A 72,089-nucleotide genomic window follows, 5' to 3' on the forward strand; every position below is an offset into this window, starting at 1 on the left:
CTGCAGATTGGACTGGACGGCGCTCCTGTCAGCTACTACATGAACCTCCTCATCTGTAACCTGATACATATTTTCTCTCTGATCCTGTTGAAATCCACCATGGATCCTTTTCAGGAAAACCATCTTACAATCACACATTATTTTGAAATGTACAACTTTGGTGCTGTGACCAGTCTTTGCTTCAGGATGTGTGTTGCTGTAGAAAGGTACCAACAAACATTTTATCACCAAAACTGCTTTTGCCTTAGAATACATTTCAAGTCAGTTTTGGTATTGAAGTTTTTTTCTGCCTTTTGTTGCAGATTATTTCTGATCTGCTGGCCACAGCAGGACTTCATCAGACAAACCAAAGGTTCTGTCATCATCTGCGTCTCGGTCTGGTTGTTTTGTATTGTTCTTGTCACAAATGTCATCATCTTTAAGCTGTATTACCTGCTTGTGGCAGTTGGCCTTCTGTCAGCTCCAGTGTTCATCATAAGTCTGGTCAGTGGTGTCACATACTTACCTAATGTCACATCTTTCCCAGCTGCAGAGAGACACAGAATTATGGGAATCTTTGTCATAATAATGCTTAATTACACATTGACAATCCTGCCTATGCTTATTTATTTTATTTATACATATCTGCACTCCCCTGAAATGACAGAAATGATTTTTACCGTGTTTCTCTTCAGCCCTTTTATGGACCTGATTCTGTTTGTCTTATTGTGTAAAGACGTCTCTGAGCAGCTGCTGATGTGCGTCTCCTGCTGCAGAACGGAAAAACAGACAATCTGTTAAAGTTCAGGCCAGACTGGTAAACTTAGAGCAGACATGTTTATTCCGTCCAGTCGAGCTAATTTGAAAAAAATAATGAACATGTTATGAATTATACACATCATCATCAAATTTCATTTTTTTTACTCTGTTGCAAATTAATTTAAACATTTTAAACTTCAAGTTGGTCTTTGAAAGTGTTGTTGGTACATTACTAAATTTACAATTGACGTTTCTGTTGATTGAGAATAACTGTTTGAGAATAATTTAGCATCATTTTTATTTTGTACAAACCTTTACAGCTGTAAGCTAATTATTATCCCCTTTATTATACATATAAATGCTGAATTATTTACTCTGCATTATATCTAAAGGATTCAGAAGATGTGTTTATCTGAATGGCGTCAGAGTTAAACGTCTGCAGTGTTTTCTCATCAGTTTCTTTCTCTGTTTCCTGCAGGATAAAATCCAAATTATATCAGTTTATTTTTCATCTGTAATATTAAAACAATAGCCAAACATGATGATATTAGGGAAAGTAAAACCAGGCTAATTAAGATGCAGCACTGTAAATTATTATTAATAATAATATTATCATTAAAATCACAATTAGACCAAGCTTTATGTTACAATATTTGAAATTCATTAAACCAAAAAACAAAAACACAGAAAGTGCTTATTTTTAAACTTTTCTCAGATCAGATTAGTGTATCTTTTGTTCATTTTAATATTTTAGGAAGAACAATTCAGAAGATAGTTGTGTGACCAGCAGGGGCGCTGAAAGCGTAATGGCATTTTTATTCTCAGACAATCAACTGGAAAAAAAATAAATAAATAAATTCTGTGATGACATGATGCAGCAGATCATGTCATCATTAATCAATAACCATGGATGAGAAACAGCAGCAGCATTAAAATGACACCAAAGGTTCACATGTTAACATAGAGATCAGATTAAACATTAAATTAATGAAGGACTGGAATCCTGGTAGTCAAAGAATAGATGGCAGGAAGGATTGATCATGAACAGGATGTGCAGGAGTTTTCTCCTTCTGTGTGATTTATATTTTATAAAATGGCTGAAAATATGAAAAATGTATTTTTATAATGTTTTTGTTTTTGTGCTGTTTTAACACAACACACTATTCAGAAATCATATTTAAATTGAATATCACAATATTTTGCATGGCAGCTGATAAAAGCCTAAAGGTGAGTCGTGTACACGAACATGGAAAGAAGTACAAATATTCATCTTTTTATTATTTTTAGTTCATGTGCTGAATGTATTTTTGATGCTCTAAACAAAGCTGACATTTAAATGTTGGAATAAAATCAGGTAAAAACTTTCAATTACACCAAATTTGAACTTTGATTCTTCTTTTAGTTTAGATGAATAAACATTTAACTGACAAAATCAAATGTGAAACTCTGAACCTTGCAAAGGTTTTCATACAACACCAATATTTTCTGTTGTCGAATCTCATTTGCAAACTAAACTTCACTTTATTTTTCTGAAATTTAACATGTTAGACCAACACAAAATATAACATAAATGTGAAGTGGAAGGAAAAGGACGCATGCTTTTTATATTTCTGAGAAGTGTTGGGTTCTTTGTGTTCAGCTCGTTGTATGTTATGTATGTCATTGCATTGAGTATATGTATTGACTTCAATTCATTTTTATAAATGCATTGATGCAACATCCCAGCCCCAACCATAGCAAGTCTAGTACCAACCCAAACCCTAATTCACACCATACCTGTAACCATGACCCCTGACCCTAAACCAGAGGGATTCACTGAGTTACAGCTGGACTTTGGTCCCTTTAAGGAACGAGCTTCCTGCCAAATCAGATCCTGTGTCAATTACAATCCTGTTGTGTATATAATAATAATAATAATAATAATAATAATAATAATAATAATAATAATAATAATAATAATAATAATAATAATAATAATAATGATAATTATTGTTATTATGAACATTTAAAAATAACAATCCTCCTCAGAAAAATTTCCATTTAAAGTGATTAAAAGTCTTGATTTTTCAGAGGGATTTCTTTATGCGCCATGTTTCTGTTTCAGTATTTATTTTGTCTTCATGGATTCGTCTGCATCTGTTTACATGGGAAAGAATCGTGGAACCAACTCAGATTTCTGAGAATTGTTCTCTTTCTCACTGACTTACAAGCTATTTTCTGTTTAAACTGAAATTATTTGCATGATGCATCTTATTATAAAGCACAATGCTGTTTGTTAGTCTTCAGTTTACACGGCATTGTGTCAGGACGTGATATGATCAGTTTCTCTGAAAAAAGTTTCTTTGTTCCTCAAAATAAATGTATTGTTTTCATGTAAATCATTTAATCTGATGTACTGACACAACCAAGAATTCTGTGGAACGAATTTGAATATTATTTCAAATGAAAATGTTTTTTGTGCTGTGAATTCTGGGAATGAAAAGAAGGAAGATTCAGACAGTATTATTTAAATATCTTCTGACAATGTGTGCATTTATCTAAACTAGATTGTGTAGACATTGTATTCAACTCTTACCTTTGTTCAATTTTAACTTCATTATCAAATACAAAGATACATTTAGGAAGGGAGGATCAGGAGAGTCGTGTTATTTGTTCACATTTTGTGTCTATTTGGTTGAAAAACACAGCAGGTGTGTCCAGATAATATCTGTTTATTATTCAGAAAATATTTGCATGTCTTACATTGCTATAAATGTACTTCAAGAAGGCAGAGAGCATAACTTTTGATGCAGCTTTGGAGAACTCACTGAGGTTTGATAATTCTTACATTTAACTCTATGCATGAAATATTCTTCTAAATGACTGAAAATAATGATTTAGTTCTTTTAATTTTAACATGTAATGAAGATAAAAACAGTTTGTAGCAGTGTTTAGAAACATTTGGTGCATGAACATTTCTCTCAAAAATTAAAATATTTCTATTTGGAGACTTTATGTTGCTTAGATTAGCAGAATTAGTCACAAATCTCACAGTTTATCTACCAAAAGTTCTAGTTGTTTTATTGTCTGTTCTTTACACAAATTATTTTAAATTTGATTTCTGTATGATTAGGTATTATATTGGTGTTACTTTTTATATGTCAGTTATAGAAATAAATGCATATCAGTTAAGATTACTTAAAAATAAAATTCCTTACCAAAACTATACTGTTTAAAAACGTCTATCTTGCAGTTCTTTTTCAATGTCATTTTTAAATTTTAATAATTGTAAAATGACTAGAAGAGAATTATTTAATCTTATTTAAACTCTGTGTTTTTCTGCTTCATTATTATTACTGACTTTCATTGACAGGTTCTGTGTGAAGATGGATGGCAGCTTCATCAATGCAACGTCTTTCATTCCAAACTATAATCACAGCATAACAGCTTTAACCACAATGCCTCTTCCAACAATACATTCCCAAATAGTATCAGCTCTCCATATCCAGATGTAGATATGTTCTGCTGGCGTTATTCTGGATCGACGTCAGTGTTTACCATAACAATCGTCTCCATCTGGGGGTTTTTAACACCGCTGGCCGTCTACTGTCTCTACTCTCAGGTGTGTTCAATAAAAACTAAACTTCAGAAATAAAACATTACATGTTATTATTTTTAACATACGTTCAATATTTTACTGCTTTAGTATAACTTGATTTTGGTCTGAATAGTGACAAGTTGGACAAAGTTTTTGATTTCAGCAGAACCATTTATTCTGCAGCTTTGGTCTCTGAGATAATAACATTAGTAGCATTTAAGCAAAACAAAAATTTGACAAAACAATTTTTATCAAAGTATTTTTGACAAAAAATTTTGTCAATTAGTAAAACAATAATCATTTGAAGTGCCGTCAAATGGCATTGTAGCCCTGGAAAATAAAAACATGTTTGTTGGTTCTTTTACTGATTCATTATTATTATTATTATTATTATTATTATTATTATTATTATTATTATTATATATTATTATTTTATTATTATTATTATCACTTTATTTTTACTTACTCCTCATTTCTGCAGGTCCGAAGTGATCATGTTGTTCCAGTTTTTTATCATCAACCTTCTAATTTCAGACATCATTCAGATTTGCTGTATGATTGTTGAAATGGCAATTGTAAATTACAATTTAACAAGTTATTTATTAATTTCTTCTGGCTACAACTCTGGTATGATGGCCAGTGTTTTCTTCATGACCTTCATCGCCACAGAAAGGTAAATTAGTTTATTTTTTTGCTGATGTTTATCTTTGTATTCTTTTGTTCTATAATTTTGCTTTTGAATTTCAGGTACCTGCTGATTTCTTGGCCTTTTTGGTACAGATTCCAGCGAAAACTCAAGATTTCTGTGTCAGTCAGTGTTGTGACCTGGATCCTTTGTGTTGTTATTGGTTTAAATGGTGAATATGGCTGGGAAACCTCCTCATCATTCCCATCCCTCTGTTAATATTCTTCCTTGTGCGCAGTCTGAAAGCTCTGTCTGCATCCCATAATGTCTCACCTGATGAAAGACGACAAATTATTGCAGTTTTAACTGTGGTGTTGTTTGCTTACACACTGACATTCTTACCACATATTGTTACAGAGTTCGTGTTGTTGGGAGGAGGGTGGCTGAGGGATTTCAACTTTACCGGATTTTTTTACTTGTTAAATGTGTCCTGTACTTTAATTGCGATAAATCCTCTGACAGACTTGCTTCTATACATTCTGATAAAGAAGTGGGTTCTTGACAAACTGCTGGCCTTCCTGTGTTGTTGCAGAAGAGACTCATAATGGGAACCAGCAGACAAACAACATGTAGCTGGTCGGCTTCTCAGGGGCAAACAGAGGCAGAGAATAATACCTGAAAGGTCAAATTAAGACTAAATAAATTCTGTACATAAGCAATAATTCATCTAATATTTTAAGTATCCTGGATATGAAAACTGTTTTCATCACCAAATAACTATTGATCTTTAGAAATATGTAAATAGTTTATTAATCAAGACATGTTTATATTTGTCTAAAATGTTTTTCTTTTATTAAAAAACTTACTTTTAGGAAAACTACAAATGTTTAAAAACTAACTAATAACATATTTTTTTTAACTTGACCGTGACACTGGGTCTCTTTAGAAATGATTTATTTAAGCCTTTTATTTTTCAGAACATGTGAAAGTGTCTAAAAAATATATTTTCAGGAGAAATTAATGTTTGACATTTGTATAAAATGTTTTTTCTTTTATTAAAAAACTTATTTTAGGAAAGTGTCTACAAAATATATGTTCAGGAGAAATTGTTAATAATTTTTGCTTTTAACAATGATCGTGTTTCTTCTGTAGAGTTTTTAGTGTGATGGAAGTAACTGCTTCAGTTATACACACAATATTTGTGATAAAATGAAAACTTGCATAAAGATGAAATTAAAAAAAAATACAAAAAACAGATTTCATACAATTTAAACAGTTTATTTTAACTACAGCAGGAAAAACAGAATGACTGCATAGCAGACTGATTTCAACATGTGTGAAACTGTATTTAACACAGAAAATAATTTTAGATAAATTCCAAAACCATTTTTATTAGTGAGCAACAAGGAGACTTAAGTGGGGATTACTGGAAGAGTAACAGAAGTAATGAGCAGCTAAAACCTGTGAGATTTTATATAAAGGAAAGATTCAGGAATGACATCTGATGCAGGTCGACTAATCAGGATTTGGAAATCAGGCAAGATAGCAGGAAGAATTATGTGGAAGGAAAATGGGACAAGATGGGAATATTTAATAAACAGGAAATTCAGATTGGCATAAAATAAACTCCAGACCAAGAAGAAACAATATTAACACTGACCTGAGAGGAAAAACTAAAATGAACCGGGAACAGAAGAGATAAACATAAAACCTGAAGGAATGAACTCATATAGAAACACCTTATTAATAATAATAAACAGGGAAATGAGCTGAACATAGCAGAACATTTTAAACAAACTTAAATAACTAAGAAATGTTTCAAACATCCAAATTAAGAGACTCGAGGAAACAATGAGTGTGTGACGTTTCACATAGATTCATGTTTTTCTCAGACATTAGCTCTATCAGCCTCTTCTAAATGAACATGTTTTAGTTTTCTGATGAAAAAAGCTTGGAAGAAACATTTGTTCTTTCTTTCTTCTTTGTCTTGTTGAATGTTGGCTTTGCATGTATTAAACATTGAATATCATTATACTTCATTTAAATCGCTGATAAACACAATAATGTGAATCATGTACATAAATATGGAAAATAAATGAATGAAAATCCTTTGGTACCAATTCCTGTAAGTGTCCTTTTTTTAACCATTTCTTGAAACATAATAAGTAGTTGAATGAATATAAAAGTCTGACCAGAGGATCAAAGTCTCAACAGTTTGTGTCCAGGATGTGGGGGGTCTGCAGGGCTCATGTTTTCTGACTTAGACATGTTTTCTTAGACTTCATTGTGGATAATGACTCTGTCTTACCAGCTTCAGCAGCATCTTCAGACCAAACTAGGTCATCTCTGGAACCCATCTCTTTGCTGAGTTGCTCTGTGATGTTTGGACGTCCCATCATGTCTGGACTGTTTGAAAACCTTCAAGACTCTGGAAAATGTTCCCAAGGACGTATCAGACTTTGCAGCTCCATAATTCTTCCTGCTATCTTGGCTGATTTCTTTTGACCTTACAATGATGTCAATCAAACAAGAAGTCAGTGTTTCAGGTGTGGCCTTAAAGGGGCAGTATTATTTATTATCCAGGCATACAGTGCCATTTGATGGAAGGTAACTATTTTACTTTTTACTTACTATAAAAATATCTCAACTCTGACAAAATAAATTTGGCTTCATAATTTCATTTTAATTGGGCCTCTGTCTCTCAAAGTAACTCCTGATCTTTCCGACATGCTTCCTTTAGGAAACCATCATGACTATTCTGTTAACCCTTTACCAGCTTTGTGCTCAGAATGAGCTGTTATGATTAGCTCAGCAGATGTGCAGTTCCACCAGATGTTTGCTAATCGTTGGCTAGTCTGAAGGAGCTGAATGTGGGAGTCGTGGGGAAACTGCCTCAAAGCCTGGAAACTGTGTCTTTGAGGAGGAGCTGTGTCTTAAAGGTGGTGCTCAGTAAACCAGGTGTTTGCACAGCTGAATGGTTGCCATGGGGATTGGACATGCTTTTATAGTCCTGTTCATATTAGCTATAATTTTATTTAATCACTTCTAACTTAGTGCCTCATTAGTTTTGCCATGTTTTATGTTTAATACAGATGGAGTTTCAAACTGAGGGACGCGGGCCGTTACTGGAGACGTGGCGTTCTGCTGGAGGGGCAGATCAGGGCAACAGTCAGAAAGAACTGCCCACTTGGGATCCATGTGCACACTGAGTGGTGAGGGAGGGAGGGGAGGTTTTGGGCTCCTCACCAGGGGGATTGTCTCTTTCAATTTCATCTGCTTACATGCATATTGCTGCACTATGCAACCCCCTTGGGGTGGTGCAGACAGGAATGATGCTGCTGCAGCAGACACACAAACACACACACACACACACACACACACACCACACACACACACACAAACACACACACACACACACACACACACACACACACACACACACACACACACACACACACACACACACACACACACAATGAAATTTGGCTCCACAAAGTATTGACTCGGGGGGCTGAATACTTTCTCACAATGCCAGCTGTAAATGTGCTGCATAAATTAACTTGACTAGACTCGACAACGCACTAACAGGAAACATCATTTATTCATCAGATTTCCTCAATCATGAGTTTTTTTCTTGAAGGAAGCACTAAAGCCAGTGCATTAACTGCTAGTCTCCCTTTCAAAGCTTTAATTTAATGACTTTTGTGTGACCAGCTCTCCTAAGTGCTGCAGAATTAAAAGCTTATTTTGAAGCTTGGAAAACAGCAGTTTCCTTTCCAGCTGGCCAGTGAGACACATGTCAGGACTCTGGGAAGTATTTCTCTGGCTGAGCAAATTTAGCCAAGCTAAAGGTAAATTATCCACTTATTAAATTACTGGTTTGAAGAACATTGTTTATCATTTTAAGTTTTCTGTCTGTTGGTTTGCTTTACTGATATACAAATTATTTGATGTGTTCAATGTTGTAAAAGTGTTGAAACCTTGTTCATGCAAGGCATTGCATATGCATTGCTGTCACTGTTCAGCTCTTGGTTTTGCTTCTTTGCATAGTTTGAGCTTCACTTCCATTTTAAAATGCTGCCCAATTAATTATGAATTAAATGTTGCCTTGTTTTATCAAGATGTCATATTTATTGTGTCTTACAAATTAGATTTATTGTGACGTTCAGTTTTTGTCACAGAACAGAGAAACAACTTCTTCTGCTTTTGTTAATCAGAGTCTTATATGTAGGTAAATATTAGCCCAGAGTCATCTGAGATGTGATTGTTGTACTTTAAACATCTGAAAGAGACAAAGATGAAGGAAGAGAAAGAATAAGTTTTAATCTAAAGAGTTATTGTCAATGAGTTTCACATGAAATGAATGAAGCTCAGTCTGTTGAAACAGTGAAATCCTTTCTGTTAGCTGCAGGGACCCATCAGTCTCTGTTGATCCACCACTTATCTGATTGTCACAGTCCAGACAAAGAACCAACATGGCTGAAGAAGTGTTAGTAGAAGAGGCCAAAGCAATACATCCTGCATCCAGCATGCCCAAACTGGTTCCTGTTGCATGTTTCCATGACTGAAGCTTTGCTTCTTTAACACTTATTGAAGTTAAAGATGCAGAGAGGTGCTGAGTAACATGCATGACTCAAACTCTTTAACATAAAGAGGTAAATCATGCTTAAAGGTGAAACGTACATAGAAAGAGAACTGATAGGATATTTATTGGCACCATATGGCTGAACTGAGTTCAGTTAAAAGTTGTGTTTTTGACAACTGATACATTTAGTTATGATCTTAAAGGATGGTTCCTTCCTGCTGGTAAAGATAATCATGTTATCAAACCATCTGCTTGAAGCAGAGTCACATGTCATGGTCAGCCTGGTGTAGCATGCAAACACAGTGTGCACCGACTGCAGACCTGATGAGAAGGATAAACGGCTGAGAACGAATCATTTCAGCAGCTGTTAACTTTGAAAAGGTAAATATATTTTTTGTCATGCACAGAAATAAGGAAAACACATTCAGTCTAATGCTGCTGAGGAAAATTATATTCCATATGTTCAATGAGAAAACTGATAAAATATAACATTTACATCAGGCAACTAAGTAAATCTATTTGCATTTCAGTAAAAACACAAAAAATGTAAATACTCAACATTCTTTACAAAACAATCTCTATAGGCATTGATTTTTCTCTCACACTTAGTACAGATCTGAAGAGTTGCTAAAGGAAAATAAAGTCTCCATTATTCATAATCCTGCAGGTTTGACACTGAAGAATGGAGAATATCGTCGTCAGCAACACCTCATGGAGCAATGAGAGCATCTCCAACAACAGTGATGCATTTAATGCATTTAACAATAATAACGATTATGATGATGATGAATACAGAAACCTTGTTTTTCAATCTGTGGATGTGGTGGACTGGATCACTATTTGTGTTGGGCTTCCTTTGACTCTGGTGATTATATTTGCTCTTTTATCAATGGTAAGTACAAAATTACTACAAATCTTCTTTTATGTCATAAGTCAAGATATCATTACTAAATTATTCATCACTTTGCAAAAGGCAGGAAAATTCCCAATAAAATGTGAATTGTAAACTACTGAGCATTTGCTGTGAGCTGAGAGACGAGTTTTGACCTGCGTTTGCCTGACATGTTTCTCCTGACTGTATTGGCTGCTGATCACATGGATTCATTACAATGATTCCTGGTTCTGTAGCCATGAATTTTGTTCGGTAGTTCAGCTGCATCGTTTTCTCAACCTACAGTTGTGGTCAAAAGTTGCATACACTTGTGAAAAACATAATGTCATGGCTGTCTTGAGTTCCCAATAAATTCTACAACTCTTATTTTTCTGTGATAGAGTGATCAGAACACATACTTGTTTGTCACAAAAAAACAGTCATAAAGTTTAGTTCTTTCATTAATTTATTATGGTCTGCTGAAAATGTCACCAAATCTGCTGGGTCAAAAATATACATACAGCAACATAAATTGTCAATTTTGGTGATGTAGAGAGTTGTCTCAATCAAATTAGCTTCATGTCATGGTCTCTTCACTTCTTGTAAGTGATTCTGATTGACTACAGTTGTTCACTTCTCATGAGCCCATTGAAATAGGGCTCATTTGACCCTGTGATTAGATTCAGCCTCAAAAGCTACAATGGGAAAGTCAAAGGAACTCAGTGTGGATCTGAAAAAGCGAATTATTGACTTGAACAAGTCAGGGAAGTCACTTGTAGCCATTTCAAAGCAGCTACAGGTCCCAAGAACAACTGTGCAGACAATTATTTGCAAGTTTCAAGTGGATGGAACAGTTGTGTCACTGCCATGATCAGGAAGAAAACGCAAGCTATCACATGCTGCACAGAGGAGATTGGTCAGGATGGTCAAGAGTCGACCAAGATTCACCAAAAAGCAGGTCTGCAAGGATTTGGAAGCTGATGGAACGAAGGTGTCAGTCTCCACAGTCAAGTGTGTTTTACATCGCCATGGACTGAGAGGCTGCCGTGCAAGAAAGAAGCCCTTGCTCCAGAAAAGACACCTTAAGACTCGGCCGAAGTTTGCTGCTGATCACATGGACAAAGATAAAACCTTGTGGAGGAAAGTTCTGTGGTCAGACGAAACAAAAATTGAGCTGTTTGGCCACAACACCCAGTAATATGTTTGGAGGAGAAAAGCTGAGGCCTTTAATCCCAGGAACACCATGCCTACTATCAAGCATGGTGGTGGTAGTATTATGCTCTGGGGCTGTTTTGCTGCCAGTGGAACTGGTTCTTTGCAGAAAGTAAATGGGATAATGAAGAAGGAGGATGACCTCCAAATTCTGCAGGAAAACTTAAGACCATCAGCCCGAAGGTTGGGTCTTGGGCGCAGTTGGGTGTTCCAACAGGACAACAGGACACACATCAAAAGTGGTAAAGAATGGATAAACCAGGCTAGAATTAAGGTTTTAGAATGGCCTTCCCAAAGTCCTGACTTAAACCCCATTGAGAACATGTGGACAGTGCTAAAGAAACGGGTTCATGCAAGAAAACCATCACATTTAGCTGAACTGCACCAATTCTGTCAAGAAGAGAGGTCAAACATTCGACCTGAAGCTTGCCAGGAGCTTGTGGATGGCTACCAAAAGCGCCTAGTTGCTGTGAAAATGGCCAAGGGACATGTCACCAAATACTAATGTTGCTGTATGTATATTTTTGACCCAGCAGATTTGGTGACATTTTCAGCAGACCCATAATAAATTTATGAAAGAACCAAACTTTATGACAGTTTTTTGTGACAAACAAGTATGTGTTCTGATCACTCTATCACAGAAAAATAAGAGTTGTAGAACTTATTGGGAACTCAAGACAGCCATGACATTATGTTTTTCACAAGTGTATGCAAACTTTTGACCACAACTGTACATAAAAAGAGAAGTCTTTTGCAAAAGGAGAAGGCACAGCAAACCACTTCCTCAAGGCGTCTGCCATGCGTTCTGACTCTCTGCATCAGAAGTGGACCTTTATTTCACAGCATAGCAGGAAAGGAATGTGGGGGGAGGACAAAGGAAGATTTACACACAGGCCGTTTAAGGAGCATCCCAAGATAAGAAGCAGCTTCAGCTCCAAGGCCTAACAAGTTCCTTCTCTCTGGGATGTGAATACTAAATCTATGAATGTAAAACAAACTAGTAAAACTAAAAATGTAAGAATGATAACAAAACCTAATTATTCTAACAAATACTATTTCTGTTCTGTAATTGCTCAAGGCGGTCTGTTGTAATTCAGTAATTTATTCACTAAGGGTGAGTCTGAAACCCGTCATTAAGATGCAGTTGTTGTGGAAAAGCTGGGTTTCCTTTCAGGGATCAAATATGAACTCAGAAATAGCATCCTGTTGATTGCTTGGTAATAATGATTCAATTCTTAAATATTTTTGAAATATTTACTCAACTTCACCTATAAAATGTTACTATTGCTGAGAAAAAGACTTTCTAATTTGCATTTAATCATTCTAATAAACATGAGAAGTGAATGCTGGTGTGAGTATCCATGTAAATGACATTGCTGGAATGCTGGGAATGCTGGGAATGGCTGCTCTGTGTTAGAGTAACAGGGCGTCTGTCAGTTTGAGTTGTTGGGTGACATCCAGCTGCAGCAGGTCTCTTTCAGGGTTGGAGAACATTTGGAGGAGCCAGAGTTGATCTCCAGCTCCGGCCATGAATGTTCCTCTATCCTCCTCCGCTGCTGAGCGGACGTTCTCTGATATCAAGCAAATAAAAATACATGTCAGGAATACAGCAGGACAGAAGCTTCTCATGTTGTGTTTGTACAACTAGAATCTACTAACTACATGCATTTGGATTCTGTCTTTAGCTCCTTTTCTTTTTGTCCCCCTGCAGGTGAAAAAAGATCCTGTTGCTCCAGTTTACGTCCTCAACCTTCTGATCTCGGATCTCATCCAGCTCTGCAGCAGAATCCCTCTGATGTTACACGGAGGCTCTAATGTCTTTCTTTATGCTTTCCGGCTTGGCTTGATAACCAGTGTTGGATTCATGATGTGTGTTTCCCTGGAAAGGTAACTATCTGCATTTCTTCACATGTGTGTTTCTGTAGTACATCAATGCCGACCACATTTGTCTTTGATTCCAGGTATCTGATCGTTGCCAAGCCGCTGTGGTACAGATTTAGAAACAACCTGACGACGTCTGTGTTGGTCTGCGTTGCAGTCTGGATCCTTTCTGTTATTTTTATCTTCAGCGTTTATCTTCCGCTGGAACTAAAGACCAGTGGAACCATATTGGGTGTGTTTCTCCTCCTCCCTCTTCCCTTGTTCATCTTCAGCCTGGTTGGGACCATTAAAGCTCTGTCTGAAAGTCGCAGTGTTGCTGCTGAGGAGAAACATCGAGTCTTTTCAGTCCAGGTTGTGGTGTTGCTTACATATATATTACTTTTTCTGCCAGTTATATTGTGTTTAGTTTTGGAGGAAATTAGGGAAAATGTAATTTTTCAAGCTTTGGCTGCAGTTTGTCAATGTCTAAGTCCTCTTGCAGACTCAGCTTTGTATGTTTTTCTGAGGAAAAATGCAATTGATAAGATTTTAGCTTCACTGTGTTCCTGTAAAACATCTGAGGATCAGCAGATCAGCAGCACTGATGATGATAACATGTCTGATCTGCACACTACAGCTGTTTAAATATTGTATATTTATTCACAGATGGAATATATTTACATCTTACTTTCTCAGACTATTGTTGTGGATTTCTTGCAGAAGAGATTGCTTTAATTTGATATATTCTGAATTCTTCATGGTTCTTTTATTAAAACCCAACAACTGAAGAAATTAAAAGCTTCACAGCTTTTGTATTTCAGAGACTGAGTGCCTTTTCCATTTACCTTTAAAGCCCAAAGAGCCTTTTATTAGAGCTAAAATATGTAGAGGTCAGTCTGGAGACCTGCCTCTTGACACTAACACTGATGTTAACAATCACTATTTAGCTGAATATAATGACGTTGCTGTTAACCGATGCTAATCCTTGACATGACCTTTGACCCCAGTTTGTTAGAGGAATGATGTGCAAGATGAGCAAGAATATTATTTTTCTTTTCAAAAAAGTTATTTGTGAAGAAAAATGAAAGCCTGATATTTTAGGTACATAAAGACATTTTTATTCATTTTCTTTCATAATCGCCATTTGTTTCTGTCGTTGTTTATCTTTGTTAGTTGTGAATTAAATATTCCTGATTTCTTAATATCATGATATTTCAAGCTTTTTAAATTTTAATTTAATTTAACTTTTGAAAAAGTCCCAACTTTTCTGGCTTTTAGGTTTTAGTACATCTTTTAAATAAAATGATATGATGATGTTTGTCATTTCTGACTGGACACAGACTGATTACTTCTTGTTAGTAGAAAAAGGCAACATTATGAAATGTTCAAGTGTTTTAAAAAGAAAAACTGAACCTAAAATCTTCCTAGAAAATATTCTATACACGGGAGTCAAACTCCAGTCCTCCAGGGCCTGGCTGTCCTTCAGGTTTTTGATGTGCCACAGGTACAAAACACTGGAATCAAATGGATTTATTGCCTCCATCTTGTGTAGATCAGTTATCCAGAGCCTTAATGACCTAATTATTCTGTGCAGGTGCTGCAGCAGTGCATCTAAAAGTTACAGGACTTTGGCCCTCCAGGGCCGGAGTTTGGCGCCTGTGATTGTGTAAATGGCTCCCCCTTGTGGTTGTGGCTAATCTAACACAGGAACCAAAACTAAAATTGAGGCATGAAGGAAAAAAGCAGCTTTTCCATGTTTGTCCATCCATAGTGACAGCTGAAAACCAGCTTCCATTAAGTTGCTTTTTCCTGCTGCTGAATTTAAATTCTTTTGTTTACAGCTTGTGAGAAGCATTATTCATAAAAAGCCTGTTGACGACCAGGCAGGCGGTGAGGAGTACAACCTGATGTTGTCGGACCAAAATGACAGCATGTTTTTCGGGTCAATAAGATGGCTGAGAGGTGAACATTGCGTTATGTCGCGATGGCAGATTATACATGTAAATGACTTTGAGCTGCCTTGTTACTGAAATGTGCTCAGTAAAATGATCTTACATTATAATAAATCATTACAGGTGTGAATGCTAGTCAGCGGTGTTAGAGTTCGAGAGCAACCAGAGAGAGAGAGAGTGAAAGAAGGGCAACAGCAAACACCACAGGGAGTCAACTGAAAGTGTGGACTTTGAGAAAAACTGGGAATAATTAAGATGTATGAAAAAAAAGCAAACACACAGATTTCTTAAGTTGACATTTATCATGTCAAGCTGTGCATTGAGTTCAATGTCAGCTGACGTCACTAACATTTGATCAAAGTTAAACATGCACACACCACTTCCTGGGTACTTGCCTGTATTTTGCTGTATGAAAAAATATTATATCTTAGACCACTGTGTAGCCAAAATAGCTTGCTTAGCATGGTCAGAGTAGATTGCAACAGACACACACGCAAAATGCACATGACACTGTGTAACATGCAAACCGTGAAGAATCAACCACCAATACACACTGTGAGAGTTAGTGAGTGTAACATCTGCAACAATACTTCAGAAATAACCAACATCAGCAGGTGAGACTGATCAACACGGGAAGTATTTCCAATTATTGATAAGCTCCACAGTGCAACAAAATAAACTCCACATTCTCACACTGATAAATCTGCATGTACCTTTGCATTTGTGTGGTTTGTTATCTGTTAAACTGACGTGTGTTCACTTAGTCACCTCACACAGTTTCAGTGGTTCCTGCAGTTCATCAAACTATGACTTACTCTGCACTCACCTAAAGGTCAGTTTGTTTTCTGAAGGTTTCTCTTACGGCTTTTATTGGTAATAATGCTCTTGTTTCTTCACACATGTTCTAGTGGTAAATTATGCGTTGTGGTATTGATCTATTTATTTAGCCTGACAGGACAGATTTCCTGTTGCAGGAGAAAATAGGGCTTCATTTCAGAAAGCAAGGCTGACAAGCTCTGAGCAGAAAACTGATGCTGTGAGTTACTCTGGGCTTTCAGTTTCAGAACAGAGGCTCATTTTAGAAAGCAGCGTTATTGAAAACTCAGAATAAGTATTGTGGTTCGTATGCATAAGCATACTTTTCTGATCTCAGAAAGTGAGGTAGCCATTACCTTGAGTCATGTTAGTGCTGCAGCAGACTCTTGATTCTTTTCAGTGGACACAAAAAATATAAAATCCATTTTTCATGTCCAAATGAGTAAATGAGAAAATCGTCGTCATTGATTTATTTGTGAGGGGAAAAAAAACATAATTGCACAAATATTGATTGAAATTGTTAGTATTGGAGTTAATAATCAGATACAAAAATGTTTTGTGAGATTTTTTTGGTTTCTAACACTATTTCATGGTTAAACACTCCTTTCTGTACCACCAATCTACCCAAAATTCAGGATATAAGAGTAGATGAATTGTCTTGCTGATAAATCATGTCCTGTATGATACATGCAGATAAGATATCACGTAAACAGCCCTGTCACAGATGCAATGACTGCACAGCAGGGGTGCAAATGATCATCTGACTGTTGATGTAAGCAATCCACATGATTAGCAGAAGTAGAGGATCCCCAAACCAGATTTTGCTTAGGACCCCATGGAGACTTGGGCCGGCCGTGGTGCCAGCAGTTCATCCAGTAAATGATGGGTCGCTGGTTCGAGTCTTGCTCCAACCGTCTCTGTTGTCTCTTTAGCCAAACCTGCTGACACTTCAGAGACAGAAACAGGTTTGAAACACCTGTTTCAAACTGCCCAACGGCAGCGTTGGACACAAAGTAGTAACTTTCCATGATCAGCTTGTGAATGACTGAATGGAGTGTGAAGCACTTTGGGGTTTATCACCCAGGTTCAGCTCATTTACCATCTACACTCTGAGCAGCAGTCCTTTAAATGTAACAATATTGCAGGAACCAATCTCTATTTGTGAAGTTCTTTGTTGTCTTTCTTCACGTTGTCAATGGAAAATGTTCTCCAAAAACAGATTTCACACCAGAGGCCTCTTCATTAGACGAAAGTGACATGTCCAACGAGAGCTTTGAGGAATCCAACATGCACAATTACAACTTCGATTTTACTGTGTATGCACACGTGGGGCAGCTGATAGCTGCAAGCATTGGACTTCCTTTGACTGTAATTGCCATCTTTGCAGTTTATCTTCTGGTGAGTAAATAATAAGAGCAGTGAGCAGTCCTGATTCTGGGTGTTTGTCAGATTAAAATAATAAATGATGTTTTGAGCCCAATCTGAACTCTAACCCGTTTACAAGACATATCTGTGAACATATTTAAATTTCCCTGCAGATAAAAAAAGATCACGTCACTCCAGTCTACATCATCAACCTTCTTCTTTCTGATCTGATTCAGCTCTGCTGCATGGTTGCAGAGAACTTAGTTAATGGTAATCTTATCGTCCATTACACCTACTTTTATGCTTTGATGGTCAGCATAGGATTCATGGTGTGTGTCTCTTTGGAAAGGTGACTATCTGATTATACTTATCTAATTTTTCAGATATAATACTTTATAAATGTGACGTTCTTCATAGATGTCTAATATTCATTTCCCTTCCTGCAGGTATTTAGCCGTTGCCTGGCCGTTGTGGTATCGCTTCAGGCGAGACATCAAGACTTCTCTGGTGGTTTGCATTGTCATCTGGATGCTTCCTACTTTCTTCATCCTTTTCATTTTATTAAAGTTGGGTTTTCAGGTGGTCGGATTCTTCTGTGCCGTCTTCCTCATCCTGCCATTGCCTCTGCTGACGTCTTCCTGGTTGGGACCATTAAAGCCTTGTCTGCAGCCCACAGTGTGTCTGCTGATGAAAAACGGAGAATCTTGGCTATTCTGGTTGTTGTGCTCCTTACTTACACAGTTTTATTCTTTCCCAGTATCATTTGGTTTTTGGTCAATGAAACCAGAAATCTGAATGTTTTTAGCAATATAACATTCATATTGCAGTCGTTTAGTCCTCTTGCTGATTTGACTATGTACCTTTTCATCAGGAAAAGTGTAATAGACAAACTTCTGATCTCAATTTGTTGTTGCAAAATGTCTGATGAGCAACAGAGGGGCAACACCAGTACAGACAGGCCAGATGTTTCGACAGACCAGGAAGTATAAATATATTTTTTCCAGGCTGTTGCTGATTGAGAATGTTTCTATCAGACCTGTTGCTACACCCCTAGAAACTTTAGAATTACGAATATTTGAGACTTTTTAAATGTTAGATGTTAGGGAAACCATGTACATTGCTTATGGTGTTAAAAATGCTGGGATATTTCAGGAAAAATTAAAAATGCTTTTTCACTTGATTGAAGAAAGTTCTGCTTTCATCTGCCAAGAATATTCTCTCTCTGGATCCACATTTTGACTGGGGCGAGCTTCAGCTTTCAGCAGGACAACCACCCTAAGCATAAAGCCAGGACGACATTAGAATGGCCCAGTCAAAGTCCAGAACTAAACCTAATCGAGAATCTGTGGCAATGTCTGAAAACTACTGTTCACAAACACTCTCCATCTAATCTGACTGAGCTTGTGCTGTTTCACAAAGAATTGTCGAAACTTTCAGTCACAAGATGAGCAAAGTTGGTAGAAATAAACCTTGAAGACTGACAGCAGGAACAGCAGCAACATCTGGTTCAGCAAAGTAATGACTCATGTGGGCGGCATCTTGTTTCACATCAGTTATTCATAGGATTTCCTCAATACTGAGCTTTTTTTCTTCAAAAAAGCACTAAGGCTAATGCATTAACTAACTTTAATTTCAAAATGTTGATTAATGCCATTTGTCCCTAAACCAGCTCTAAACAGCTGAAGTTGCAATACAGCAGTTTTCTTGTCAGCTGGCAGATGCCAACATTTCTCTGGCTGGAGCCTTTTGACCAAATCTGGCTAAACAAAAGCTACATTTACACTTATTACATTATCAATTCCTATAATATTGTTCATCATTTTTGGTTTCTTGTCTGTTTGTAACCTTGGTCCAGGTAAAATGAATGGATGTGTTTAATGTTAGAAAACTAAACATTGCTGTACTTTCCAAACTGTTGCTTTAACAAACTCTTCAGCTGATCCAGAGTGTTGCAGCAAAACAGAGTCTGATTCTCCTTTGCAGTGCATTTTCATCCATTTGCTTCTTTAAAAATTGATGGCAGTATATAATAGCACTGGTTGCATGTTAAGTCTTTATTCACATACAAAGCAGAATTTGTAGGGCAGAGTTTTAAAAAGCAGTTTCCTTTTTGGTGGTGAGACACTGACACCAAACCATACCAACTTTATTTATAAAGCACTTTAAAACAACCACAGCTGTTACAAAGTGCTGCACATAAAATAGATAAAAACAAATAAAAACTCTTACAGTTTAAAACAAACATACAATGTAAAACTAGACACAACGCTGGCTTTCAAAATGAAGCCGAAAACATGAATGACAGAAAGAGTTTCAACTCATTAAGTCTTTATTTTGTGGATTTTATTATTCTACATTTGTTGTACATTTTTATGTAGCTTTTATTATGGATTTAACTTTTTTTCCTTCTTTGTCTGCCATATCTTAAAGCTGTTGTTAATGTTGACAAATGAATTGTATATGAACGTTATAAGCCTTCATCTTAATTTGTTGATATCTTGGTTTTGCTTTTTTTTGCATAGTTTGAGTTTCACTTCCACTTTAAAATGCTGCCCAACTAATCATGAATTAAATTGTTGCCTTGTTTTATCAAGATGTCATTATTTATTGTGTCTTGCAAATTAGGTTTATTGTGATGTTCAGTTTTTGTCTCAGAAAAGAGAAAAAAACTGAATCTCAAATGCAGGTAAAAATTCACCCAGTCATCTGAGATGTGAGGTTGTTGTACTTTAAACATCTGAAAGAGAAATAATCTCATTCAGAAACACATTTTCTATCACAAGATATATTATTGTTATTAACTGGATGCAAAGGTATAAAACTAAAGGTAAGATGAGAATTAAATTTGACACAAGTTGGTTCATGATGTGAGTTTAAAAAAAATTGTGATCTTAGAAGATTCTGTCTTCCTTTTTCTACAGAAAATAGAGTTATCACATCATCTGTGTGTTCATTTTTATGTACAGAGTGCAGAATGTTGAGTTGAGAAGGATAACTGGCTGAAAACAGGAATCATTTCTGGACATTTAAACTTCGAAAGATAAAAATATATTTGAATAGTGAGTTTATTGAGTTTAATTTCATGGAACTGCGATGTAAAATTAGAAACAGCATTTACCTTCATGCCAGTATAATAAGGTAAAAACTGAGCACATACTTTACATTTGGATAATTTTGCACTCATAACTTTCAAGAATTACAATGTGTTATCTTTACCTTATGCTTTATTTTTGTACGAAAAAAGATTCCTTAAAAGAACTTTTCTTAGGATTTCTCCTTATTTATTTCTTACAATTAATAAATAAGTTCAAGTCTTCCTTATTCATTATTTTGCTCTTGCAGGTTTGATATTGAAGAATGGAAGATTCCCTCATCAATCAGAACATAGCCTCTGCTTCTGACACTAAATAAGACAAAGTGAGAACATCCAAGCCCAAAGTGACCATTAGTGATAGAACCACTGGGCTTCTTCACACATAGTCATAATTATAAACTAAATATCAAATGTGGAAGATGTCATTTTGTGAAACACTTCTACCTTCACTTCCTCTATGTTCAGAACCCGTTTCATCTGACCACATCTCTTTTCACTTCAGAAGCAGGAGGAGAACAAATAAAGTTTTTATAGTAAAATAGTCATTTTACTATAAATTAGTTCAGGTCTGTTCATTAAAAGCAGTGCCATCCTTTCTAGTGCATTAGCTGCAGAGAGACTAACATAAAGCGAGACGCTTCAGTGTCTCTGTTTAAAAAAAAGTTTAAAAACCACATCTTGAGTCATAGCCCACCAGCTAACATCACACAAAGGAGGGTGGAAGAACCACCATGGTGATGAAGCAATGTTCATCAATATTAATGTGAAACGTTTCCATGACTCAATTTTTTATTTTTTAAAATTAAAGAAAACACTTACAGATGTGGAGCTGCTTGCTGACAGCGGAGTCCCAAAACATGAGTGGTTTAAATTGTTGAATGCGAGTTAGAAAAGGTAACATAGTAATTTAAGTTAAAATCCATTTTCTTTTGTTAAAAACATTCAAAGGATATTTCCTGCTAATTGGTGCTGAACTAAATTCAATTGAAAGAAGTTGGTTAATGAAAACTGAAACATTTTGTTGTGATCTTAGAAGATGTTTTCTTCCTGCTGATAAAGAAAACAGACTTATCACATCATCTCTGCGCCCATTTCCTTTAATACAGAAGTCATGCGTCATTGTTCAGACGTTCGTTTGTAAGCAGAATGTTCAGACCGCTGAGATGAGAAGGTTAACTGGCTAAGAACAGGAACCGTTTCAGGATCTTTAAACTTTGAAAGGTAAATATAATTTTTCTTTGTACAGAAAAAAAAGAGATTAATTTAAATATTAAATATTTAATTTAATATTTCTCTGAAAAATATATTTAATTTAATAGAACTGCTTAAACATCATTGTTTTCAAGAATTTTTAAAATCTAGAACATTTTATTTTGTACTTAAAACACTAAAAATGTTTATATTCTTGGCAAAACATCCTTTTCCAGGATTTTCCCTTAAAACAGAAAATGAATACTAGGTTTCTGAGCTAAGCTAAGAGAAAATGAAGTCTCTGTTATTCATTATTTTGCTCATGCAGGTTTGATATTGAAGAATGGGAGATTCCCTCAGTCACAACGTCTTCAACTCCACTGATGGATCCAACAGAACCAGTAACAGTTCTGATGAGAACCAGGTCTTGTACGCGGTAAATTGTATCACTATTGTCATTGGATTCCCTTTGACTCTGGTGGCCATGTTTGCTGTTTTATTAAAGGTGAGTTCTTGGTAACTTATATTTAGATGTATATTTTGTATTAATATTACTTCTCTAGGAATGCTTATTCAAAAATAATAATAATAACAAAACAAATTGTGGAAAAAGAATCAAATAATTTGCAGGAAGTTGGAAGGAAATCTTCTGTTTGTTTTCCTTTTGGTTCCCCTGCAGGTGAAAGAAGATAATGTTGCTCCAGTTTATATCTTCAACCTTCTGCTTTCTGATGTCATCCAGTACTGCAGCAGAGTTCCTATAATATCTCGTACTTCTAATGAGTCGTCTTTTTGTGCCTTCGATTTTGCCATTACAGCCAGCATTGGATTCATGATGTGTGTCTCCCTGGAAAGGTAAATATCTTTTTATATGTATATTGTTGTTTCTGTCGTTGCGTCAATAATGTCTGACTGTGCAAATCTTTTATTCCAGGTATCTGGCCATTTCCAAGCCGCTGTGGTACAGATTTAGACGAAACATCAGGACATCTGTGTTGGTCTGTGTCATGATCTGGATCCTTTCTTTGTTTTATAATCTTAGCCTGTATCTCCTTTTGGAGTTTCATACTGTAAAAGTCATCCAGGCTGCTGGTCTCCTCCTCCCTCTGCTCTTGTTCATCTTCTGCCTGGTCGGGACCATTAAAGTTCTGTCTGAAGCTCGCAGTGTCTCTGCTGATGAAAAACAGCGAATTGTTTCCATCCTGGTTGTGGTTTTGTTAATATATGTTCTGCTTTTCATCCCCAACATGATGTATTATCTGTTGAAAAACAACTGTGAAAATTCAATCTTCTGGACTGTGGTTACGATTGGACTTTTTCTCAGTCCTCTTGCAGACTCGTCTTTGTATATTTTTCTGAGGAAAGCTGCATTTAACCAGCTTGGGACCTCATTGTGTTGCGTAAAGTCTGAGAATAAAGAGATCAACATGTCAGCTTTTTGAACTACAGGAGCTTAGCTGCCGTCAATGCACAAATATCATCACTTTCTTAAAGTATTCTTATGGATGATTTGTGAAATAGATTGCTATGAGACGTTATGTTTTGCTTTTTTTAAAATAATCTTTTATATTTCCTCTGAAAAACTAAAACTCAACAACCTGCTTGATTTTCAGAGTTGTCTCTCCTTCTGTATCTCAGACATTTTTAAATTGTTTGTCTTTGCTTTCCTCACATTGATTGTAGCCAAGCACAATATTTAGAAAGTGTCGAACATTTTCATGTGAAAAGGTTTCTGCTACCCAAAGTTGCTGAAAACAGTAAAAAAACTTTATTTATTCAACTGTAACGTTTTTGCAATTTAATTGATTTTGAATCACAGAGTCTGTCTAATAGCAACAATGCAGATAAATAAAATTAGTTGGGATTTAATTGAAATGTTTTTGTTATGGAAACTCAACATTTATGTTTCTAATGGAAGAAGATCCTAAAAATGTAAGATCCTTTTTCAGCCATAATAAGAAATTGATGTGTAACAGATCTATTGCTTATTTTCTGCAGCAAAAAATAAACGATTTTTGATCTCAGATCTGAAATCAGAAGTTAGAAATTCATTTTGATTTCTTCCTGCTGTGAACTATCAATGTGAATCTGTTACACTGTGATGGCTTTTATATGTCAGGTTGTTCAGGGACATGTGGGATAAATTTAGCCTCTAATTTGCATATTAATCTTTAAAGTCTTTTCGTCTTTTACTTCTGTCTGAAAATGTTGGAAATGTTGGCAGTTGAAGGTGGAGCAGCTCCTCAGTTTTTTTGCCTTTGATAATTTTTTCGGGCCTTTTGGAAAGCTGCTGAATGTTCAGTTTCACTGAGCATAATTTCTACTCTTTATGGATTATTTCAAAAATGTTGGATTTTGTACTTTATTTTCTAACCTACAAGCTGAACCAGAGCAAAATGCCTCCAAACACTTTGACATGATCTGATGAAATATTCTAGTTTTAAATATCAGGTTTTTATAAACTCTGACTGGACAATCATCATAATTCACAGAAATTAGCGCGCATCAGTGTACTTTAAATCTATATAATGTGTTTCACCAGTAATAAAATTATTGGAGTAAATGTGTTTTTCCATATTTAAGTTTATTGAAAGGACTAATGTACAACTAAGTCTGACTTGTCTTAAAAGAAAGTCTAAATAATTTCAAAGGGATTTTTCTGTATAGATTTTGAATCTTTGTTCTTGTTTTGTTGGCTTGACTTCATATCTTTTATTCACATATGCATGCTGGGAATGCAAATTGAAATTATGTAAATAAATTTGCTTATTGGAAGGCAAATACTTCTTGGGCAACAAGTATGATGACTGTAGGTTCATCACTGAGAATGTGTCCAAGCTGCAAGAATTAGGATCTCAAGGAGAAACGTGAGTAGAGAGGAGATATGCTGCAGAACATGAAACCTGTGATGTAATATTTCTGTACCTCTGAAAGGAGCAGGACTTTAGGCATCACTGCAAAGTGACCTTCAGATGAAACATCTCATCAGAAGACATATTACTGCTCATCCTGTGCGAAATAAAGATGGATCCAGTGCAATGAATCTGCAAAGCCAGTAAACTGAGACAGCAGCTTTGTTAGTCATTTCTGACACAGGCGGCTCTAAGATTAGGAAACATTTTGGAGGTGTCAGTTTTGTGAAGCACTTCTCAAGTCACTTCCTCTCTCTGTGTTCAAAACTCTGTTCACCTGACCACTTTGCTTTCACTTGTGCAAGATTGAGGAGATTGAGAGGAGAAAAATAAAGGTAAGACGATTATTCTCAGTATGTTTTAATTTAAATTAAATAAGGTTCCAGGATCCCAGGTTGTTTGGTTGACGTTTGCTTATTTCTGTCTTTTATTTAGATCAACCAGGTTTTTGCTTCACCTGCTTTCAGTCCTTTCTTAGTTATTCTAGTTTCAATATTTAGTTTTTCTTATTTTGGTTAAATACATTTTCAATCCCATTATTCTTTAATTTGGTCTTTTTTAGTTTCTAGTTTTTTTCTGTTAATTTCTTATCTCTCGTTGTTTCTTGTACTCCAGCTCCATTATGTCTCCAGTTATTCTTTATGTTAGATTCATTTCCTGGTCCCTCGGTGTCATTCTGAAGCTCGTCTCTTGCAGACGTTACTCACTGCTTCCTTACATTTCTGCTTCACTGTTCTTTGATTTTATCTTTATTTTTTTTTTAACCTGACCTGGTTTTTCAATCCTTGTTTCTTTATTAAACATTTTCATCACCTACTCAACATCTCTGTAATTCTGCATTGGAAACTTTAAATATTGACAATTAAAGTTTCAAGGATCCGAGGATTTTTTTTTTAAAAATACTTTTCTGAACTAAGTTTAAAGAAAAAAACAAGTTTCCATTGTTCATCATTTTGTTCATGCAGGTGTGACATTATTGAAGAATGGAAGATTTCAACCTCAGCAGAACTTCAGGGAACCAAAGCGTTAACCAGAGCACAAATAACAGTAATAATGTATTTGTAGCAGTGATGAATTGGACCACTCTCATCATTGGACTTCCTTTGACTCTGGCGTCCATATTTGCTGTATTAGTAATGGTGAGTATTTGTTCACTAAGATCAAGCTAAATAGCCCTTTGATTTTTTTCTATGATTGTTTTATGATTTTTGGCTTTATTTTACATTCTCGGTTTCAGTCTGATTGCTCAAAAAAAGACAAAAATCACATTATATTTGTGGATGAAGAATAATCTAAAAGTTGCAGAAAGTCAGGAAGAAATGTGATGTTTTTATTTCCTTTTCATTTTGCAGGTGAAAAAGGGTCATGTTGCTCCAGTTTACATCTTCAACCTTCTGCTTTCTGACGCCGTCCAGCTCTTCTGCAGAATTCCTATGATAGTTTATGGTCACAATAAGTTCACTGTTATTGCCCTCAATTTGGGCTTGGCAGCCAGTGTAGGATTCATGATGTGTGTCTCCCTGGAAAGGTTAATATCTGTATCCATATACATTGTTGCTTTTTGTGACACTATGACATCAGTAATAAACAGGTATCTTTTCTTCCAGGAATCTGGTCATTTCCATGCCGCTGTGGTACAGATTTAGGTGAAACATCAAGACATCTGTGGTGGTTTGTCTGATAATCTGGATATTTTCTGTTCTTTATGTCCTGATAAATCATTTCATTGAGGAAATGAAGACAAAAAGCATCATTAGTGCTGTTCTTTCTCTCCTCCCTCTTCCTTTGTTCATCTTCTGCCTGGTTGGGACAATTAAAGCTCTGTCTGAAACTTGCAGTGTCGCTGCTGATGAAAAACGTCGAATCATTTCTATCCTGGTTGTGGTGTTGCTTACTTATATGCTGCTTTTTCTGCCATGCACAGTATTTGTTCTGTTAGAAGGAGCAAAGGAAAATCAAACCTTCTATACTGTGGTTCTGATTAGCATCTATCTTAGTCCTCTTGCAGACTCAGTTTTGTATATTTTTCTGAGGAAAACTGCAGTTGATCAGCTTTTGACCTCTTTGTGTTTCTGTGTAACGTCTGAGAATCAGGAGAGTCTTAGTCGTAACACACTGGATGACGACACGTCAACTCTACAGACAGCAGTTTAGGTGCCACTGATGCATAAATATTGTCCAAGCTGACTTTCTCAAAGTATACTCACGGATTATTTGCAGGAATTTCTTTTAAACTATATGTTTTGAATTTTTCATGACCCTTTTATTTCCTTCTGAAAACTAAAACTCAACAACTGAAAAATGACAACCTGCTTGATTCTCAGCGTTGTTTTAGCTTCTGTACCTCAGACAGTTTTAAAAAGATGTTCATAAGACTTTTATCTTTGTTTATCTGTTTGATTAAAACAGGGACAACATTCAAAAAGTGTCAAATAATTTCAAGTGAAAAAGTTTCTGTCAACAGAAAACAGGAAGACTACTTTTATTCATCTGTAGATTGAACCAATTCAGTTGCCAAACCTAAACTAAGGCTAAAAAACCAACGACTCCAAAGCAGGACGGACGGCTTGAAGTTGAAGTTTTAGGTTTTTAATTCTGCAAACATGAACATGTGCTGTTAGTTTTCCTCATCTCCAGTGTTCGTGAGGTGATTTATCTTTTTCAACTAACATCTTTCCGGCTGTGATGAAGCAAAACTGCAGTTTATCTCCTCAGAAATCAACAGAAACCAGAAACTGTTCATGCTGTTCATGGCACCACACAAAAAGGGAAGCAGAGAAATGTTAATACAGCTTGTGTTTTTGTAGCAACAGTGACTTTATATACTGTAAATATACTTTTTTTAACATTTCTGGATTCTCCACTGCTGATCATCATATCACCATAAAACATGAGGTTAGTCTGTCATTTTTTTCATGGAATTCAGAAAGATGAGATGCAGAATCTTAAATGTGTTGGTAGTTAAAAAATGGATGCTGAGTGTTTGTTGGGGATTTGTGATAATAAATCTGCTTCCTGAAAAAACAGTGTAAAGTTTGTTTCTTTAATCCAACAACTTTTTATTTCATAAATTAAATACCTTGCCTTGTCAGACCATGTTGCACAACGGCATTACATCACAATAACACGTGACTATGACTTTCAACATCCTTTTTAAATATCACTCTATATTTACATTTAAAAATGAAACTTTGCAGAAGTCAAAATGTCTGTTTTAGTGTTTCCAGAAATGATGCTACAGGACGATGCAGTTTGGTTTTACAGAAGATACCAGAAGGACCTTGAAATGGAAGAAGACTAAATTGTTTGCAATGTTTGGAAAAATGTTTGATCCAAACTTTTATGAAACTGCTGGTGGCTTTGTCAGTCCAGAACAGAAACACCTGAAACCAAGCAGGTAAAAGTTTTAATTATTAATCAGAAAAATTAATCAATAATGATCAGAATAATAAACATTTTGTCTGTCGTGACATTTTCAGATTATAAAGTAACACAAGCTCAATGACATTTCAATGTAAATGAGCTTCACATTGAAATCTTCATTTTATAGAACAAGAAGATTCTATAAAATGAAGATTAAATTTGTTCATTTCATTTCAAGATATTTTTCTTTTGATCCAGTGTCATAAAAACAGATTTGGACAAAATGCAGACCATGTCTGGCGTCTCAAATATATGTATTTTGAATTATTCTAAAGTTTCACACATCCCATCACCTTCACTCTGCCCGTTGTACATATATTGTCCACATGATGTCGCAGTAGAGCAAATGAAGCTCATGAGTGAGTCATGTGATGGAAAACCTCAGAGCATCATGAAGCAGAGACATAAAGCTTCTGAGAGGGAGACGAACAGAGGACATGGTGAACTGTGACCTGGTAAAACAACACAATTCATGTAATCATCAAAGGAAATAATAACTGTTAAAACTTTGGCTGCAGCTCCACCTACTGACACTCTTCCTGTTCCCCATGTTTGGCCCTGTGGTCAATTTGATGCCACTCAGTTACACTCAGTCTCTTTTGCAGATCCATGAACTCTGGTGGATCTGTTGGAGCTGGTGACAAGAAAACTTAAAAAGCTTCTCATGTCCTTCATTCAGTCAACTGCATGGCCCTCAGTTTGGTATCAGGCAGGAAGTCTGAGTAGCTCTGAGGTCAAAAGCAGCCATGCCTGCTGTTGGCAACTTCCCCTCAATGACCTTTGGCCTTTGTTACTGAACGAGGCATGTTGTGTACAGGATGAACTGATGTGATGCATCAACCAATGAGAATGTATGTGAGGGAAGGTTTCAGATAAATATCCTTCACTCGCCCTCATGGGGAGAGTCAGGAGTGACAGCAGCAGAGAGACAGACAGAAGGAAGTCTGGATAATCTGATAACTAAAAACGATAATTTAGTTTAGTTTCCTGAGACCTGAAAATTATTACAGATCAGAATATTGACTTGTTTGCAGCTTTATGTCCATATGTTTGTCCAATGAAATTTGTTCTGCTTTTATGAAGGTTATAAATGCTTTCACTCCATCGCAGTCATTTCTGTCAAGAAAATAATTAAATCTAAATTCTTGGAGGACTGAAAAAAACCAAAACTTTGCAGTTCTGGTTGTATTGAAGTCTCCAGCAGAAAAGCAACACGGTCTGTTATAATACCAAATCATGCATTTAAAAACTGCCAAGGTGACTTTTGGATGTCAGACATTTTTGCATATTTTTGTGAATATTATTATCTACACACCTTTCATTGATGTTACATTCAAAACTCTGTGGAAACAAACAGTTCCAGAGAAGGAAGGAGCATAAAAGTGAGCTGAGTATTCAAATAAGAAAGAGATGTGCATTACAGGGTTTGCAAAAATTTTTTGTGGAAACAAACTGCATGTTGTGTCCAGTGGTAAATTCTGCAGACTGTTGATGCAGAGAGCAATCCTTCAAACACCAGAGGAGAGAAATCATCTAGAAGGAGCCTGACAGCTTTCAAAGGTAAACTATTTTAATATATTTTATTTGTATTTTAGCTGTTTATTTTGAGTAAAGCAAAAATTCTAACAGCATTTTAAGTTATTTCATTTTCAAATAAAATTTTTGAAAATTTTGAGGAAAACTTTTTCATATCCACTCGGTTTTTATCAGAACTAATTGTTCTTTTTTATTCATCAAAACCAAATCCTTGATTAAAGCTTGATTTTATATCTTTTGTTGTTAAAAAGTTTAATACTTTTGCTTACATTTTTATTTTGAAAGCAAAACTTCAGCTTGGATTTCCCCAAGCCTCTCATCACAGAAGTACTGCGGTGAGTTATTTTGAGTTACCTCACAAAGTCTGGCTCCAAAGTGGGTCGAATGCAGCAGTTTTCAAATTTGAGGCCAGATTTGATGTTTTAGGTGCAGCATGCAGCAGTCAGCATCATCGCATGGCCAACATGTTCCACATGTTACTTTAAAAACACACATTCATCTTTACGCACTTAGCAGTTTTTATTCAGTCTTACATCATCACAACCCATTAGACTCTAGGAGCCATTATTTAATCAGATTTCCTCCTAAATGGTTTTTCTTGTGAAAGCATTAAAACCAACGTAATAAGAGATAATTTACCGCCTTAAGAGCGCTCAGTTTCTTCAAATCAATCAATGCTACAGAAACAAAACATGATTTGATCTCAGAACAGAAGTTCCCTGTTCATAGCTGAATGTGAGAGCGTGTTAAAGAATCTCGGTGGCTGCATAAATCTAACTAACTCTGGACAAACAAAATGTAAGTTATGCTCTCAGAAGACTATTATTGCTAATAACTTTGTTTGTTTTCTGGTCATTCTGCTGTTGAGGTGATGGAAATCAAGTTCCTGAGAGCAAATGATTCATGTTTTTAAGGTTTAACTGTTACAAGCTGGAATCTATTGTTTTATTTCTTTGTTATACTGTGTGAGGATTGTTTAGTGCTTGATTGAAATGGGAATTCATGTGGTTTCATCAGTCAAAGGACATTTTTTCAGACGATGAACAGGGATGAAGATTTCCGATTCAGTTCAATACTGTGGATTTGCATTTAGGTCTGCTGCAGCAGTGAACATTTGGTTTAAATGCAAATCCACTGGACCCGGAAGATAAATGCCTTACATATTGATCGAAGCAGATTCCCTGAACTTCACACAACTTGAAGCACATGATACGTAAGGACTTTCATTATTACCTATTGGAGGAAAAACTCAGACCACAGACAAATATGAACCAGAGTTGCTTCACAAAGTATCCAAACTGTGGGTGTAGTCTGTGAAACCATTTCTATGGAGAAACCCCAGACAGGATTTTGATGTGGATGGTATCTAAAAATATCTCCAATCTGTTAAGAGTTGATTAAAAACAACCCTAAGCCATAATAACAGATGACATCGACTGTGATACCGAAGCATTCAAACTGAATCTGGTCAACCTAAACTAAACATTCTGAATTACAGAATGTTCTTCTTGAAAAACAAGGAGACTATAGAGGATGTTTTTATATTCCATTCAAGATTTGGACATACATGCAAAAACTTTAACTGAACAATGTTTCATTCTTTATGTTTACGGTCAATCAAAAATCAGCTTCTGCGCTGAGGAATGAAAGTTTTCCACATCAACTGGACATCATGGGAAAATCCTCACAACTCCAGCAACATGATCTGCAACGACAGCGAGAGAAGAAACGACACTGATGGGAACTCTGGAGATTACAGTGGATTCTCAGACTGGATCAATTTGATCACCATTGGGATTGGACTTCCTTTGACTCTGATGCTCATCGCTGCAGTAGTTTTGCAGGTGAGTCCAGTGGAATTTAAAGAAAATGTTATTTGACATTTTGATTTTCCCTGTAAGGATTGTTTCCCCCTCAGCATTTGTGGAACGGGAAATCCCACATGTTATGAACATTCCCGTTGAACCTTTCCTGTTTCTGTCTTCCAGTTGAAAAAGGATCAAGGATCTCCAGTCTACATCATCAACCTTTTCATTTCTGATCTCCTTCAGCTCTGCAGCAGAATTCCTATGATTTTGTCTATGGATGATGTCATCCCTGGTTTCTTCTGTATCTGGGGAATATTAGTCAGTGTGGGATTCATGATGTGCATCTCAGTGGAAAGGTGATTATGTTTCTCTGTATTTTACACCAGCATGTCTGATCTTCTCCTGCCTCCAAACACTAAATAAGTCGATTTTTTATTGCAGGTATCTGGTCATTGCCAAAGCAGTTTGGTACAAGTTCAGGAGAAACAGAAAAACATATGTTGTGGTCTGCATTGTGGTCTGGGTCCTCCTCTTCCTTTATTGTTGGCTATTCAGTTCAATCCATTCATGAAGATATATACATACATCTTGACCTTTATTTTCCTCCTGCCCTTCCCCTTGTTCATCTTCTTCTTGTGTGGAACCATCAGAGCTCTGTCTGCAGCTCACCGAGTTCCTGCTGATGAGAAAGAAGAATTGTAGCGATTCTGGTTGTTGTGCTGCTTATGTACACAATACTTTTCTTGCCCATCATCGTTTGGTTCCTGTTACAAAACAGTTTGACTCTTCAGACTGTGGCTTCTATTTGTATCTACATGAGTCCTCTTGCAGACACCATTTTGTATTTGCTGATTCGAAAAAGCCTCCTGGACAAAGTTTTAGCTTCACTGTGTTTCTGTAAAATGTCTGATGGTGAGGAGATGAGCAGCATGGGAAATGACAACATGACTGCTCCAAGTACGGACACTGTTTGATCTGCAAGGTGATTCACAAGAGCTTTCAGAGTCATCTGGGTTTGTTGTGTCAGAGGATTGATGAATCTTAAATAGAAATGAATCCCTGCATTTATGTCATTTAAAGCTGCCAGATACAGAAACAGACTGGCTAACTCCACATAATCTGCTTTAATCTCTGAGCAAACCTAACATTTGTGGGACATTATTTATTCCCAATAGTCTTTTTAAAATGTTCATTTTCACATTATGTTTTAAATTTAATATCTTAAAGTCTAGTAAGACTGATTTTGCTGTAAAATCTGCAGCAGAGTTTTCTGTTTCACTCTAACCTTTTAAACCATGAACCATATCTGATGACAAAAAATGGATAACTTACTTAAAAGGGGTTTCAAATAAGCTTTTTATTTTTTTTTATGACTGCAGTATATGTATAAAGTTCACATATGCTTCTGTCATCTTTTTGTCATTACAATAAAATATTATTTTTGAAATATTTGCTCATCTAAAAGTCCTCTGAGAGAGAACTCTCATTATTAACGGTACCAAAGTTCATTACAGTGAAATAAAATGTAATCAAGACAATTAAAACAATGATGAAGATTAATAATTGAAATAAATCCCGACTTTGCAATTATGTAACTTTTATGTAGTCAATAAAAGGTCATCTAAAGGTCAGGAAATGTAAATCTATGGCAGATTTATCTATATGCAAATCTGAACAGATGAAATATTAAATAAGGATCATGGAGTTTGTTAAATGGTGACATGACTCTGAGGTTTCAGCATGACAGTAAAATACAGATTTGATGATAAACCAATCTATCATCATTATGTTATTTTATTTATTCAATGCTATTTTCCAAGTGAGTTTCTGTTTGTTTTCCAGCAGACAAACTTTCTTCACCAACTTCAGGAAAAAAATACTGAAACAAAAAAAAAACATATTTTATAGAAATTGTGTCACTGGAAGACACCTTTGTCATGTCAATCACCTTTTCTGAGAGATGAAATATGAATATATGAAATGAATTGATGCAAAATAGAAAATTATATCATCAAAAAGGAAATGAATGGATGATAAAATTATGTTTACAGTTTATGCATCAGATTTCCTTATCAGTGAACTTTGCTTCTTAACAAAACCATAAAAGCCAGAGCATTAACTGCTAACATCCACTTTAAAGCTTTGAATTAATAATTTTCCTCTGACCAACAGTTCTAAGTGCTACAGAAAAAAAAAAAGAAAGAAAGCTTGATTTGATAGAAGAACATCAGTTTCCACTTCAGTTGTCAGCTCCATGGAAAGCAGCTCAGTGGCTCAATCTGGGAAAGCAAAAGGTAAATTATACTTTGACAAGTTTATTCTTTCAATTAATATTATTTATCATGTAAAGTAAATTTTTCTGCTGCTGATGTGGTGATAACAATGTTTAGGAGACAAGATTCACAAAACAAATGATTTGGTAAATGTCCTAATTAGTCAAAGTGAACAAACCTTTTCAATGCAAGACAAAACATAATTTATCATCCGGAGCCAATTAGATAATAATTAATGCTGGTGCAACAACAACTAAACGAGACCTTAGTCCTCCATGTGGACGTCGCAGGTTGATGACCGTTGCTGCATGTCTTCCCATTCTTATTATTAAGTCCAGCCAAATTAATAAATTCAGTTGGATAAACTATTTTATTTTTTCAGCGCACAGGATCTTTAAAAAACTAAAATAACATGTTAACTTGAAATCAAAATGGTTTAAATTCAAGTTGTATTGTAAGTGATGATGTAATTTGGGATATTTTGATTTGACTTTCCACAGAATTTAGTCAAAGAGATTTGAATTATTCATTATAAAATAAATAATTTGAGTAATAGAGACATAAACAAATTATGATAACACTCTTAATGAATTGAATGATAAAAACTTAGTAAGTTGGATGATCCTAATAACTTGAGACATAGGACATGAAACTCAACAGACATTTGGTGTTTGTTGAGTTTCAAATAAGAACCACTAAGATAATTTTGGTTTCTTCTGCTTTTTGGGTTTTTCTGATCCAGTGCAGCTGCACAGACCAACTCTGCAGTCTGATGCAGTTTGATTTGATTTTATTACTTTGACAATAAAGCAAAATAAAGAGTTAAATAAATGAAAGTTTGAGTGAAAGCAAGCATGTGTGAACTGCGTCAGGATGAAGTTCAGAGGTCCAGCAGCGACAGGGTGCGAAGCGGCAGAGGTGTGATTGGCGTACGCTCCCTGTCCAATGCAGCAACTATTAAAAACTATAATCCTTTATTATTTATTTGATTTTTTTAATAAAAACCAAAACAAGGCTCAGCCTAGCAGGGAGCAAGTAAAGCCTGGCAGCCCACCAGGCTTATGATACTGGAGGACAAACTCTGCTCACCCATCCAAATGATTGGAATCAGGTGTCCCGATCACTTTCATGGCCTCAGGTGTATAAAATGAAGCACCTCGGTTCCTTTAGCAATGCAGCATGTATGACAGAAATATAAAACTCAAAAGAGATGAAATATTTACCTCCTTCCTTTCATGATAGTGGATTATTTGGTTTTTTGAATTTTTTACTGTTTTGTTTTCATTCCTTTATTTAACAAGAAATAAGATATAGATATAAAATATTCTTCCTGTATTAACAAGTGTTTGAATTATTTGCATTCAGTATTGAACTCAATAAAAATCATATTCCTGTCTTTTTAATGACCTCACTGATACCAAATCGATATTTAATAAAGGACTGAGATTCTGACACAAGATGGTTCTCAACATGGCCGGTGACTTGCAGTAAATCACTGCAAGTCACCGGGAGATGAAAAATGTATCTTTCTAATGGCAGAGTGGAATTTCTTACAATAATAAAAGAGAAATGAAAATATCCAAAACAAAAATCTTTTCATTGTGTGAGTTTCCTGTAGAGGTTCCCAGTTAAAATATAACTTTACCTCCAAGCCTGATGCATCGTTGTTGATGCCACAAATAAATCCTTCTAATGAGTTGCAATAAATAGAGAAACCAGAGAATCACAGTTGAAAGTGTCTCAATGAAATGTTGAGAAGAGACCCTGAAGTGAAACATGGCCGCAGTAGATCTGTAAAAACTGAATGTTTGGCGTTTTCAGGTGGATAGTAAATGTTAGGATTTACAAGTCATACAACGATGATCAATACATTTATCATCATTTCTGTTTACAGTTACTCCTGTCATCAAACTCCTGGTTCAACACTGAAGGATGAAAGAGTTGAACTTCAACATGTCTTGGGAAAACAGTTTTAATTACAGCAACATGAACCTCAACTTCAGCGACACTCATTATAACAGTAGTGAAGTCGACGACATATTTTTTGTTGTACATATAGTATCATGGATAAATTGGATCACCACTGGCATTGGACTTCCTTTAATTCTTATAGTGATGACTGCAGTTTTTTTCCAGGTGAGTCCAATACATTTGCAGCCTATTTATTCATAATGGATGAGCTACTTGACTGTCAGCTGTTTAAACTGTGATTCTGTCTCATCTCAGGCTGAAGTCTGTCTTGTTTCTAGAAATGACTGGAACATGTGGAATATTCTACATGTTGATAATATTATAGTGTTGTTCATTTTTTCTCTGTTGTGTTTCTCACAGGTGAGAAAGGGTCAGGATGCTCCAGTCTATGTCATCAACCTCCTCGTCTCTGATCTCATTCAGCTCTGCTGCAGAATTCCACTAGATTTTACTAAACGCAATGATGATAATGGCAAATACATGAATATTGTATTTTTTAGTACAATGGTCAGTGTTGGATTCATGGTGTGTGTCTCTTTTGAAAGGTATGTTTCCATGTTTACTCCTTTTGTCTGATATAAAAATATTAATCGGCCCTTAATAGCCTTCAGAGACTAAACATGTCTTTCTGTTATTGCAGGTATCTGGTCATTGCCAAACCTCTGTGGTACAGATTCAGGAGAAACATCAAGACATATGTGGTGGTCTGCATTGTGGTCTGGATACTTCCACTTTTTTATCCAGTACTTTTCTATGGGACTAAGGACAATAACAGTCATGACACCTTCTTCATGATTGTTCTCCTCCTGCCTTTTCCCTTCTTCATCTTTTTCCTGGTTGGGACTATCAAAGCTCTGTCTGGAGCGCTCAGTGTCCCAGCAGATGAAAAACGACGAATAGTAGCCATTCAGGTTGTGGTGCTGATTATTTACACTCTGCTTTATCTGCCCATGATCATTTCCCTTCTGGGTAACTTTATTGTATTAGATGATGAGTTCCACTTTATTCTCATTGCTGTGTCTTTAGTTTGTTTTTTTCTTAGTCCTCTTGCAGACACAACTTTGTATTTGTTCATAAGGAAAAGCATCATGGATAAGTTTCTGGCTTCAATCTGTTCTTGTAAAATATCCAACAATCAGGAGACGATCAGCACAGATCATGAAAGCAGATCTGCAACAACTACTGAGACTGTTTAGGTTTTAATATCTGTTATGATATTAAAATATAATATCACAACATATCATTTTATGTAAATCAGCTGCAGCAAACTGATCCACAAGAATCAGTTTGCTGCAGCTGATTTTTAAGGTTCATATAATTTTTCTTCTGCTTTCATCTCCATGTAACTTTAGAAAAGTTTGACCCTTGTGACTTTCAGGAATAATTATTTCCTGAAAGTTATTGTAATTGGATCTGAACTCATATTTACTGGTATAATTAAATGCATTTAAACATTTATTTTCATGTCCTAATGTCTGTTTCACAGAACCATGATATCAGATTAAGTCAGGATTTTCCAGTCATCCTGGATGAATTAAGTCTGGACTTTGTGTCACAAAGCAGGACTTTCACAGTGTGGTGATTTCTCCTGTGCAGCCGTCCTGCTCCAGACCGAACTAACAGCCAGACTCAGTTCATCCTGGAGCCTTATCTGCTCGGTTAGCGTCACACTGATCAGAAACCAATACGGTTTATCTTGAATTTTATTTTTTATTGGTCTGTTTTTGACGTTATTGAAATTGAAAATGTTCACAACTTAAACAAATTTAGTTTGACACTTAATTAAATGTATGCAAAGTTTAAATCACACAATTGTTAAAAATTAATTATTCAGATTATAAACATACATATTGTCTCTATCCCAGGAGCTGCTGATGACAGGATACAATTTATAAGCTTTATTAGAATTTATCTTGTTTTGGCTTTACCTGCATGAGCGTTAACATTTCTCTGGTTCTGATGTCCGGTTCCTGTGCAGACTGCTGGGTCCCAACATCCTGCACCGCACCAAACAGAACCTTGTCTCCAATGATACGCAGATGATGTTTGATGCTGATTGCATCTTGAGCAACCGTGACACAAAGTGGACAGATGAGCTTTATTTCACTGCTAAAATAAGCATGAGAATCAAATATATGAGCATAAGTCATCAGTGCAAAGCAGTCAACATTTTATCCAGATGTTTTCCTGCCTGAAAAATGTTCTAATATTTAATATAGTCATGTTTGTCCTGTGTAACTATTAAGATTAAAACGATTAAGCTAAATAATTCTGCTGTCAGATTCTCATGTTACGCTGCTCATTTTTAACATTTAAGTGGTTCATTTGAGAAAATGACAGGTTTTCCCTTATGTGGGATGATACACCAGTTATGTGGTTCGGAGGAGGAGTTAGGAAATGTGCAGCGTCTATGTACCACAAATCTAGAATAAACTTCCATAAAACTGCAAAACAGCTGAAACACTGAGTTCCTTAAATCAAGACTAAAGATAAAACTGCTTGGAGTTGCTTAAGAGCCATAAACACTGGAACATTGACCAATATATCTGATATGTATAGATGACTTTAATCACAGCACTCGACAAACTGGACAGAGACAGAAGAGGAAGAGGAAGAGGAAGAGGAAGAGGAGTGACTCTGAGGTGGAGTTAAGAGGCAAAGCAGAGGAAGAGGAAGAAGAATCATTGTGCCAGTTTTCATCACTGCAACATCATCAGGAAATGATTTGTGACCTACAACAAGAGGCTGATGGAGTTCCTCTCACTCTGCTCGGAGTTCCTTATCCTAATTTTCTCTGCATGGATATTAAAATTATAATGTTATGTAATTCTCACAGCACTGCATGTCCTTTTCCTGAAGTAGATTGCACTGTTTCCATCTAATAAACTTGGCAGTTTAACTTCAGATGACTATGCATCCACAAATTCATTTCATTTTATAATAAACCTTTTAAACATTTTCCTCTGGTCTCATGAAGGCATTTAAATAAGAACATGACAGCTGAATGCGTTCAGTGTTACTAGCGCCGCTGCATGTTCTGATTGTGCTGAAATTGGACCTGATCAGTAATTTTCTGGTTGTGATGCTTCTGCCAGGATGTTACAAATTAGAAACATCACATTCCAAAACCTGCATTCAATGAACTGTTTTACATTGAAAATGGTATTACAGTCATTTCAATAACAACACAAATGTGCACAATAGAAACACTGGGTGCAGGATTTGCAGAGTTAGTCTTTCAGTCTGTGTTCTGTCATTTCTGTCCATGGCAGCAATGATCGTCACCCATCAGACATTGTTGAGAAATTATAGTAATCTTGCAAAAAAGAATAATGTGAAAACAAACGGCACCAAGAGGAAAACTTTTGGTCTGGACCAAACAAGCAGAGCAAAGGATTCATGATGTAAATACACCAATAGATTTCTAATACCATTAACAGGAAGTGACACTTTGTCTTCTGACTTCCTGCAGTTGATATGGCGATCACTTTATCACCATCCATTCTGGAGAGTTTTTATGGTTTTTACTCAGAGATATCTTCTTGACTCACAGTTAACTAATTGATACAATATAATAGAAATAATATTTGTTTTTCCACAATGGGGAAATTTCTGTACAACAGCAGCAAATTAACAAACAGCAACAGATTCACATAAAAATGTAATATAAGGCAAAATAAACAATTTAAGTAAACCGTACAGTAAGTGTTGAACTTTAACATACCACCTGTTCTAAAACTAAAAGCTAAGTACCACAGATGGAGGTAAGTCTTCTCACAGTGTCTGCTTGGTGACATCAGTGATGTTTCCATCAATCATAACTGAAGCTCTCTGAGTTTCATGTTTCATTTTATTAGAGAAACTTCCAGTTAATGACATCTAAGTTTCTGTGTTTTAGGTTTATGTTTGGTCTATAGAACATTTGGCATGTCAAGGTGTATTTACTCTTTTGCATTTTGTTTACAACTCCTGTCCTTAAAGAAATGTGGAAGCAGATATAATCGGCGTTGGGGGATTTTTCCTGCTCTTTATTCACACACTGTTCATTGTTTTGACTGACATGATTTACATGACAGACTTTAACACAAAGCACAATCCCTGAGGCTCTGCAAGCTTCTCCATTTCACATGACATGAAGTTCTGATATTATCAACATGGCCTGAAGCTGTGTTGATAATATCAGCTAATTCTTGTTCTGTGTTCCTCAAAATATGTTTATTGTACTAATGTAGTGATATTAATCATGCGAATGAAAATGAAAAGAATGGTACAGACAGAATCATTTAAGTATTTTCTGACTTCTACAATATGATGTGTGAATAACTCTGCAAACCTTCAAAGTTTGGCTGATTATTCTTCTGATGTAGGAAAGAACATTTCAGAATGACAGACACAATTAAATGGGGATTACAATTCTTTGCAAAAGTCTCACATCATTTTCATTTCTCTTTTGGTCATATTAGATCTTAGAAGCATTGGAAGTTAAATTACTCCTATAGAAAACATCTAGATGTCAGTTTAACGTCTATATGTGTGCATTTATCAAAACTATATTGTGTAGACATTACACATCGTTAGTTTATTATTCTGCAGTCAGCCTGACATTTGGAAGGTGGGCTACCTTTAACATAATGGTTAGTTTGATTTTATCATCAAATAAAAAATGAATTTAATAAAGGAGCATCAAGAGAATGAACCAACTGAGAAGCAATGTGTGTTTGGGACAAACCCCAAGCAGGTGTGTCCAGATAATATCTCTGTTTATCAAACATTTGAATGTCTAATATTGCTATAAATACACTTTGGAAATGCAGAGAAAACAACTTCTGATGCGGCTCTGCAGAACTCACTTAGGATTCATGATTAATCTTTAAGGTAAAAACTATTACATTTAATTATATGCATGCAATATTTTTAAATGACTAAAATAAGAAGTTAACACTTATTTAATCATTGTTACATAATCAATAACAGTAAAAATGGAAATTGTTTTTTTGAATATATTTGATACATCAGTATTATGAATCAGAGACTTTCTGTTGCTCAGATTAGCTGCCTTGTGAGAATCAAAATGTTCTAAAATGATTGCTGTCAGGGCACCAAGCTTTGGAAACATTTTATTTTCCTCCAGTTTTGTATTTTCTGTCTTTTGACAACAACTTCTTTGGTCATTTTCATAACGTCATTTCTTTTTTCCATAATTAGATGTTATAATGGTTTCACTCAAAAGTTTTAGAACAAAGGTGAGCTAGATGTCAGTTATGGAATAACTCCATATAACTTTAAAATGATGCACCATTAACATGTACTTCCTGTTTTGTATTGAAGGTAAAATGTTTGAGGGTGAAAAGGGAAGCAAGTTATACTCAAAGCTTAGTATTGTAGTGTCTTTGTCCCAAATTGTCCTGCTTTGAGGTGCAAAACTCAAAGGTTTTCTCAATAAGGAAGCCCAGCAGATTGCATCAAGTCATCGACTGGCAGCATTCGCTCATCCTGGACACAATGACAGTAAAAACAGTTTGTATTGTGTCAGGAATCTCTCATACTGAGCATGAATGTAATAACATTGAGCCAAAGTGGTAAAAAAAAAAGGGGCTTAAGGAAAAGAAAGTCAGTGTTTTAGTGTTGCCATCACAAAGTCTCCATATCAGTTCTATGGAAATGTCTGAGGGAGTGAGGCGGCGTACAAAATGGATTCGGTTCTACCAGTTCTGTCCGGAGGAACGGACCAGAACTTCAGAAAACTTCTGAGATGCTTGTGGAAGAAAACCCAAAAGGTTTGACCCAAGTTTAAAAGACAGTTATTCCTGATCCTGACCAAATATATGTAAACTTTTGAATTCAACAATAATAATTTAAATGTATTTCTCATTTTTCTGGCATTTGGCAAATATAAATAATTTTGGTAATCCTAATTAACCTAAAACAGGAAAAGTTTGGTCTGAATTATCTTCCCACAGTGAGAATAAATGCATGTCTTTTTATTCAGCTGATGTAAATATCTGGTTCCGACTTTCGGCAGAGAACCTGAATGGAAACATGGCCGCCAGTGGATACAGAGAAGCAGAAGAGTAAACACAGAAAGGGCTTTCTCAGATGAGAGGTGAATGTAGATATATAGATAACAAACCTTATGGACTCTATGGATTTGATGGCACTTAGACTCTGACGATAAATGTCAGCATCTACTGGGTTATGCTTAAGCAACAGTTATAAATGATTTGCACATTGATCATCATTTCTGTTCACAGTTACTCATGTCATCAAATGGTTGAACACTGAAGAACGAACGAGTTGAAGTCCATCGACACGTCATGGAAACAGTTTAAACCACAGCATCATGAGCCCCAACAAGACCCAATGTAAAATGGGGACAATTATTTTAGATCCTTTTGCTGCAAAAATCTTAAACTGGATGAATTGGATCAGCATTAGCATTGGACTTTCTCTCATTTTTATAGTGATGATTGCAATTTTTTATCAGGTAGCACAACATAATTTTAACCTATTAATTTCTAATGAATGAGATATTTGACTGTCATTCTGCTACTTAATCAGTGATTCTCTCTTGTCACAGGTTGTAGTCTGTCCTTAGAAATTATTAAAATATTAAGGAACAGGCGACATCAAGAGTATTGTAATGTAATTAATATTTTTCTGTTGTGTTTCTCACAGGTGAGAAAGGGTCAGGATGCTCCAGTCTATGTCATCAACCTCCTCGTCTCTGATATCGTTCAGCTCTGCTCCAGGATTCCAATAGATGGAACTAGACTCAATGAAACTGATTTCACATACATGAAAATTGTATATTTTGGAATCATGGTCAGTGTTGGATTCATGGTGTGTATCTCCTGTGAAAGGTATGTTTCCATGTTTACTCCTTTTGTCTGACATAAAAACATTAATCTGCCCTTAACAGCCTTCAGAGACTAAACATGTCTTTCTGTTATTGCAGGTATCTGGTCATTGCCAAACCTCTGTGGTACAGATTCAGGAGAAACATTAAGACATATGTGGTGGTCTGCATTGTGGTCTGGATACTTCCAGTTTTTTATCCTGTACTTTGCTATGGGATTAAGGAGTATACGATGGCTGCCATCTACTTTATAGTTTTTCTCCTCCTGCCTTTTCCCTTGTTCATCTTCTTCCTGGTTGGGACTATCAAAGCTCTGTCTGGAGCGCTCAGTGTTCCAGATGATGAAAAACGAAGAATAGTAGCCATTCAGGTTGCTGTGCTGATTATTTACACTCTGCTTTATCTGCCCATCATCATTTTGCTCCTGTATGACGTTTGATGCATTGGCAGGGGAATGGTCCTGCGTTCCCTATGCTGTGGGTTATGCTGGTGGTTGTCTTAGTCCTCTCGCTGACACAACTTTGTATGTATTAATTCGGAAAAGCATCCTGGATAAGTTTCTGGCTTCCCTACGTTGTTGTAAATTATCGATCAGTTAGGAGGCAATCAGCACAGATCATGGAAACGGAATGGCTGCAAATATTGAACTATTTGTTTTGCTGTCTGTTTTGATACAGAAATGTCCGCTACGTTCTGCTGCTTTTGGGGACAACAGAGAGCGAGTTTAAATACTTGGTTTCTCAAAAATGTTTCATTTGTTGGCTAAATGTCTATTAAAAACAAGATGTGAGAAATCAGCTCCTGAAGAAAACTTGATTTGTCTTTATTTACTTTTCATCTTCAGAACATCTCTTGTAATTATTTTGTTTGTGTGTTGAATCTTTAGTTTTTCATGCTTTGATACAAGTTTTGTAGATTGTTATTTTTTCTCTGTAACTCTATAACAATTTATGATAAATATGTTGGAAGGTAATATGAAGCAGCTGAAAATAATGTTCTTTTTTATCAGTGGATTTATAGCTGCTCTTTTTAAAACACCTGATGAGAGCCATGAGATTATGATTCAGATCAGATCATTGGTGCTGAACTATCAGTGACAGAGCTTTAAATTCAGAAGATACAGATCAATGCTGGAGCTTATTGGTCTCATAAGGCTTAAATGTCTTTCATTTTGATTCATTTTTTAAAAAAAATTTTATGTTTCAAAATCAAATAATTTTTTTATTTTTTTTATTTTTATCATATTCACATCAGTCCCCTTTGGATGTGTTTTACTCTTAAACTCTGTTATTTTCACATGTAAGTTTTGGGCTTAATCTGGTTTTGATGCTGATCCACCACATGAGGATGTTGTCATGTTGTATTCAGAAAACTTGGGGATTTAAAGTGTAAAGTTTGAGTTGCAGATTCCATAAACTATATTTACAAAACTGTCTTGGCACAATAACATGAACTACAGCCAGATATTTCTTACAGCAAACCAAATCCTGCAAATACTGAGAATCATCTCCTCAATAAACTCATTGAAATTTTCTTCTTGTCCTGAGCAGATTTCCTTCATGTGGGTCAGAAATGAATCTTTGATCAAAACAGATTTTCCCTTAAAATAATACAAAAAAAAATCCACTTGGAAATTGTTGTTTTGGTCTCATCACTGTAACAAAAGCAGCTCATCAAAAATATGAAACAAACAAAACCAGATTGTCTTCACATTACAGAATTAATGTTTGATAAGAAATAAAATAATAATGAAAAAGCAATAATGTTTTAGTGACATTTATTATTCATTAGATTTCCTCATTAATTGATGCAACAAAGCCAGAGCCTTAATGACTAACATGCTTCAGAAAACTACAGAACAACCAGTTTCATTGAATAAACTCCATCTGAGTTCTTCACAATAAAAACTGAATGGGACAGAAAACAGCTTCCAGTTCAGTCGACCAGTTAGTTGATGGAATCAGAAGCTCCTCTGTGACTGCAGGAATAAAGACTGATTTTAGGTAACTCAAAGGTAAGTTATTTTACCTCTGATATTAGTATAGATTTCATTGAACAGATAAAGAAATATATGTCTTAGATTTTGTTTTTCATTGTTGTGTTGGGATTTTCAGGACTGCTGTTAAAACTAATTATGCTTCAACGTCATGAATGTTTCACAGGGTTCATCTACAGATTTGTGGTACAGATTCCAACGGGACATCAGGTGAGCTTTCACTGTGTATGCTGCAGTCTGGATCTTCCCTGGATCATCATTTATATTCTTTTAGATATAAATGAACAACAGCATCCTAGTTTCCCCAGGTTGGCCTTCATTTGTGTTTACACAATCCTCTTGCAGACACAGTGATGTACATGTTTTTCAGGAAAGGTCTCGTTGACAAAGATTTGTCTTCATTGTGTTGCTCTGAAATGTCCAAGAATCAGGAAATGAGTACAAATAACAGTGACAAAATATCAACTCTGTGTCTTGAGACAACTTAATAATTAAAATGTTGCAGTGGATGAAAAAGCATTTTTGCAACGAACATTTTACGGAACATATCTGATTATTTTGAATAGCAAACTGTGTTCTGACAATATATTTTCCAGCTAAAGATGAATAAACTTCTTCAAAGAATGATGCATGTTTTCATCTGAGACAACTGACAAAAGTTAAACTTTGAATGTTAGAATAAGGGAGGTGAGCATGCATGTTTTGGGAACCTCTTTGTTGCAGTTTGTGTGGTTCTCCTCATGAGGGCGCCAGGTAGCAGCAGGTCTGACTTGTTTGCAGCTTTATGTCCATATGTTTGTCCAATGAAATTTGTTCTGCTTTTATGAAGGTTATAAATGCTTTCACTCCATCGCAGTCATTTCTGTCAAGAAAACAATTCAATCTAAATTCTTGGAGGACTGAAAAAAAAAACTTTGCAGTTCTGGTTGTATTAAAGTCTCCAGCAGAAAAGCAACACGGTCTGTTATAATACCAAATCATGCATTTAAAAACTGCCAAGGTGACTTTTGAATGCCAGAAGTTTTTGCATATTTTGTGAATATTAATATCTACACACCTTTCATTGATGTTACATTCAAAACTCTGTGGAAACTATGATGTAAAGGACATCATAATGAGCTTAATATTCAAATAAGAAAGAGATGTACATGACACGGTGTGCAAATGATTTTCATTGGAAACAAACTGCATGTTGTGTCGTGGTAAATTCTGCAGACTGTTGATGCAGAGAGCAAACCTTCAAACAACAGAGGAGAGAAATCATCTAGAAGGAGCCTGACAGCTTTCAAAGGTAAACTATTTTAATTTATATCTGGAAATGTAAACGTGAACAAAACAGGAAAGATACATTCTTTATATTTCAGCTGTTTATTTCAAGTAAGGCAAAACAAAATAAAAAATCATTTATTTCTTTTTCAAATAAAATATCTTGAAACTTTTCAGATTTTTGTCAGAAGCAATTGCTCTTTCTCATTGATCAAATCATATCCTGAGCAAGCAGTTGTTGAATTTATTTTAGGGTATTTTAGGTGAGCATAGTTTACATCACATTCTACTGAAATTTAGGGTTAGGGTAATTTTAATTTAAATAAACTGCACAGTAAGGGTTGATTTTTAACATACCACCTGTTCTGAAACCAAAAACTCAGTACCCACAGACTGCGGTAAATCTTCTCACAGTGTCTGCTTTGTGCTCAGAGTTGCTGTCCTGGTTTCTTTCCATCAATCACAACTAAAACTCTCTGAGTTTTCATGTCTTTTTTTATTAGAGAAACTTCCAGTTTTAAAGGCATCTAATTCCGTCTGGTTTAAGTATTTCTTTGGCCTTCATGTACTATTTGCATTTGTGTACAAGCTCTGCAAAGCAACCTTTGTTCTGTGTTCCTCAAATATATGCACTATTGTAATTTAATAGAATGAATCATGCAAATGAAAATGAAAAGAAGAAAGATATAGATGAAATCATTTCAGTATTTTTTGATGTCCCATAAAACAAAGTCAACATTTAAAATATACCACGATGAAACACCCAACTTTCCAAGTTTCAAAATTCAGCTGTGATTATTTTTCTAATTTAGTGAAAATCCATTTAGGAATGACAGAGAAAATTAAATAGAAACAGAATACCCTGCAAAAGTCTCAAATAAATCATTAATATTTCACATTTGGTCATTTTAGATCTTTGAACCAAACTTCACTGTAATTTATTGGAAGATGAATTATGGATGTGAAGTTTAAGAGCAACCAGCTGATTTTAAAAATTCTATAAATAGCCATTGGTTTGCGTATTATGGTTGTTTCAATATGTAGTTGGATATCAAAATATCAGATTAAAGCTACAGAGACTGTTCAGCCTCCAATAACTAATTTATCAAAACTACATTGTGGAGACATTACACTGAGAGAACACAAACTCTGATGCAGCTTCAGAATTCAGCAGATTTCCTTCATGTGGGTCAGAAATGAATCTTTGATCAAGACAGATTTTCCCTTAAAATAATAATAAAAAAATCCACTTGGAAATTATTGTTTTGGTCTCATCACTGTAACAAAAGCAGCTCATCAAAAATATGAAACAAACAACACCAGATTGTCTTCACATTACAGAATTAATGTTTGATAAGAAATGAAATAATAATGAAAAAGCAATAATGTTTTAGTGACATTTATTGTTCATTAGATTTCCACGTTAATTGACCAACATGCTTCAGAAACTACAGAACAACCAGTTTCATTGAATAAACTCCATCTGAGTTCTGCACAATAAAAACTGAATGGGACAGAAAACAGCTTCCAGTTCAGTCGACCAGTTAGTTGATGGAATCAGAAGCTCCTCTGTGACTGCAGGAATAAAGAATGAGTTTAGGTAATGTTAAGAATTAAAAAGAGGAATAACTTGATTTAGCTCGTTAACTTTGAATGTTAGAATAAGGGAGGTGAGCATGCATGTTTTGAGAACCTCTTTGTTGCAGTTTGCATGGTTCTCCTCATGAGGGCGCCAGGTAGCAGCAGGTCTGACTCCTGACTCCCTGCATGTGTTCCAGCACACCTGCAGCTCATCCACCATCATCAGGAGATGGATTTAAGGATGTGTACTCCAGCCCTTCAACACCTGAGAGTTAACTTGCAGTGTAAAGCTCTGAGTAGTTCCTGGTGTCTCCTTGTTTTGCTGCTCTTCTCGTCTGCCTTGTTTTCTCCTGCAGGTTACTGCCTCAGATTTCAAGATCTGGTCAACAGAGTCCCATGCTCATTTCCTCATGAACTCTGTTGTTCCTGGAATATCTCTCATGGCTGGCTCTGCTCCACTCCCTCTGCTGCTGTGAAACCTCCAACACCTCCACCACACGGCAGCTTCAACTCCCTGGACTCTCACCTGGAGATCCACGACCATACTTTAGTTCACTTTGGTCTTTTACTTCTTTATTTTGACTTTGAAATCTTTGTCCTTCTGTTGTGACACTAAAAGTGGATAGTTTGAAAGTTACAGGATCCTATCACCTGTGGACTGGTTTGGCTCTAACATTTTTGTAAAAACTAACTTGGTGTAGCATTTTTGTAATCATTTCACATGAAATCTAGTTTAATCCAATTCACTGTCAGAATCAGCTTCATGTTCATTTAAATTATTGAGCTCATTCTGTTTCAGCTTTCATAATGTTATGCATATGTAAACACATTACAAGGTATTTACATTTCTTGTAATGTAAATATACTTCAATTTACAATACAAAACAAAACTGTATCAGAAAAGTTACCATCAATGCTTGGCTTATGTAATTATTTGTGATTATTACCTGCATTTATTATTATAGAACGTATTAAAGTTACATTTCTTTAGTTGAATGGGATCCATCCAAAGCTGGAACAAAAAAAGGGCCAACAAATATTGTTTTGAGCCTCCTTAGATTGTTTCTAAGGAGGCTCACAAAGTTTCAAGTTGATAAGTCAGTGATGATCCTATTTTATAGATCCTATTTTGAATCTGTGTTGACATTTTCTCTCCTCTGTTGGCTTGGAAATCTTATTAGGTCAAGAAATGCCCTTAGCAGAGTAACATTCTAGCACTAAGATCTTAGGGGTTGATCAATGCTCACTTACAGAACTGTGTAAAATACAAATAATTAGGAAAATTAAAGCTATCATGGCTGGTAGTTCTCATCCTTTAAATGCTGAGTTCCAGTTTCTGCCTTCTGGCATCAGGCTCAGACTTCCTACACAAATCATACAAATAGCAAGGGAAAAAATACATAATACTGTGTAAATAACATGTCACAATAAGCCTTACAAACAACAACTTTTTTCAACATAAATGTCCCCAAATATAGCTCAATGTTGTCTCAGAAGTACCATGAAAACACCAACATCTACTGGCTGGGAAGAATTACTGCCAGCACGAAACGCTATAAAACATTTCAGCCTTGTGCAGAAACGTCTGCCAAAAAAATAATCTGAATTTTCAGAGGAATTGTTGCCAAAAAATATTTTGCAGCTCTTTTTTAGGTGAATTGAACAACAGAAAAATGACAAGGTATATTATAATTTCAAAACATTACAATTACAAAATGACAAGGTGACATTGCAATGCAAGTTCTGAGGAAGTTAGTTCCACAGTCGGATATCAATTGCTTCACCGGTCCACCAATGAAAATTAAAAACTGACAAGGTGACATTGCAAAGTAATTGTAATGTGTTGTGTAGTTGTGTATAAATACTAATGCAACAGTATTAGATATAAATGAAATTCTTGCTAAAATATGTTTCATGATTGTCCTGTGATGAGTGGTTTTTGGCGCCCCCTACTGGTTGCTTATAAATTCAAAGGAAAACTGAAAATTCCAAACAGTCTGTTCAGCGCTCAACTGTGGTAAGCATCAAATCTGGTTCTCTTCTGAATAGTAATGGTAGTTGTGTTCAAAGACTAACGTGGAGCTTCGTCACAGTACACAGAGTGACTAGTGGACCAGTAGGGAAGCTCACTGGTCCACTAGTGACCAGTGAGCCTCCACTCACTGGTCACTAGTGAGTGACTAGAAATTTAAACAATTTCAAACTGAAGTTAAATGTAACTAAATATCCTCTGATTTCACATTTTTATTCCCTTTTCTGCACATCATTTCTGTTTACAGTTACTCCCATCATCAATATTAGGATGGAAGAGATGAACTCAAACATGACAGAAGAAAACAGTTTTCAATAACAGCAAAGGGAACGCCAATAGCACATTATTTCAAAATAATCCTAGTTCTGACTGGACTTTTTGGTTTAACCTTTTCAAAGTCTTACATTTGCTAAATCGGATCACCATTGGCATTGAACTTCCTTTCATTCTTATCGTGATGATTGCAATTTTTTCACAGGTGAGTACATTGAAACTTTAGCCTATTTATTAACAATCAATGTGATATTTGACTAAGAGTTCGTTCTTTAAACTGTGAAAAACTAAAAGAACACCCTTCCATCAATCTTTGTTGATGGAGAAAAGGTGACCTTTGACCCTGACATCCAGTCAGATATTCTGAAACATCATTCTGGTTTTATAGTAGAGAGGAAACTGCAGCTTGTATAACTGTGTGAGTTCTAAGTCAGGGGAAAAACCAACCCTACTGGGCTGCAGCTGGACAGAGACCTGATTCCAAATGTAACTTAATCCAGAGAGTAGAATTATGATACAGTTATTTTATGTTTTCATAAAACTGACTCATCCAGTTGCATGATATCTGGCTCCCTGACATCCGCTGGCTGGATATCTGGTATTGTAATTTCTGACAACCAGACATTTGGTTTCTGGTCACCGGATGTCAGGGTCAAAGGTCACCTGTCAGAAAAGTTTGATGAAAGGGTTTATTTATCTTTAGTGTTTTATGATGGTTTTGTCTTATGTCAGGTTTAAGTCTGTCTTGTCCCTAGAAATGACTGGAATGTTTGGAATAAGCAACATTTTAATATCAATAACACAATATTATCATTCCATTAATATTTTTCTGTTTTTTTTTTTTTCTCACAGGTGAGAAAGGGTCAGGATGTTCCAGTCTATGTCATCAACCTCCTCGTCTCTGATATCTTTCAGCTCTGCTGCAGGATTCCAGCAGATTTTAGATTACCTGGTAAAATTGATGCCATATACTTGGATGTGATATATGTTTGTACAATGGTCAGTGTTGGATTCATGGTGTGTATCTCCTTTGAAAGATATGTTTCCATGTTTACTCCTTTTGTCTGATATAAAAACAGTAATCTGCCCTTAATAGCCTTCAGAGACTAAACATGTCTTTCTGTTATTGCAGGTATCTGGTCATTACCAAACCTCTCTGGTACAGATTCAGGAGAAGGAACAAGAGATATGTGTTGGTCTGCATTGTGGTCTGGATACTTCCATTTTTTTATCCAGTACTTGCCGATGAGATTAAGGAACATGAGGTGGCTGACGGCTTCTCCATATTTTTTTTCGCCCTGCCTTTTCCCTTCTTCATCTTCTTCCTGGTTGGGACTATCAAAGCTCTGTCTGCAGCGCTCGGTGTCCCAGCAGATGAAACGACGAATAGTAGCCATTCAGGTTTCTGTGCTGATTATTTACACTCTGCTTTATCTGCCCATGATCATTTTGATCTTAGGTAAATTTCAATTATTGTATGATGAAGTCTACTTAAGTGTCTATATTATCACTTCAATATGTCTTTTTCTTAGTCCTTCGCTGACACAACTTTGTATTTGTTCACTCGGAAAACCATCCTGGATAAGTTTCTGGCTTCTATCTGTTTTTGTAAAATATCTACCATTCTGGAGACGATCAGCACAGATCATGAAAGCAGGACTGAAACAAATACTGAGGCTGTTTAGGTTTTAATATCTGTTATGATACAAAATAGCATCCAGAGTTCATTTGCTGGCGCTGAAAATCATATTTCCTGGTACGACCACCATCGTTTGCTACATTATATATGCAAATGTACATATCTTTACATATATTATCACATATATACTCACTATTTTACAGTTGAAGTGGTTGTTATAATTCTGAGTTATTAACTGTGAAATGTTTTCTTCCACTGACTTTATATTTTCTTTTCTTTTTATGTAAACAAATTGTTCATGTGTTCTTGTGCATGTATGTCATAATGATGCTTAGTGAACTGAAGATGTAGGCAGAATTTGAGACAGAATAAAGGGTTTATTGAAAATTAACACAAAATAGCTGAGAGACTATCACTGAGGAAAACAGAAGGAACTGACAAAGAATAGAAAACTAAGATAGAAACAACAAAAAAATGATATCTAGGCTGGGCATTATAGAAGGAAATAATGAAACATCAAAACACAATAGAAACGTAGAAACTAAACAACCCAGGATCATAAAATGCTTCATTTCTTCTTATTGATGCCGAATGAAAGTTTATTCTGACCTGCATCTAAAAACTATCTGTGTCTTTCTGAAAGTCTCTGCACGGCTTCCAACTGGGAAGATTTTGTATTTGTGCTGATGTTTTACTTATTAAAATGAGTGTTTAACTCATTCTGACATGTGGTTTAAATATTAATTTATTGCTCTTTGAGGTAAACCATAACATTATGAAGCAAACACACAAAACGGTAAATATAAAATAAATCTGGAATATCAAAACTAATTTATTTTAACCAGTTTGATTCCATCCAAAACTGTAAGTTGGATCCTGATTCTAAAATTATATTTTTCATTGATTTAATCTAAAACCTGTTGTGCAAAGTGCAAAGCTTTTCATTATCTCTGAATATATTCAAGAGATATTTGTAGGTTTGAAGACAAAAATAAGGCAACAAAACCAGAGACAGTTAAAAGAGTCAGAAACTCAAAAAGATTTATTTAGCTTATCTGTCATAATTTCTCTTAGTAAATAATGATATAGGCCTCAGCTCACAGTAGGAGCCTGAGCTCACAGTGATCAATGCCGCAACAAAGTTTTCTGTGATGATGTTGCTATGGTATCTTGTACCAAAACCATCATGTTGGAGAAATTGTGATATTATTAATCAAATATGTGTTATTCTCATTGGTATTTATAATGTATCCTTATTTTATGTGTTCCTTTTAGTTAATCTTATTATATAATTAAAAATATTTCTGTATTGTTGTCAGCAGCCAGAGGAGCCTGTTCAGTGACAGACTGCTGCTTCCCAAGTGCCGGACCAATAGATTCAAGAACTCCTTTGTCCCCCACGCCTTCAGACTGTACAACTCCTCACTGGGGGGTCGGAGGTGACACAGGACAGAGGGAAGAAGGAGTAGTTTTTCTACAAATGTGAACTCCATATTTATCAGGCCAAACCATACAGTGCAATACCATATCACTGGTCAATCTATCCACCAAATTGCTATAATTTTTTTGTGTTGTATTATATTCTTTGTTTTGTATTTAATTTGTATTTTTTTGTATTCTTTTGTGTATGCTTACTGTGTGCCACATTTTTGCCTGTGAGCTGCTGGTAACTATAATTTCCTGAGGGAGTCTTCCCAAGGGATCAATAAAGTCAAGTCTAAGTCTCTAAGTCTAAGTCTTACTCTGATTTCTTTCTCAGAAGGCCTCACTGATTAAAAGCAGAGACAACAGTCTTCTTGCAGTGTTATCTCTTGGGAAGAGCTGTGCTTCGTTTGAGTTGCTGGATTGCTACAAAACTGTCACTGTGAAGATTGACTAAATATTCTGTTTAACTTTGTGCCTGGAAGGAGATTATCAAGTGGAGAATAATTGTGTGTTAGTTAGTGAATAACATTTGACGCTGTAGCTGTGTGATGAGTTGTTTCCCCTCCCTTTAGAGCTACAGCGTCCTTGTGATTAGGGATCCTGAAAACAATAAAAAGAGAGGAGCTGACAAAATATGCTTCAGAGCGGTAGGAGATTGTAACTGAAAGCACATCTCTGTCTGTTTTCCTCGTGAGTAAGAAAGAATCTAACTCTTTTGTCTTTTCTGTCTTTGTTAATGTATGTTCAACAGGTGTTAACCCTAACATAAATTTGGTCCTTCGAGCCGGATGTCAAAATACCAGACGGATTCCGGCAGGTGTGGTGGACCCCAGTAAGACCGTGCACACGGCAAGAAAACCTGTTAAAGGGCTGGGTTCGGCCGGCCTGCTGGGATCTGAAGGTTGACAACACTCCAGGGAAAGACAAGAGAGGGTGAGTGATTTGTCTTTAAAAAGTGGCGAATTACGTTTTAGAGAGGAAGTCATTCTTCTGTGTGAGAGAAGAGTGACTTCTTCTTTGACTGAGGGTCGTTGCACGTACATATGAAAAACCCTGTCAATTCTAGACTCTAACAGGTAAAAGTAGTGCACAAAATCCGTGTAGGGCAGCGGAGTCCCAGCGCAACGTTCCACGATGAGGTGTACGGACCCTGGTGCTGGAAGGTTGGAGACCTTGTCCTGTTGTGGGCAAGAACAGCAGCCCAACTAATATCTGCACTGTTGTGGGCAGAAACAGCAGCCCAACTGCCCGCAGACTAAATGGACTGCGGAGTCCGGCGATAACAAGCACTTAAATTCCTCTTTTGTCTTTTCTGTCTTTGTTAATGTATCAACAGGTGTTAACCCTAACACATCAGAAAAACTTTTTTCACAATTAATCACTTTTTTCTTTATTTCCTTATGAAATGGAGTAAAACTGTCAAAACACAATCAGCTCAGAATTAGCTCAGAACAGAAAAGGTTTTCCATTCAGTCATACATTAGCAGTAACAATACTATCTCAGAAGGACAAATAACTCTTATACTAAGTTGCAATAAAACATGTCTGTTCAGTGTTTCTTCCTCTAACAAACATAAACTTTCTGCCTGAATGATCCAAAAATGTAGCAGTTCCCTAAAACACCAATAGGTGGCAGCAACACTCGATGTAAAATCAAATCTTCACAGTGGAAATGGCTGAAGGACAGAACATCTTCACTGTCTCCTCACAGCAAAGAGGAAGAGAAAGTCATCCTGAATGTTTCAGCAGAAGAAATGGTAGTAAAATCGTTTGGTTCTCTTATTTAATAATAATAATAAATAATAATAATAAATAATATTTGAAAAGTAGTTATGAAGATAAATTATGCTGCAGTTGATCTTGTGGATTTTTATTTTCATTTCAGCTACTTTCAGTGTAAACAACCTAATTTTAATATTCATATTGAGAGAACAAATGATTAGATAAACATCATTTGCTTTATCAATGCTGCTAGAAGGATTTTGCTGTTCAATGAAAATCTACAGTTTTGCTATAAATTGATCTTAAACAATTAAACAATTTAATCAGACACTGAATTATGTAAATCATCAGCAACTTGCCACATCACCAACATACAACGTATAAATTTCTGTGCAGACCAACACAATGTAGCGCATGATTGTAAAATGATAAAGCTCTACTTGCACCGCTGCCATGTTTAGAGCTTTTTTCTAATTCTGTAGAGCCAGACATTTGATAGAAACCGCCTTCCAGAGACATTGTTCTCACCTTGTACGTGAAGACATGCTGAATATTAGTGTCTGTGTATTACTATTCATCTGGTTTTTATGTAATAATTTTGAAAAAAATAAAGATTTTTATACATTTTTTATATCAAGCAATGTTGTGTACAGTTTGTTCAGAAAGAACATGATGGACTTGGTCAGATGAAGAGATGTTGGCTTGTTTAGCATTTGTTCTCAGGTTATTAATATGTTTTATATACATTGTGCTAAATTAGTCCTCAAAATATTTCACAAGACAACCACATCCATCCATATAAATGTCTGTGTGTCTGAGTTTAATTCAGGTCAGAAAACAAAGAGGCAAGAAGGTCTGAATGCAGGAGAAAAAAGTAGCTCTGGGATTATGATCCAACATTTAACATGTTCATCTAAAACATATTAAGTCCAAAGAACAAAAGAAAAAAATCTTTCAAAGCTATATTTTTTAACAGTTTTATGTTTTTTTTATTATACTTATTATCGTAGTCATTTAAATTAAGGTATGCAACAAAAAATAACTGTTTTTATGTTGTAGTTCAATGGATGGGATGGTTTTAATTGGTCACTACAAAGTAGGAATCATTCATACTTTACTTCCAAATGAAAAAAGGAATAATCTGTGAGGAGAAACCAGACTTGATGGATCTTGTGCCATCCATAGAGAAGGCGTGATCATGCAGAACAGAATCCAGCAGAACCAGAGAACTTTCAAATCTTTAACAAAACAGGTTTAAGCTGAAGTAGAGCCAAAATCTGGGAGAGAAAATAAGCAGTCTGCTCTAAAATGCAAAATACATGCTATTGTTGCCTTTGACTAATAGCATTGATCATCATGCTTGATATATATGTGCCTAAAAGTTTATATTGATGGTATAAATGTAATCTTTGTTTCAGGCGTCATATCTAGCTTCTGTATTATGTTTTCTAGTGTAAATCAGTGTGTTTCAGCCCTGGTCCTTCAGGCGTGTTGCCAGGCAGGCTTTAAGCTTTCCCCTGCTTCAGAACACATGATTTTAACTGATGGCTTATTAACAGGTTTTGCTGAATTGCAGCAATCTGAATGGATGTGTTTGAAGCAGGGAAACGCGTAAAAAATGCAGTCAGTGTACCTTGAGGACCAGGTTGGGAAACACTGGTGCAAATCACATTGAACAGCCATGTGGCTAAAATGTGTTACACAAGTCAAGTATAAATTTGTCTTGCTTATACGTGAACAAGATTCTTTGCTTAAAATAGTTGAATCTGTTTGTGCCTGTAGCAACAGACAAAAGGAATATCATTTGATACATTTAAATTACTTTAAGTTGTACCCACATCGTTACAACTACAGGGTCAGAGTCAGCATGGTGTAAATATTCATGATTACCCAAATGTGTGTCCCTGGATAATGATACCAAGGTGGCGCCACAGTAAGATTAGAAGAAGAAATAAAACTCTATCAACCATCTGGTTAAACAGATTGCCAAGCTTCACCTCGATCATTTACTCTGGTCCTTTATCTACCCACTGGGCTTAATGTCTCTAAGCCCTGCTCTTCATCTTCCTCCTCCTCCAGCTGGAGGCTGCTGCTCCATGTTCATCATGTCAGAGAGATGGAGAGGGGTCATCAGCCTGTGCACCACCTTCTCCTTTCACTCATCCAGGAACAAGGCATGGTGGGAAAACATCCAGCCAGAGGCATTGATCTGTTGCTCTAGCTGGAATAAAGCAAAGCAGTTAGTTTGATGGAAAACGAGAATTTTCTCAGTGAACAAACTCTGTCAAAGGGTTTGACGGAGACGGGGTGGAACATTACAGAGAGCTGGAGAGCAGCTTCATGGTGATATATTGATCCTGTCCAGTGTGGTCTGAGCAGACTGATTGATTATTTTAAAAGTGTGGCTCATAAACAGACTCAGACTGGCTGTGACTGCCTGGACTGTGGATTATTTCATTTTTTTAAACCATCATTCATTCATTTCAACCTGTGTTGTCAGCGTCTTCCTCACCACCACTCACCCGCAACTCGTGACATACCTTCAGCTCCCTCACAATTCAATGGCGACATACTCTATCCCCATTAATAAAAGAACTATGGACTTCTTTGGGGAATCAATATTGAGCTTAGGACTTTACTTTTGCCTTTCTTTAGGTTCTGTACTTCCTTCTAAAACTATTTGTTGTGCTACTTGTTGCTACAAATGAAGATTAGGTTTTCCCTGATTGCCACTTTGTCGCGGTTGCAAGGTAGGCAAGTACTGACTCCTCCAACGATGCCAAAAAAGATTGGAAAGATATTGTACCTGCCTCCACTGATGTCTGCAAAGACCTCCACACTCATAGTCTGCAGGAGGTTTAGAGGAATCCTCAATGTTTTGAATAAGGTGTATAAGAATAAAGGGACAGAAGAGACTGGCAAAGGTCGAGAGTTCACAACGGCAGTAACTTCAGCTAGAAAGGTAACTCGCACTTTGTGGGTGAGATGATGAGTTGGAGAACTTGACATCTTGGAATCTAGTACGTGCTTTGTGATGCTGATCATGTGCCCCCAACTTCCTCCCATAAGTGAGGCATGAGGTGGATTAAAAATCCATGTACACTCATTTTTATTTAAGAAACCCCAATTTCTTTATTGTTGCAGTGAGTTGGAGTTATGCCAAGTTTTTTGCACGCTCCGAGGAAGTTAGTTCCACAGTCGGATCTCAATTGCTTCACCGGTCCGAAAATGAAAATTAAAAACTGACAAGGTGACATTGCAAAGTAATTGTAATGTGTTGTGTATAAATACTAATGGCACCCCCTACTGGTTGCTTATAAATACAAAGGAAAACTGAAAATTCCAAACAGTCTGTTCAGCGCTCAACTGTGGTAAGCCATCAAATCTGGTTCTCTTCTGAATAGTAATGGTAGTTGTGTTTCAAAGACTAACGTGGAGCTTTGTCACAGTACACAGAGTGACTAGTGGACCAGTAGGGAAGCTCACTGGTCCACTAGTGACCAGTGAGCCTCCACTCACTGGTCACTAGTGAGTGACTAGAAATTTAAACAATTTCAAACTGAAGTTAAATGTAACTAATATTCCCTGATTTCACATTTTTATTCCCTTTTCTGCACATTTAAAATATTTTTTAATTTCTTAACATAAAAATCTCACTAAAACTGTTCATATGTCATTTATTTGAACATTGTTTAAATACAAATAATGTTACATTAAATTTATGCTGTCAGTTTGTTTGGTAGCTGTTTCTATGACGACATGATGTGGCCAGGTTTATGTTCTGTGAAGCTCCATAGGTGCTGCCTACCGGTCTGGGAATAGGTGTGTAAATGTGAGTGTGAATGGCTGAATGTGACTCTAGTGTAAGCGCTTTGAGTCATCAAAGTGACTGGAAAAGCTTATTTTCAGCATACAGCAAAAATCTAAACTAATATGTGGAACAATGTTTGCACTTTGTTTGCATTTTTCCCCTAAACCTTTATTAGGGGGTTTAAGGTCATCAGCTTTTTGATATCCACTCATGGTTTTATCTGAACTAACTGATCTTTTTCTGCTGCTGAAAACACAAATCCTGAACCAAAGCAGATGTCAAGTTTCATTTTAGGAACTTTCAAGTGTGAATTTCTCCTGATAAACTCAGTCAGTTCTGTCAATATAATCAATGGATCAGCTTTGGAAAGCACATGTCAGCAGCAAGGCAGTTCAAAGAGCTTTACATCATAAAAACACAAAAATACACAGTCATAGGAAACACAATCAAAAACTTAGAAAACCAGTAAACATTACTCATCAAACTGTTGGTCAGTGTATCATTTATTATTTTTCAAAAGCAACTCTGATCAGGTGAGTTGTTTTGTGATTTAAAGGAGCTCAGTGTTTCAGTTGTTATGATTGTTTTGTGGAGGTTTGTTCCAGATTTGTGGTGCATAGAAGCTGAATGCTGCTTGTCCTTGTTTGGTTCTGGTTCTGAGGATGCAGAGCAGAACCAGAGGACCTGAGAGGTCTGGAAGGTTGCTATGTCAACAACAGATCTTTAATGTTAAGATGTTCAGTGGTTTATAAACTAACAACAGTATCTTAAAGTTTATTCTCTTTGTGTTTTTGTGGAGAATAAAACAACATAACATTTTTATAAAAAGTGTATTTTATATTAAGAAAAGAAGAAAAAGCTAATGATGTTAATCTAAAGTATATTTACTAGATAAACTAGATTCTCCTATTCAGCGTTGCTAGATAAGTATCAGTTAGTAAGTAAGTATCATCTGGTCTAATTCCTTTTCTGGGTTGGAAGAATAGGAGTCTTTAAAGTAGCTGCTAAGGGGTTTGTCTGGATAACACATTTATGAACTCACACAAAGTGATATTTTATATACTGAAAGGACATGTTTGGATTTTTCAGGTTGGATATTCATAGACTGAACTCAGTTAGAAAACAAAAAGAACAATATGAAAAATCTGATGATGATGATGAAATTTGTCCACTTGTGAATATATTGAATACATGAATATTTAGAATTTATTGTGTCTGTTTCAGGCCACAAGTCACTCTGGAGATCTTGACTGCATACTGAGGACGTGTTGAGATATTTGACTGAGGTGTGTTGAACCAGGATATATAAAGGCTGAAGGACATCGGCCCTCCAGGCCTGGATTTAAGGATCCTTGATTCCAGATCAATTAGACATATTTTACACATGTATCATCATTTCTGTTTACAGTTACTCCCATCATCAATATTAGGATGGATGAGATGAACTCAAGCACTACAGTATTCAATTACCATTTCCAAACCGGTTTCGATTACACTGATGAGGATGATGAGGATGATGAGGATGACTATGACTATTTCAATTTCTACAAAGGCGACGACAACGGCTCATCATTAGACGATAATCTCAGTTCTAACTTGACTTTTTGGATCGGCATTTTCAAATTCTTACATGTGCTAAATCGGATCACCATTGGCATTGGATTTGTTTTAATTCTTATAGTGATGATTGCAGTTTTTTCACAGGTGAGTACATTGAAATTTTAGCCTATTTATTAACAATCAATGTGATATTTGACTAAGAGTTCGTTCTTTAAACTGTGATAAACTAAAAGAACACCCTTCCATCAATCTTTGTTGATGGAGAAAAGGTGACCTTTGACCCTGACATCCAGTCGGATATTCTGAAACATCATTCTGGTTTTATAGTAGAGAGGAAACTGCAGCTTGTATAACTGTGTGAGTTCTAAGTCAGGGGAAAAACCAACCCTACTGGGCTGCAGCTGGACAGAGACCTGATTCCAAATGTAACTTAATCCAGAGAGTAGAATTATGATACAGTTATTTTATGTTTTCATAAAACTGACTCATCCAGTTGCATGATATCTGGCTCCCTGACATCCGCTGGCTGGATATCTGGTATTGTAATTTCTGACAACCAGACATTTGGTTTCTGGTCACTGGATGTCAGGGTCAAAGGTCACCTGTCAAAACAGTTTGATGAAAGGGTTTATTTATCTTTAGTGTTTTATGATGGTTTTGTCTTATCTCAGGTTTAAGTCTGTGTTGTCCCTAGAAATGACTGGAATGTTTGGAATAAGCAACATTTTAATATTAATAACACAATATTATCATTCCATTAATATTTTTCTGTTTTTTTCTCACAGGTGAGAAAGGGTCAGGATGCTCCAGTCTATGTCATCAACCTCCTCGTCTCTGATATCATTCAGCTCTGCTGCAGAATTCCACTAGATTTTACTAAACGCAATGATGATGATTCCACATTCATAAATATTGTAGATTTTGGTGTGATGGTCAGTGTTGGATTCATGGTGTGTATCTCCTGTGAAAGGTATGTTTCCATGTTTACTCCTTTTGTCTGATATAAAAACATTAATCTGCCCTTAATAACCTTCAGAGACTAAACATGTCTTTCTGTTATTGCAGGTATCTGGTCATTGCCAAACCTCTGTGGTACAGATTCAGGAGAAACATCAAGACATATGTGGTGGTCTGCATTGTGGTCTGGATACTTCCACTTTTTTATATCATACTTGGCAATGGGTTTAAGGAGTATAAGATTGCTCTCATCTTCTTCATAATTATTTTCGTCCTGCCTTTTCCCTTCTTCATCTTCTTTCTGGTTGGGACTATCAAAGCTCTGTCTGCAGCGCTCAGTGTCCCAGATGATGAAAAACGACGAATAGTAGCCATTCAGGTTGCTGTGCTGATTATTTACAGTCTGCTTTATCTGCCCATCATCAGTTTGCTCTTAGGTGTGTATGGAGTTTTGAATAGCAAAAGCTATGTAAATAGCTTTATAGCTACTTATTTAGTTTTTTTTAAGTCTTGCAGACACAACTTTGTATTTGTTCACTCGGAAAACCATCCTGGATAAGTTTCTGGCTTCATTCTCTTCTTGTAAAATATATAACATTCAGGAGACGATCAGCACAGATCATGAAAACAGGACTGAAACAAATACTGAGGCTGTTTAGGTTTTAATATCTGTTGTGATGCAAAACAGCATCCAGAGTTCATTTGCTGGCACTGAAAATCATATTTCCTTGTTAGACCACCATCGTTTATTATATTACATATTTCTACATGTATTATTACATATATAAATGCTTAATTTCTTCTTATTGATGCCAAATGAAAGTTTATTCTGACCTGCATCTAAAAACTATCTGTGTCTTTCTGAAAGTCTCTGCACGGCTTCCAACTGGGAAGATTTTGTATTTGTGCTGATGTTTTACTTATTAAAATGAGTGTTTAACTCATTCTGACATGTGGTTTAAATATTAATTTATTGCTCTTTGAGGTAAACCATAACATTATGAAACAAACACACAAAACGGGAAATATAAAATAAATCTGGAATATCAAAACTAATTTATTTAACCAGTTTATTCTATCCAAAACTGTAAGTTGGATCCTGTTTCTAAAATTATATGTTTCATTGATTTAATCTAAAACCTGTTGTGCAAAGTGCAAAGCTTTTCATAATCTCTGAATATATTCAAGAGATATTTTTAGGTTTGAAGACAAAAATAAGGCAACAAAAGACCAGAGACAGTTAAAAGATTCAGAAACTGACCAGTGTGGTCTGAGCAGACTGATTGATTATTTTACAAGTGAGGCCCATAACAGACTCAGACTGGCTGTGACAAATGTTTTGATGAATGGGTGTTAAAATCAGAAACATTTTCAGGTACATTCTGATTTAAGCTCTAAGTCGATGTTCACAGGAAGAAGGTTAAAGCTTTTCCATTGATTTCTGTTCATTAGATTATTGTTCATTGTACAAACATAATCATGTAAACGTTCTGCTGTAAACAAGCAAGAACTCCCTCAGCTCACCTCAAAATAATCAAAACTCACAATTTTAACTGTAGCCCAGTGTTATACTGAGGTTACTAATAACTATATGTTCGGATTAATAAAAGTTTTAATAGGTCAGTACAAGACTTGAAGTAAATGCTTATTTACTAATAATAACCCTTGTGATGACTAGGGATTACGTAATCTTGTTTTGAAAGAAATATGTTAGGATTCTTCTTTAATATTTAAATAATATAAAGGGTATTTTATTTGGCTTTGCCATTTGATTGGCTACTGATGCAGTCCGTCTGGGGCGTGACTCCTGATTGGTGGAGAGAAGGGGCGAGTGGAAGGAGAAGGAGAGGCGAAGGAAAATGGTGAATAGCGGAGGGTGAGGCGAACCGACCAGAAGGGAAGAAGAAGACAGACTTGAGCGAGAGAGAACGGGAGAAAAAACACACTGTTGAGGACGAAGTTCAGAAGAAGTTGGAGGGGGGCTGAACGAGTTCGGCAAAGCTGAGGGAGCTAGCCGCTTCAGCTCCACGTGTTTCGTCTTGGACAAGGGACTTCAATACAATGAACACGAGTCCAGTGGATTTGCAGCGCTCTCAATGTTTTGTTTTGTTTTTTCTTCGGGACTTCAACTCCTTGTTTTGTAACAGGCCTGCAACGTTTTTTCACAGTCTCCTGGAGGTCGTGAGCAGTGGCGGAGCTAGACTTTTTTTCAAGGGGTGGCCAAAGGGTGAGCAAGGCTTTATCAGAGGGTCCATATACAAATGATGAACAAAAGGAAACAAATATTTTTTCACACACACTCATATTAAAATGGTTTATTTAACTAAGATTTGCCATGACCAAACAAGACGTTAAACGGCTCTATGGAACAGTGAACATGTAAATGTAAACTCAGAGCCCAGAATATGACCAAAAATAAATTCTCAAAAATAAATAAATAAATAAACTGGTGCTTCTGGTGTGCAATAGGTTGTGCTGGGTGGGGGCAGTTCAGTGCCATTTCCTTCTGCTTCACTGTCTTCTTCCCCAGAGTCTGAATCTGTATCACCCTCATCTCTCTCTGGAACTTAATTGTGAAATGCATAAACAGACACAATAAAAAATGCAAAAAGCATCATGCTAACCTTTAGAATTAGGCTTATTGGATTTTAATACTTAATAACTCTCTGTCACAACCTCTAACCTGCTGGTGATCCACTTGGGCCTGGAGTCTCCTGGCTGGATTCTCCAGGTTGGTCACTGCTGCAGGGTTCTGTCTGGTCCTGGTCTGACCCTGGTCACTGCTGCAGGGTTCTGTCTGGTCCTGGTCACTGCTGCAGGGTTCTGTCTGGTCCTGGTCACTGCTGCAGGGTTCTGTCTGGTCCTGGTCACTGCTGCAGGGTTCTGTCTGGTCCTGGTCACTGCTGCAGGGTTCTGTCTGGTCCTGGTCACTGCTGCAGGGTTCTGTCTGGTCCTGGTCACTGCTGCAGGGTTCTGTCTGGTCCTAGTCACTGCTGCAGGGTTCTGTCTGGTCCTGGTCACTGCTGCAGGGTTCTGTCTGGTCCTGGTCACTGCTGCAGGGTTCTGTCTGGTCCTGGTCACTGCTGCAGGGTTCTGTCTGGCCCTGGTTTTTGCCTCTTGAAGAAGAACTGGGAGATTTTCCCTTTTCTCTTCATTTGGGCTCTACACAAAATAAGACAGCCTGGTATTTAGACTCCATAACTGTTTGGCAGAGACACTATTTTAACTATTATTTAAACTGGTTTTTACTTTTCTGTAGCTAGCTAAAATACTAAATTAGAAATACATTAATTAAAATTAATTAATATAACTAGTTAGGTTATAATTCAAAGCTTTCATATGACATACCCTACTTACATTTCAGTCATTATAAAACTTAATGGTTTTTCACATATTCTTACACATTTCAAGCAAGAGCTGGGAGATATAAAACATTAGAGGGCAGCATGTCACTAAAACATTATGTTAAAAGAATCTGTCTAAAACACGATCTATCATCACTAGCATGGCTAATATAATAAACGAGGCACTATGCAGCGGTACACAACCATTTTGTTTCTTTTTAGAAATGTATGACAAGAGCCGCCTCTCATTAGGAAGGTAACAACGGTTACAGCTGAGCGGTAAAATGTTGGAAATACCTGCTAAACTCCTGGACGGTGTAACTCTAAAGCCTCAGATGTGTTTTGGAAAAAGCAGGAACCACATGTCAGTTTAACCAATGAACAGCGTCGGGCATCGAGCTGCCTTCAGGGACAGTCGGAAATTACAGTTTTCCTGGCAAATCTTTGCCGATCTCATAAGTATTATATTTTAAAATGACCATTTCCAGTGGGGTGGCACTAGGGGTGGCCAGGGCTCTGTTGGGGGTGGCAAGTGCCACCCTGGCCACCCCTCTGGCTCCGCCACTGGTCTTGAGTGACCAACTGCCAGGGTTACATGTGTTGTGGTTCATTGGAACCAAAAGGTGGACATTAATGTCTTATTATTTTTGCCTTATGTCTATGTTTTGTAAATATTATTGAAGGGTCGTTCAACTTTAAAGTTACAGGGGTGACTAACTAATAGGTTTTCTGTCACTTCAGTTTAATAAAGTTAGGCTGAACCATTTCGCCTAAAATTCTAAACTTTCTCTGGGTCATATTTGTCATAAATTAGGTAATCGGTGCCGCACAACAATTGGGGTACCGGATTTCTATGGAACCCAGCACCCTCCATTTTAGTTTCCTTGCACAGAATGGAAGAAGGTGCTACATAACAATTTCAACAACACTTCTACATTTGGATCAGTCGATCTGAGGTTCCTGCATTGGCTGTTTTTTGGGGCTGGAAGTGCTTAAGAGGGATATGAACAGAGGTTAGAGGTGAGAGAAAGCTTGAATTATTCAGATATTACCACAACAGAAACCAATGAACCTGACATTAGTCCAATCACTGTGGAGTTTGGAGAGGATGTTTCTCATTTACACCAGGACTTGTTTCTGAAAATCTACTCTTTGTTTCCTCTTCCATCACCCGCAGCCAACAAGGCATTCAGTGATTTATAAAGGAACACAAGTTAGCAGTTAGAGCCTTTCTATTTAGCCACATTGTTCATCTGAACATACACTTTAAAAATACAAACAACGTAATTAAAAGATGGCTCTTGAAACTATTGATGTAAATGTTAAAACCAAAACTTTCAGTCAAATATTTCTAAACTCTCTGCTGCTGGTAAATCAAGAAACAGACCCGTCTTCTTGCATATACTAAAGTATAAATTATAGTAAAATATAAAGTTTTCTTACCGTACAAACTTACAAAGCTTACAACCTACAGCAAGACAGATGTGCAGCCAAACTAATAAACGTGATTTAATCACCAGCATCAAATCTCTGAATTGTCCTTTAATACAGAGCTGTGACAACAGTTAGACCTGAGCAGTGAGCTGCAGCCAGCTGCTGTTGGAAAGGAGTGAATAATTGGAAAAGAATCTCTTGCAGGAACTAATTCAATTCAACTACAGTTTGATAAGAAAACGAACATTAAAGTTCAGCTTTTCTGGGTCAGTATGAAACAAATGGCTAAAAAGAAAACCTTTATTAAAACCTTCTTGCAAAATATTAAAGTACTGAAAGTCTCCTGATCTTAGATGAAACAAGAGAGCCCTCTTGTGTTCAGATCTTTAGTTTGCCTAAAAAGTCACGATAAACTTCTAGTTTTGAATTTATTCTGCCAACAATGCAGCAGCCACTTTCTTTTCTATACCAGAAAGCCTAATTTATATTCAAAATTTGTGAGTGTTCAATAATGCACTTCATTAAAAATATTAACATCTCTTCCACATTTTATCATTTTACAAATGATAATATTGGTAAAAATTTGTAAATAAAATAATTTTCTGGGATTTTACTGAGTCACCAGAACAAAGAAGTGCATAACTGTTAAGTGGAAGCTTAATGACACATTGAATACAGATGCACAAATCAATGTAATGCAACTTATTCCTAAATAAAATCCAGTACAACCAGTTTCCTTCAGGTTGACTCAATCTCAAAATCTCATTAAATATTTTGGAGCATTGTTGTTTGAGATCAGACAGTTCATGTTTTTCTCAAAAATCACAAGACTTTTATGTAATTTAAGTTATTAAAAAAAGTAGATCAGCCTTTTATCTCCTTTATAAAGACATCTTTGAAAGGAAACTAACCTTTTATTTTCTTTTTTAAACCTGGAGATCTTCAACAGAATGCAGAAATTATTAAAACAAGCACAAAAGGCTGTTACTTTATTTCTGCAATGGATCACCAATCAGATTCCATGAAAAACCTTCAGTTGTTGCAAATCCCATCAACTCCAGCAGATGGCAGGAGATGGCAGCAAAGTGCAGCTGCCTTTGGCAACAATGATCCTCATATCATACCTAAAAATACCTGCAAGAGTGATAACAAAGGGAGAGGAAAATATTTTTATAGTTTGTGTTGTTAGTCAAATGGACACAAGTCCGACAAAATCAATCTTATAAACTTTTAAAGACATAAACTATATTTCAAAGTCAGGTTCATGCTAATTTTTTGTCTGCTAATAGCTTTCTGAATTTACCAGCCAGTTTTGGTATTTTAGTACATCAATAAATGAAGAATCAATAAATAAGCACCATCAGCTAAGAGCCCCAATTACATGCAACAGTAAAAACATTAATACATATTACCGTTCCAGAGCCAGCTGCAGCCCCTATAAGTAGGTCTCCAGCCCCAGTGAGTGGGTTAACTTCCCCACTTAGGGGCTTAATTGCCCCAGTAAGTGAGTTATTTCCTAGTGCCCCCTCTGAGTTCCCTCCCCCTATGGGTCCCGGTATTCCCGAGTCCCCGCCTCCTTGTGCCCCCCCTCGTCGCCTTCTCCAAGTGTCCGGCCATCAAGCCGACATCGCCTACAGGATCTTCCCCATAATGTCCGTCTTCTGTGCCATCAACGTCCGCCGGACCTTCCTTGTGGATTCCAGCTCCTGCGCCTCCGTCCAGTCTGTTGGATTGTTTTTTGTTGTTTTGAACTCTTGGCCCCTGTCCAGTGCCCCTCCGCCAATCCTGGTTTTGGATTGTTTTTCTCTTATGGCCGTCTGGTAGCCAACGTTGAGGGGGGCGGATAACGTCGTGATCTGTATTTTTCTCTGTGTTTACTTTGAGTTTCTGTGTCTCTGAGTCTCCGTTTTGGCCTGTCTCCTCTTCATTATTCCCAGTGTGTCTCCTTTCTGTGATTACTCTCTGTGTATTTAACCCCTCCTGTGTTCTTTGTTCCTTGTCGGGTCCTAGTCGTATGTGTGTACCAGTCTGCCATCAGCCGTCCATTCGTGTGCCAGTTTTGCTACCAGTGTTGAGCCTTTGCCTTTCCGCTCAGCTGTGCTGTACTGTGGATTATTTGGCTGTACTTTATTTATTAAACCATCATTTATTCAAAGAACCAATGATAATATCTGACATTCCAACATCACCATGGCTAAAATTTGGAATGGATTTATTTCATCTTAAAGGAAAAGACTATTTAGTGATCATTGATTACTATTCAAACTATCCTGAGATGGCTCTGTTGGCTAATATGTCATCAAATTGTGTCATAACACATGCTAAATCACTCTGTGCAAGGCATGGCATTCCACATGTTAATGTGGAGTGATAATGGACCATGTTTTAATAGCAGAGAATGGCAAAGATTTACGGAACAATATGATTTTAGGCATGTAACATCAAGTCCACATTATGCACAATCAAATGAAAAAGCGGAGAAAGGAGTTCATATTCTTAAGCAACTTCTGAAGAAAGCTGCAGATAGTAACTCTGACCCGTATTTAGCTTTATTAAGCTATAGATCATCACCATTGCAATGCGGATATTCACCTGCTGAACTTTTGATGAATCGAAAGATTTGTACAACTTTGCCAAGTTATGACAGTAAAGAACAAAGAGCAAAGAAATCGTCAAAGTTGGAGTACAAGTTACGAAAGCAGAAAGCAAAACAAAAGTCATATTATGACAGATCAGCAAAGCTTCTACCCCCACTGTCATACCAGGACCCAATAAGGATTCAGGATGATGAGGGATGGAAAATGAAATCAACTATTCTATAGGAAGTAGCTCCACGTTCATTTGAAGTGAAAACTGAGGATGGACATATTCTGAGACGAAATCGTCGCAGTTTGTTGAAAACTCAATTTGAACGTGTTGATGAGTCGAGTGAAGATTGTAAGACTCTCAGATTATTCCTACAACCGAAAACGCATTGTGACATGGACAGTATTAAGGACAATCCACCACCTGTGTTAAGAAGATCTACCAGAGTGGTAAAGAAACCTGATAGACTGATGTTGTAAAAAAAAAAGGGGGAAAAAGAGAAAAACAGAAAAAAAGTTGAAATGTATGTATTTTGTAATTCATGTTTTTAATGAGTACTAAGTAAGAGATTAAGTGATTTTTATTATAGCTATGTGATATTATGCTCTATCTGTCTCATACAAGGGTTGTTGTTAATTTTAGACAGGATTCATATTGTAACATTCTAACTTTAAAGAAAGGAGGATATGATGATTGAATGAATTGTTTATGTCCACTAGATGGCAATCACCAACATAGGTGATCGCATAAATGTCAAGAATAGGACAACAGTAGTAGTCAGTCATTAGTGAGACACCTTTGTGCAACCTGTATGAGCGAACGAGCCAGAGCGATTTTAATAAAAGCATCTAAGAAGAAGCACAACATCTGATTTATATCAAACACGAATAGAACAATATCTAACTACTATTCTTGCCACAGGTGTTTCTCAGAAGGAGAACAACTCAAGTAACTGGCCTCAAGAAGGTCTTACATGTACCTTCAGAACGGACTTAATTCCAAGCTTCCTAACTTGTCCAAGTTGGCTAGGGAAGGTATTAACCACAATGTCCATGGGCCACTGGTTCCTCTAGGCTTGACAGTCCTTCAAAAGCACAACTTGAAGATTAGGTTTTCCCTGATTGCCACTTTCGCCACGGTTGAAAGGTTGGCAAGTATTGACTCCTCCAACGATGCCAAAAAAGATTGCAAAAGCAGTGTGTTGGAGTTTTTGCCAAGTTTCTTGCACGCTCCGAGGAAGTTAGTTCCACAGTCGGATCTCAATTGCTTCACCGGTCCGAAAATGAAAATTAAAAACTGACATGGTGACATTAGAAAGTAATTGTAATGTGTTGTGTATAAATACTAATGCAACAGTATTAGATATAAATGAAATTCTTGCTAAAATATGTTTCATGATTGTCCTGTGATGAGTGGTTTTTGGCGCCCCTACTGGTTGCTTATAAATACAAAGGAAAACTGAAAATTCCAAACAGTCTGTTCAGCGCTCAACTGTGGTAAGCCATCAAATCTGGTTCTCTTCTGAATAGTAATGGTAGTTGTGTTCAAAGACTAACGTGGAGCTTCGTCACAGTACACAGAGTGACTAGTGGACCAGTAGGGAAGCTCACTGGTCCACTAGTGACCAGTGAGCCTCCACTCACTGGTCACTAGTGAGTGACTAGAAATTTAAACAATTTCAAACTGAAGTTAAATGTAACTAAATATCCTCTGATTTCACATTTTATTCCCTTTTCTGCGCATTTAAAATATTTTTTAATTTCTTAACATAATCTCACTAAAACTGTTCATATGTCATTTATTTTGAACATTGTTTAAATACAAATAATGTTACATTAAATTTATGCTGTCAGTTTGTTTGGTAGCTGTTTCTATGACGACATGATGTGGCCAGGTTTATGTTCTGTGAAGCTCATAGGGTGCTGCCTACCGGTCTGGGAATAGGTGTGTAAATGTGAGTGTGAATGGCTGAATGTGACTCTAGTGTAAAGCGCTTTGAGTCATCAAAGTGACTGGAAAAGCTTCTTTTCAGCATACAGCAAAAATCTAAAACTAATATGTGGAACAATGTTTGCACTTTGTTTGCATTTTTCCCCTAAACCTTTATTAGGGGGTTTAGGGTCATCAGCTTTTTGATATCCACTCATGGTTTTATCTGAACTAACTGATCTTTTTCTACTGCTGAAAACACAAATCCTGAACCAAAGCAGATGTCAAGTTTCATTTTAGGAACTTTCAAGTGTGAATTTCTCCTGATAAACTCAGTCAGTTCTGTCAATATAATCAATGGATCAGCTTTGAAAAGCACATGTCAGCAGCAAGGCAGTTCAAAGAGCTTTACATCATAACAACACAAAAATACACAGTCATAGGAAACACAATCAAAAACTTAGAAAACCAGTAAACATTACTCATCAAACTGTTGGTCAGTGTATCATTTATTATTTTTCAAAAGCAACTCTGATCAGGTGAGTTGTTTTGTGATTTAAAGGAGCTCAGTGTTTCAGTTGTTATGATTGTTTTGTGGAGGTTTGTTCCAGATTTGTGGTGCATAGAAGCTGAATGCTGCTTGTCCTTGTTTGGTTCTGGTTCTGAGGATGCAGAGCAGAACCAGAGGACCTGAGAGGTCTGGAAGGTTGCTATGTCAACAACAGATCTTTAATGTTAAGATGTTCAGTGGTTTATAAACTAACAACAGTATCTTAAAGTTTATTCTCTTTGTGTTTTTGTGGAGAATAAAACAACATAACATTTTTATAAAAAGTGTATTTTATATTAAGAAAAGAAAAAAATCTGTAATGTTAATCTAAAGTATATTTACTAGATAAACTAGATTCTCCTATTCAGCGTTGCTAGATAAGTATCAGTTAGTAAGTAAGTATCATCTGGTCTAATTCCTTTTCTGGGTTGGAAGAATAGGAGTCTATAAAGTAGCTGCTAAGGGGGTTTGTCTGGATAACACATTTATGAACTCACACAAAGTGATATTTTACATATACTGAAAGGACATGTTTGGATTTTTCAGGTTGGATATTCATAGACTGAACTCAGTTAGAAAACAAAAAGAACAATATGAAAATCTGATGATGATGATGATGAAATTTGTCCACTTGTGAATATATTGAATACATGAATATTTAGAATTTATTGTGTCTGTTTCAGGCCACAAGTCACTCTGGAGATCTTGACTGCATACTGAGGACGTGTTGAGATATTTGACTGAGGTGTGTTGAACCAGGAATATATAAAGGCTGAAGGACATCGGCCCTCCAGGCCTGGATTTAAGTATCCTTGATTCCAGATCAATTAGACATATTTTACACATGTATCATCATATCTGTTTACAGTTACTCCCATCATCAATATTAGGATGGATGAGATGAACATAAACACTACAGTATTCAATTACCATTTCCAAACGGTTTGATTACACTGATGAAGATGATGAGGATGATGAGGATAACTATGACTATTTCAATTTCTACAAAGGCGACGACAACGGCTCATCATTAGACGATAATCTTAGTTTGACTTGGCTTTTTGGATCGGCATTTTCAAATTCTTACATGTGCTAAATCGGATCACCATTGGCATTGGATTTGTTTTAATTCTTATAGTGATGATTGCAGTTTTTTTACAGGTGAGTACATTGAAACTTTAGCCTATTATTAACAATCAATGTGATATTTGACTAAGAGTTCGTTTTTTAAACTGTGATAAACTAAAAGAACACCCTTCCATCAAACTTTTTTGATGGAGAAAATGTGACCTTTGACCCTGACATCCAGTCAGATATTC

General features: G+C 36.3%; 4 protein-coding genes and 5 pseudogenes across 4 annotated transcripts; all 9 read left to right on the forward strand.

Moving 5' to 3' along the window:
- The first annotated feature begins 9,835 nt into the window (after positions 1-9,835).
- Positions 9,836-14,192, forward strand: LOC129354243 (proteinase-activated receptor 1-like). Its single transcript, XM_055023753.1, has 4 exons — positions 9,836-9,906; positions 10,193-10,417; positions 13,320-13,495; positions 13,570-14,192. Exons 2-4 carry the CDS (start codon positions 10,208-10,210, stop codon positions 14,111-14,113), a joined length of 930 nt encoding a protein of 309 aa, XP_054879728.1. The 5' UTR covers positions 9,836-9,906; positions 10,193-10,207; the 3' UTR covers positions 14,114-14,192.
- Positions 14,193-15,452: 1,260 nt separating this feature from the next.
- LOC129354232 (ovarian cancer G-protein coupled receptor 1-like) lies at positions 15,453-18,590 on the forward strand (annotated as a pseudogene).
- A 3,639-nt stretch (positions 18,591-22,229) lies between these two features.
- LOC129354233 (ovarian cancer G-protein coupled receptor 1-like) lies at positions 22,230-23,328 on the forward strand. The gene is made up of 3 exons (XM_055023748.1): positions 22,230-22,391; positions 22,566-22,741; positions 22,821-23,328. Exons 1-3 carry the CDS (start codon positions 22,230-22,232, stop codon positions 23,326-23,328), a joined length of 846 nt encoding a protein of 281 aa, XP_054879723.1.
- Positions 23,329-25,781: 2,453 nt separating this feature from the next.
- LOC129354234 (psychosine receptor-like) lies at positions 25,782-26,952 on the forward strand (annotated as a pseudogene).
- A 4,895-nt stretch (positions 26,953-31,847) lies between these two features.
- Positions 31,848-37,005, forward strand: LOC129354242 (G-protein coupled receptor 4-like). The gene is made up of 4 exons (XM_055023752.1): positions 31,848-31,921; positions 35,733-35,974; positions 36,170-36,354; positions 36,450-37,005. The coding sequence occupies exons 2-4, from the start codon at positions 35,771-35,773 to the stop codon at positions 37,003-37,005; spliced, it is 945 nt and encodes a 314-aa protein (XP_054879727.1). The 5' UTR covers positions 31,848-31,921; positions 35,733-35,770.
- Positions 37,006-42,176: 5,171 nt separating this feature from the next.
- On the forward strand, positions 42,177-43,393 carry LOC129354235 (G-protein coupled receptor 4-like; annotated as a pseudogene).
- A 6,417-nt stretch (positions 43,394-49,810) lies between these two features.
- On the forward strand, positions 49,811-51,498 carry LOC129354201 (G-protein coupled receptor 4-like; annotated as a pseudogene).
- A 6,450-nt stretch (positions 51,499-57,948) lies between these two features.
- LOC129354240 (G-protein coupled receptor 4-like) lies at positions 57,949-61,854 on the forward strand. The gene is given in 6 exon segments (XM_055023750.1): positions 57,949-57,970; positions 59,635-59,696; positions 59,819-60,114; positions 60,756-60,940; positions 61,036-61,401; positions 61,403-61,854. Coding segments are annotated over 4 exon segments (1,008 nt in total). The 5' UTR covers positions 57,949-57,970; positions 59,635-59,696; positions 59,819-59,841; the 3' UTR covers positions 61,587-61,854.
- A 7,911-nt stretch (positions 61,855-69,765) lies between these two features.
- LOC129354236 (G-protein coupled receptor 4-like) overlaps positions 69,766-72,089 on the forward strand; it is a 6,887-nt pseudogene continuing 4,563 nt past the window's right edge.

The sequence above is a fragment of the Poeciliopsis prolifica genome, unplaced genomic scaffold (assembly GCF_027474105.1).
Source record: "Poeciliopsis prolifica strain line A6 unplaced genomic scaffold, Auburn_PproV2 SCAFFOLD106, whole genome shotgun sequence".
In the NCBI taxonomy this organism is placed as follows: domain Eukaryota; kingdom Metazoa; phylum Chordata; class Actinopteri; order Cyprinodontiformes; family Poeciliidae; genus Poeciliopsis; species Poeciliopsis prolifica.

Coding starts and splice junctions, on each gene's coding strand:
- LOC129354233 (XM_055023748.1), top strand. CDS start 22,230: ATGGGAGATTCCCTCAGTCACAACGTCTTCAACTCCACTGATGGATCC. Junction 22,392..22,565: donor TGTTTGCTGTTTTATTAAAG/GTGAGTTCTTGG, acceptor GTTCCCCTGCAG/GTGAAAGAAGATAATGTTGC. Junction 22,742..22,820: donor ATGTGTGTCTCCCTGGAAAG/GTAAATATCTTT, acceptor CTTTTATTCCAG/GTATCTGGCCATTTCCAAGC.
- LOC129354243 (XM_055023753.1), top strand. CDS start 10,208: ATGGAGAATATCGTCGTCAGCAACACCTCATGGAGCAATGAGAGCATC. Junction 10,418..13,319: donor TATTTGCTCTTTTATCAATG/GTAAGTACAAAA, acceptor GTCCCCCTGCAG/GTGAAAAAAGATCCTGTTGC. Junction 13,496..13,569: donor ATGTGTGTTTCCCTGGAAAG/GTAACTATCTGC, acceptor CTTTGATTCCAG/GTATCTGATCGTTGCCAAGC.
- LOC129354242 (XM_055023752.1), top strand. CDS start 35,771: ATGAAAGAGTTGAACTTCAACATGTCTTGGGAAAACAGTTTTAATTAC. Junction 35,975..36,169: donor TGACTGCAGTTTTTTTCCAG/GTGAGTCCAATA, acceptor TGTTTCTCACAG/GTGAGAAAGGGTCAGGATGC. Junction 36,355..36,449: donor GTGTGTGTCTCTTTTGAAAG/GTATGTTTCCAT, acceptor CTGTTATTGCAG/GTATCTGGTCATTGCCAAAC.